We start from the raw sequence: 72089 nt of genomic DNA, 5'->3' as shown, positions 1-72089 counted from the left end.
CTTAATAGAAATATACAAATCATGTTCTTTGTTGGACAACTTTTGTATTTATGACTTTTAACTTTACACGATTAGTAACTTGTATAAAACAAGTATAGGACTGGACTGTTGAAACGTATAATATTACAGTTTACATTTGTAACGGGCATTACGATAGACAGAAACTGTTATGCTATATGTTTTAATGATTCGATTAATAGTAAAATGCTGAAATGTTAAAATAGTAAATACGCCTAATTAAGAAGTAAAAAAAATAAGAGTAAAGATGGCCATGTAGTACAACAACTTCAGCCGAATTAAACAAAACATAATAAAACGGGAACAAAATGTATTTCGCTGCAAATTAGGATAGGCAGGATCGTAGCTAGTATCATGGATGCAAGAGGTCATCTTTTTCTGTCCAAAAGATGACGTCGTAGTACTTGGTGTCAAAATGATATCCATGGTGCTTGCGTTACCTATTATTTGGTTACAGAACAGCAATATGTTCATTATCATCTTACAATAATTGAGCAAACAGTTCGTCTTTAACTTATATATTCCATTACAAATATATTGTATCAATCATTGAATACCATTTAGAGGCTATTCATGTTTTTTTTTCCTATTGTGATAATTGTTTTATTGCAAAATTATATAAAGAAAAAGGAAAACCAATCCAGTAATTGTTTTGAAAACTCAATCTTATCGTCGGAAATAAAGCACAGAATACCAAATGTCCTTGACACTGGTGATTGTAACCTGGATATATTACATAAACTATTATTGTATACTTTTAAATGTATTTGAATGTAACATGTTTCACGTGTATTATAAATCATACTTCACACGCTATTAATTTGTACCAATTCGGAAGTAGTTTGTGGGTAATGGATTGAAAAATTAACAATCAAGTTCTATTAAAAACAAACAAGGTTAATATATACATTCCATTAGCTTTAATACAATTGCATACCGGATTATAAGCTCATCTGTATAAGATATCAACGTTTTTACATTTGTCGTATGTCTTTGTGAGATTTTTATTAATTTGGCGTCTGTCGTCCGTCGTTGACTTTTGAAAATTCTCATTCTCTGTGAGCTTATTTGTTCAGAATGTTACGAAGGTAATCATTATATAAATTGTATCCAGTGTCATCGATAACACGTGGACATGTTCAAAACTGCTTAACATGAGGCTAAACTTTTAGCCATTCATATGTAAGAACCATATAAGAGTAAACATATTGACTATTGTAAGATAAGTTCTGAATGTCAAATTCTACAAACTTTCTTTAGCACTTTGTATTTGCATCAAAAGTATCCGACAACTCATTAGAGGAGGTACAGTATTTCCCTTAATTGATACATGTTCAGCGTTTGCTTATTACCTTTATCTTCGTTGGTTTAGCATAAGTATTACATATTAAAAAAGAGAGGTGTTAGACAAGTTAAAGACAAATTGACACAAATTAAAAACAAAATCGACGAAAAGACAAACAACAGTCTACCGAAAACAACAACAAACAACTTCAGATGAAAGTCTGATTGACTGTCTACGTTTTGTTACAACAAGGCCTGCACATTGAAGCATTCTCGCAGAAGGCACAGACGTTGGTATTACTACTATAACACATGTTAGTCTCAAGTTAAACACATTTACGTTTTATTGGATTTTAATTAGTACAACGAAGGGGATATTTCAACGGAACTAAAGTGAGTGGAAATGTGAGCAAACATATCTTAAGATTTATAAAAGACAAACGAGTATCCGAGTACTAAAATAGTACTCGAGTACTCGTTGCCATCCTTTCTTAATTTCGATTTGTTTCGCTTTTTTCTGTATACTGTCAGACATATACTATACTCTCTATATAATATATGACCGCCGTTGATAGTAAACTTGGAATTGATAGTAAACAGCACATACACTTTATTTATAATATATGTATGCTTATTGTACACAGAAAAAGCGAAAATATTTGTCCTGTCTCAAAATACCTACGCAATTAAGAGTGATTTTAAACAGACCAAAACGGAAGTCTTGTCTATGACTTAAAAGTCCATCCGATGACAGAAACAATATCCTGACGCCTTTATTTTCGTTTTCCTCCCACAATAACACAAGCAGAATTATCATAAGCGAGGATAAAAAAAATGCGACTATGCATTGTACCTTTAGGAAACAAATACATGATGATGAATCTATTATGAAAGGAAGAGAAACGACACACAAAATGAGGTCTTCTCATTTAATAGTATAGACATTCGAAATAAAGGCATCATAGTATACCACTGTTCAATAGTCAATAAACGATTGCCATAAGCGAAAAACAATCCGGGTTGCAAACTAAAACCGACGGAAACACAACAATTATAAGAATATACTAGTCTGAAATAATACAAATACTGATACATTCTTTATATGTGACAAAGATGAAATGACAGTAATTGAGAAAACAGGGTTGCACTAACACGATTTGAAATATCTCAAGATATTAAACAATGAGAAACACAAATGTCTGTGACTCTTCCGTAACAAACAATTTGATCAAAGTCATTATGAAAAAAATAACAAACAAACAAAAACAGCAGAATTGGAGAAATTATAATACCTTTGTGGAATATATTCATAGATATATGTATGCTGTATCTTATCTTGCTTATATTAAATAATAAAACCACATATAAACTTACCTTGATGAAAGAAAGCTGCCTTACTTAATGCAACAATACTTAATAGAATTATACAAGTCATGTTCATTGTCGAACAATTTTTACATGTATAACTTTTAACTTTACACGATTTTGTAATATATATTAAGCATTTACAGTATCGGACTGTTGCAACGTATCATTGTACTCTTTGAATGTATTAATGTTATCTGATAATCCTTCCCGAGCACTTGATACATTCTTGTGTCACCCTAAGATTTTGGTTGCTTAGTTTTTAGTTTCTATGTTGTGCTTTGTGTACTATCGTTTGTCTGTTTGTCTTTTCTTTTATGCGTGGCGTTGTCAGTTTATTTTGTTCTTATTAGTTTGAATGTCCCTCTGGTACCTTTCGACCCTCTTTTATGATATAGGTTGGTACAAATACTAGACAACACAAATAATGCTTCCCATCTTATCCTATAAATTAAAGGAGATACAAATTTTCTTTTTGCTTTTGCTACAAATTATTAGACAAATCTTTGATTATCACAAATCAAACGAACGAAAAACAATTTCAAATTCCTGAGATGGTGCAGTCATTTTCTAAATATATAGAAGATGGTGGAATACAAATGGTGTTACAGATACCTAAACTCGTTTCTTTTTTCAAGTAAAACAATCACGAAGATTGACGAATCTCGTAATTGTATTAAAAACACGGTGCTACTGTTATATTTGTTATGTATAGACGGTCTAGTACCGTCCAGACTAACGTCGTCATTGACGCGGGTGTTAGTAACCTGAATAGACTAAACAAATAAAATACTGTTATAACATTAATCTAAAGAAAGTTATATGCAACATGTTTCTGATGTATAATGAATTATAGTTCACATGCGAATAAATCTGTTATATTTTTTAATAGATTTGTGAGTAATGGATTGAAAATTAACAATTAAAGATTTTTTCTTATATAACTTTTATGTAAAACTGAACATAGTAGAGTCACAAATCTGACAATTTTAAAACAGCTCTGATTGTCATTTCTGTCTACTATGTTAAGCACTTGGCAGTTTTTACCAAAATTGTGAGAAAACTCGTTACAGGCGATATTTCCATTAATATAATTGACATTTTTTCCAACGTCAGCATTTTGCCTATTACATAGAAACGCTAATATACAATTGTTTCAAGTTCATAGATTCAGCATAAACATTTAAACAGAGGCGGAAGATGTCAAACGGATATTCAAACTCTCAATGTGAAGATAAACTAACAAAGACATAGCAAAAAAAAACCGACGAAACGGTCTACAGTAGACAAGACGGAAAACTAAAGACTGAGCTACGCAAATCATATCAAAACCAGAATTGAGGTGCCAGGTGCTTTATCTTAGCGTAAGCAGATCTTGTTCTGCATGTTGCAAATGCATGTTCAAATTAAGGGATACGTCTCAATATGTGTGGTGCGAGAAAAAGACGACGGGCTTTTGGTTTTGAAATATTTTAAAGGTTCTTTTGAGTTCAAAATTCAAGCTCTGGGAATCATATCAACTAGGATATATATACACCATATACAGGCGTGGTTGGAATGTTGCTGGTTGGCCGAACTAATTTTTTGTTTGTTCTCGAAGACACTTATTATCAATATATAGATGCAAGTCAAGATGCAAATCAGACTTAATTGTATTAGTGGAATCCTTAATTATTTTAAATTTTCAAAACCAAAGGAAGAGCGTTTTCGTTCTTTTTGGGATTTTCTATTTTATTCATCATTTTACGTATGTTTTCAAATAGCGTCCCTGCTACATTGCAGTCCATTTTGTATTTCTATTTACAATGTAACGAAATAAACCAAGTCGGAAAGTTGGCAGTTGTTATCAAGTGGTTCGTTTCTATGTATGACCATGTGTGTTTCTTTGGCGTTGTTGGTTTCCGTTATTTTCCTCTTGTAGGTGATGTGTTTTTAACCCGGATTTGTTGTCTCTCAATCGATTTATGAATTTCAAACAGCGGTATAATACTGTTGCCTTTATTTAAAACCAATTGTCCGAATTTTAGTGCGTGACCAATATAGTAAAGCATCCACTATGATGGTTGCCATGGCAAAAACATGAACACAAGATTACAATTCAAATGTCAACTTATCAACTTATGTTGATTTCAAAAGTCTGGTTGTCTTTGTTTATCTCATGCAAAGCCTTTCTTGGCTTTTATAGATATTATCGTATTATAGGTTTTCGTGCTATTTAGAATGCAGTGTGATGTTATTATTCCATTTAAAAAGTATGCATAGTACGAATTTATATGACGTACGAAACATATGATCTGACGATATGAGACATACCGAGAAATTATGAAGATAAAAGAGTTATAAGCAAAATTTAATCACTTTTTGATTGCACATATGTTCAGAAAACAGTGTGAATGTGAGTTTTTCAACTAATAGGTCCTGATCTGACAGCAAGCAAGTCGAGCTCCAGCGTTTCCTGTTTTCAGACTCTCGTCATTACCTCCTCTTCCTAAATCATCAGGATCTGCGTGAACCTAAGGAAAAGTCAAGAACATAGGGGTGTTTTATTGAATCTTGTTTAAACTACTTTACCAATATATTCTTCTTGGGAAAGCTAAGAAATACATGTATCACAAATATGAGCACAATAGTCCTTTGTAAGCAGGTCTATATTTCACACCAGTTATTTTGTTAAATGTGTAGAGAAAAAGAGCAACATCTTACATATTAGGACATGCTGATATATACGTATAAAGTCATAATTCTTCATTTGTGTTACACAATAAGATTGTGTGTCAGCATATGCTAACAGGTTGAAGAATGTCGGCTATTTTTCAGTCAATCAAACTAAACTAAATAAAAACAAATATTAACTTGTTTATCGTTCAACAATTTGTTATGAATTTAAATACCATTTTTGGTTTTAATTGAGTTACTATTAAAACGAAGATGTGGCATGATTGCCAATGAGACAACTATCCACAAAACGACAAAACTTACGGCCTAATTTATGTAAAAAGAATTATACGAAAAACAAATATCTAACACATCAATATTAACATGTGTCAGTGTCATATGGCCTATCCGTGTGCATTTTCAAAAACACTACCGTTGAGTGCCACATATAATCTGTGTGTTAACATTAATACATATACAATTGTATTGATGATTTCATTTTAAATTCATTAAAAATGCCTCAGGCAAAAATAAGTTTCACCGCACGTTACGACAATAGCCTATGATTAATAAATTACACCTATATATCTATAGAGAATCGTTGATAACTTACCACAATACCTCTGCCGAGGATTGAAAGCTCTCGTCTTTCCCGCATTCTAATAAAATTGTCGTAAATAGCCAAATTTGCTACTCCCCAGTTGTTTGCGTAAATATTACCAAGGTCTCCAACATGGCGACGCGGTGCATCATTTGGTCCTGCATGATTTTGGTTGAATGGATTAAAATGTGGTCCTGCATTACTGCAATCTATAAATGTTAGATTTATTTATATGCAGCATACAAGAATTAAGAAACAACATTTTTTTTATCAAATATGTTTACTCTATACATAGAAAATGTTTGTACATTTTATTCGTATACATCGTACTAATTTCATATTGCGTAAATTAATTTTTTTTATAATAAAATGATATTTGATAATGCAAATCACTAGTTGCGAAATTAAATTTTTATTGCTCGTTAGTGATGATCAAAAACAAATACTTATATGCTCCGGAAATCAAAGATTTATATATTAATCAAAGATCGAAACGTAATAAACTTACTAGAACACACAAGCTTAGTACACATAACCTTACTACTTATGAAATATCTATTAGATACCACTTTTTCACAAGTAATTACTAATACGTTTACTTACTACGTCCGAAAGTCCCTCTTTCATGGACATGAAAGCCGTGTAATCCAGGTCTCAAACCATATATTCTCCCTGTTATTTGAACAAGTTGGGTATTGTACTGAAAATAATATATGCATAAGATTAACAACTCGACATTGTTGTCCTGATATTTCGGTACCGTGTAAGTTGTTTATCATCATTGAAGATCAGTTAAATACCGCATAGATCAAAAATAAACTGACAACGCAATTGCTAAAAAAAAAGACAAACAAACAGGTAATAGTAAACAAAACACAACATAGAAAACTAAAGACTAAGCAACACGAACCCCACAAAATACTGTCGAAATCTCATGTGCTCTGAAAGGGTGAGTATATCCTACTCCATATATGGCACTCGTCGTGTTGTTCATGCTATTGCAACCCGGTAGATAGTCTAATTCTGTAGGTCACATTCGTGGTGAAAAGGGAAGTGGATTATTGTTACGACATGTGGAACATATCAGATATCATCTGTGAAACGGTTATTCCATAATGGTCGACTAACTCGTGATGGCATCCGTAAAATTTACGAGGGGATGCTTTTAACTTCACTATTTGTTACTCATGGTTTAATAGCTTCCTTGTGAGCAGCAACTTACCAGTAAGGGCCATGGTTATGAAAACAAAGAACTAGACTCATGTAAACTGAACCTTTTCATTCTCCATGTTATCCTTAACAAAGGCATTTCAGATGTATACACAAAAAGCGAGGAGCCATTTATACTGTTTGCGTTCTTGACTTGTTTAGTAAGTGTTTCTTACCTCGTAATAGACGGACTTATTTTTACCTTCGTAATTATAGTATTAATTCATTCACTTCCTCAATGTACATAAGTTTGTCACTTATGTCGACTGCGATTTGATAAACTCAGGTTTCTCGTGTATAGAGTTTAAATCGAACGGGTATAGATTCTCTTAAACGTCATCAAATTAACCTTTTGACCCGAGTGCTACCTACCTCGAAGGTAGGTTTAGTCGATTAGTAAACAAAAACAAGATTGAAGAACAAGACATTTAGTGAAGTAAGTAAAAACTGAAAACAAAGTATCTTCAAACTTAAGCTATTAGCATCTTACACTGGGTAACAAATTGCAACAATAAAAAGTTTATTAAACTAAAAAAATGCAAAATGCAACTGTTATTAATTAAATACAAAAAATGAACGTTTCCATCTATTTGGTACGACATGATCAACCAGTGTGAGTACTTTGCCGTTGCTGGCAACTAGAAATATATTATTCTTTAGGCTGTAGCATATTTATATAGCAAAGGCTATTTAGCTTGTTGTTTTTAAGATGGCATTTCTAATATTTTTCGACAGAACAATTAAAAATAAACGGCGCCGGCAAAATAGAACAATAAGCTTTTTGGCCAGTTTTGATTAAGATACCTTAATTAAGTCCGACACAAAGGCATATATTATAGCAATGTTCGTTTTGCCGGCCCTGGAAATATCGTAAATTATCGTCTGGCCGCTTTCTTTGTAAGCAGATAATTTTTATTCTCTTATGGTTGGGGCCTGTTATCTATTTCTCGCATGAATAGATAATTCTCGTATCACACTGTCCGGAGTGTGAAACGAAAAAGTGATACGAAAAATGCGTTAATTTGATTGGCCAACGAAACCTCCTGAAACGATATTGCGGCCTTTTCATTGGCTATTCTTTAGGTCATTGTTGACAGTTAAAGGTCACAATGATGTACATTTCCTCCATTGCAACGGAGATAAGCGATTTCTTCAATAATATAGAAAATACGCACACTTTTCACCTTATTATATATTCTTATTCAAATATTATTACATTCTGAAGCGTACAAAATGTTTTAAAAAGTCTTATGTTGAAGATTGACGACGAACAGGACATATGACGTCACAATGCAGTTATGTTCAAGCGACTGGGTCGACGTTTCGCGGATTTTTTTTTATTAAGCACAAAAAGCATGTTTACCATAAGAGAAATAGGTTTCACAACTCGGGAGAATTAGATATCGTTTGATATCAACTCTCTTTATTTAATTTAAATAGTAATAACAAACTCGCCACAGGCTCGTTTATTATTATATTGAAATTAAATAACTCGAGTTGATATCAAGCGATATCTAATTCTCACTCGTTATGAAACCTATAATAATTACTTTAGAAAAGTACTATAAAAATGTACATTATTAACACAAAACAAATCTTATCATTACTCTAGTAGTTAAATAATATAACACTAATAATGAATATTCGAGATCATAATCGTTTAAAACATTTCTATAATTCTTTTGAAGGATTTGAATATTTACGTAACGCAAATATTTTTACACGAGTAACCCGATTTAATCAAATCAATGTCGACTTTGGTGTTAAGCAACAATTATAGTCAATATTGAGTAATAATGCCTTTTTCACATTTCCCGAAAAAAGATAGACACACGATAAAGGAAATTGTGATCTGATCGTAAAACCATAGGTTAATTCGGAAGGGTATGTAAAGCCATCGTATAAAGAAATGGGAAATGTTTCGAACAGACAACAACCCAACCACACCCCATATTTTTACAGCTAAAATTCAAATCAGTGATTGATTTCACTCAATGTAAGCACATTGGAATTTTAAATGAGTTGAACTTTGTAAGTATTTAAATGAGATATTCCTTTCAAAGTTCAACTTCATTAATAAGAACAATAAATATTTGTAATAATTGTGGTCAATTTCTATCAACCGAGATGAAAATTGGGTAAATCCAAGTTTGTCTTTTTTAAAGAGAAATTGAAAAGTAACTGTTTAAAATCATGCAACTCTTTGTAAACTTTGGAAAAGAAAACAGGGCATTCATTATGAATATGTAAAACAAAAAACGTAAAACATAACTATCTTTAAATTCGTAAACTGTTTTGGCAAAAGTATCAACGAATAAAATATCGAATCATTAGTTAAAAGCTAGAACATCTATTATTATATCAATATGCTTCAAAAACAATGAATGACATCGATTATTATTCAGACATGGTGCGCTATTAATTGAAAAATGACATGATATTTGTCAAGAGTTTCGATTTATCATAAATGATTTAGTGCAACCGTTATACTTTTGCTTTAATTTCAAAAATATAAGTCCAACACTGCATGTTCTCCTATGTTCTATTATAGCCATATATGCCATGTTGGTTATCAAGCAGGGTCATCGGACACATTCTTTAAACTAGATACCCTAATGCTAATTGTGGCCAAGTTTGTTTCAGGAGAAGACTTTTGTAAAAGATTACAAAAATTTACGAAAAATGGTTAAATTTGACTTTAAAGTCGTCAATAGACCTTTTTTTGTCATGTTAAATTATTTGTAGATCTGACTTTGCTCAACATTATTGCTGTTTACAGTTTATCTCTATTTATTACAATATTCAAGATAATAACCAAAAACTGCAACATTTTCTTAAAATTACAAGTTCAGGGGCAGTATCCCAACAACGAGTTGTCTGATTTTTCTACAAATTTCTCGGCAAACAGATCTTGCCTTGCTGAACAATTTTACCACGTTGAATTTGCTCTAAATTCTTTGTTTGCAGCAATTAAAGCAAAAATATATATTTTACCCCTTATGTTATATCTGTAGCAATGGTGGCCATCTTTGATGAGTAGCCGGGTCATCGAACACATTGTTTAAACAAGATATCTCAATATTGAGTGTGGCCAAGTTTGGTTAATTTAGACCAGGAGTTTCAGAGGAGAATATTTTGGTGAAAGTTAACGGACGGCGACGGACAATAAACAATCAAAATGATTCATTTTATCTAGTATATTCCAAATTCAAAACCATATATATATCTTACTTGTTTGACAACACAGAACTAATTATTGCGTCATGTATATACGTGTATTCTTCTGTTGCCTTTATGTTTATACATGTATATATAGATAATGGTAGTAATTTGATTTTCAATTATACGTCAATCACAATAGGCGTCAGTAAAAAAAATAATCTTCCCGAAGATGATACTGTAAAACAGAGTTTTTAATATGATTATAGTGACCATCTTGTTACATAGTTCAAAGATATTCTTCAGAAAAGGTACCAAACTATCGTCATTCATCGAAATCAGATAGTAAAGAGTGCTGGCATGCCTTATAAGACGTTTGGTGTAAACAGGACTAAAAAAATCTGCTAAAACATCTCCTGATCTTTTTTGGATAAATGTATAAAAAAAGGTTAACAAAAATAGCGAAAACCATGGTAAAGGGAAAAAGGGAGGAAAAAAAACCTGGCAAAATCAAACGCTTCACCATAAATCTACCAACCAATGAAACATTGTTTATTCCAATATCACCTTTTAAACGTAATTAATAAAGTTTAAAGGGATTACTTATACGGCAATTTCTAGATCTAGAGTAAAATAAGAAAAACAAACTTTCTGAACTTGAAACTTTATCTGATCCAACTAAACGAAAAAAGACTTTTTATTAGTTGGATTCGTTATGTTGCCGTTTGTGTTTGTTGCACTTCAGTGGTCCTGTTGTTCCTTTGTTTTTCTCTTATATTTGATATTTTTTTTAAGTTAGTGGGTTTTAGTTTGTAACCTGGATTTGTTTTCTCTTAATCGATATACTAGTTTGACTTTTGAACACCGGTATACTACCGTTACTTTTTCATATCGGGTCAAAAATCAATTGTGGTATTAAAAACATTAACTTTACTAAATATATTTTCCTATACATATTATGCACTAACGATCATACAACCAGTCCATACTTTGTATTTAGCATCGTGCAATGAAATGTTTTCCCAGACTGTTTATGAGGTCATAACACTTAATTAATGGATATGTACTGCTTTATTGGAGTATCGTTAAGATGATTGTTGTGGTCGTTGTATATAAAAAATATTAAAGTTTATTGTTTTAAAGATTTATCAGGCCTATGTCTTTTTGTTTTAATTGTCAATTCAGATTTTTGTTATAGCTACATTGAGCTATGGGTTTGACTTTCTCTTAAAGTCCATACTGTGCCCTGGATTTGTTAACATGTACGTCATTTGGTCTCTGGTGGATAGTTATTATTATTAATCATACTACGCCTTCGTTTTCTTCCATGCCTGTTCAAATAATTAAGTGATCGCCACTTAGAAATGCCACGTTAACAATGAACATTATAAATTAGAAGTATTTTTTGTTGTTTATAAAAAACAATCAACAAAAATAAAAAAGACTCTTTTAGATAATGTATGGATGACTATTAAATTAAAGTATGTTTACGTAACAACCTTTAATTGTTATTTGGGTTTTTTTTCTGTTTAACAAACAAGAACAGGCCTATTTGTAATAATCATTCATAATATTTGTCAAAGTTAACCTTAAACTTTGATCATTTGTCAATTACTTGTCCTGTTTTATGTACGCGGTAGTAACCAACGAGTTAATAGAGTACAGTAATGTTTCTCGCTTGAATAGAACTCGGTTGATTGAAAACATGCGAGGAATCGTTCGTTATACCAACTTGCAAAGCATTAATGTGTGTTTTCAAAAACACAAATAACTTATTACTTATCTCTGTCTAACAGGTTATATAACATATGCAATAACTTATTTTTTTCACATACTTGTTGACGCAAGGTTAGTCTTCCTTGTACTCTGTTTCGATTTGTTGGGTCATACAACTGACAGTATGCTCTGGTATCTCTTTGCCCTGTTGACAAACAAAAATATATATTTATTTATATTGTTTGAAGGTTCATGTTTCACACTGGATATTTAACTAGTTTCGTAAGAAAGAAAGAAGCCAAACAAAACATAAGGAGGTTGTTATTCTTTGAAAAGGTACTACAAATCGATGTTAACACGGACGATGTAAAACAAACATAATCCCGCCACATGCTACATGTGCTTTTCCCAAGTGAAGTTCAGTGGTTGTCGTTTGTTCATGTTTGTCTTATTTGTTTGTCGTTAATTGATTGGTTATAAATTAGACCCTTAGTTTTCTCAATCGAATTGTTTATTATATATTTCATGTTGGGTCTTTCTGACCGACTAAATTTTATCCTTTTTTTCTCATTGTTGACATCCTTGTTTTGGAAATAGAAGACGTGTTTTTAACTTACGAACTTAGTAAAAATAATAATCTTCAGACTATAGCAACATTATTGTAATAAAAGTTCTCATATTTACTGGACTAATGTTACTATATCATATGCCAATTTTAATAAGGTATGTCTCCTCAGTGATGGCCATATCAAAGTACCAGACGAAAATTGATTTTTTTTGACAAATATTGTAGCACAACAAACGGCATTTCTAAAGGTTTTGGCACTAATGTTGGTTCTTTTTTAGGCCGGATTATTTTTCGAAACGACTTCTTTTTATTTTCTTTATATAGTTTTATCTTTTATCTGCATAGTTGAACAAATCTTTAAGCTTTGGTATATTTGCCTGTGTGTGGCTATATCTTTATTGAGATCTAAAAAAGTTTTTAGTGTCGAGTTTTATGCAAGCAGATTAAATAAATGATAGTGGGGATTAATTTCATTAATGATGGGAGTTCTCATATAACTGCTTATTTGGCGATAAAAGAAAATGTGTTCCTCCTTGTCTACAATTTTGAAAACTTTACACACTCTATATTTCCTTGACATTTTCTTATATTGACCTGTTTCAATTTGCAAGTTATGGTCACTTGCCGAATTTGGTTAAAAGTTGACGACTTAAAAAAAAGTTTTAGATTGCGCAAGTAGTCTTTCAGTCTGATCAAAGCACGTGTATTTTTGTAAATAAAGGAAACAGTGGTATATAGCTGTTCAAAGGTCATAACTCAATTGAGAGAAAACAAATCCGGGTTACAAACTTAAACTGAGGGAAACACTTCAAACCATATGAGAAAAACAATGAAAAAACAGAAACACTGAAGGGCAACAAAAACAACATACATAGGAACGAACTATTAGAAAACAACTGTTATATTTCTGACTTGGTACAGGACAGTTTAAAAAAATAATTGGGTTGAACCTGGTTTATATATAACATTTTTGAACAGCGGTATACTACTGTTGCCTTTATTTGTGGCTAGCCCAACCTTAAGCTTTATTCCAATGTTAAAAATTCCGCTAAAATGACAACATTACATGACATAAATAAAGTACAGATAAATGCATGTGCACTAAACTGTTTAAATTTAGCATCTAAAAAAACCATTGACAGTTCCTTTTTTATCTATTTGATTTGTACTTATATGTAACAAGTTGTAAGCTTTCAATGTCACCAGATCAGCACAATTATTGAGAAGAAACATTTCTTTTTTTGTTCAAGGTTTGTCGGGTTATTGGTCTTTTGACACATTCGCCGTTTTTATTCTCAGTTCGAGGTATAAGGAAGCACACTTTAAATAATATGACAATTGTTATTCATTCGTTTGATGTGTTTTATCATTTGATTTTGCCATTTGATAAGGGACTTTCCGTTTTGAATTTTTCTCGGAGTTCATAATTTTTGTGATTTTTCTTTTTGAATATCATTTTAATCGATATCATTCAAGTTCAAGTTGCTTTGAATCCTATTCCATCTAGTCAGAATATCTATCGGGACATAAATCCGTGCTAAACACAGAATAAGCAAAGAGAAAAATGAAAACAGAGGTTTCCAGTTGTCGGTTAACTATCATGTATTTAACGCTACCACGTATGGAATATGGAGCGGAAAATCTGAAGAATAAGGACAAATACAAAATATATTTACAGGCGGTGAAGATGAAGAGCATCCTTCCTTCTAGTGCAACCATTTTGGGTTTTTTTATTAATGCATTTATCATATATTTACAGTTAATTTATTGTTACAAAAACAAAGTTTCTAGTCAATCACTCTTTTTATGAAACCTCAAAAAGTAAATACACCGTCATTTATGAGTTTAAGAATTCGTAAGCAAGCTGAAATTAAACTATGGTTAATATCAAACTACCTATTGACTTAGTTTACTCAGTAGCCTTAGAATATTCAAACCGTCATTTTAAATTATTTACATTTTGTCTTGTCGAGCTTTTATAGCTTCTTCACGCGGTTTCGGTTTTACACTTTGCTGAAAATCATCCGATGTTGCCTAAACACAGTTAATTGATCTTTGGTGGATAGTTAGATGTCTAATTAGTATTCATACCACGTCTTCTTGTCTTTACTAGTCTAACGATATTGTAGACATGTAAGGAAGTTAAATCGCAAGCATTTCGGGGATTTTACGTTTCGTAGAACTAAAAGAGCCTGTTATTCACACAGTAGAATGTGTTCCTTCCTAAAGGACATTGTTTTTGAGGATGACATTAATGTTTAAGCGTATAATCTCAAGAAGGCTTACCTTGAACCATGGATGTAGCAAGTAAAACAAACACGCCTAAAGTTAGTATAAGAATCATCTTTCCTTGTTTGACAACTTGACTATTGTTGATCAGTATTTATATGAACAAGTACAGGTATGTGCTGTTAAAACGTGTTGTTTCATTTACGGTTGCCAGATCTATTAATTATTTGTAAAATTTTGATGGCACTTACATTTAGAAAAATCTTGTGCATTTCGTATGATTTCTTTCACTATCTCTAAAAATAATGTTTTACACTAGATGTAACTATCCGAAATCTGATCTATCGGGCTAAATTAAACCGTTATCATCGAAACCAGAATACTTTATCACCAAATTTAACGTGCTAAAGAGAAATTGGAAGGTGTTGGCGTTTTGTAACATTTACTCGCTTACCAAAATTTGACAGAATAAAAGAAAAGCAAGGATGATAAGTTTCTTTGGCGGAAGACATGCATACAAATATACTTCATCTGTTAACTTTTTTTATTATTATTTTATTTCACCATGGATTTTTTATTTTACCAATGGTCATATGTTTGTGTTTTTAACTGATGGAAATACATAATCTCTAGAAGAAGCATGATCAGGTGCGTCTCTCGCTATGCATTCATCCCTCGAAATGCGAATCCACATTTCGTCAAAATGTTACAAGAATAGAACGCAATCTATTATATTATTTGGTTGCACAAAAATCATACTACTAAGGTTGATAATAAATCTTACACAATTCAGTATACGTATGATCAACTGTGTCGTAATTTTTTTTTATGAATTTCATTCCAGACGTATAATTCTATTATGTTAAATGTAACAAGATGTAAGACTGAGAGTACATGTTGCTAGTGAGGTTGGACAAAGACTATGTGTATTATTTAATTAAGATAAAACACACCTTTCGACTGATAAGTTCTGTACATGTTTGATACGAATGATGTAAGGCTTGTTTGACAACGAATACTTATTCGTGAATAAATTGATATAAAGTCGAAAATCCAAGTAACGAACATTATATGCATGTAAATATCTCAAACAATTTGTTTCCCTTTATAACAAGTATAGTATTACATGAAAAGAATGTATATGATACACAAATATGTAAACAGGCAACTGCGTGTCTATGTCAATTCTAAAAATTAAAACAACAGATGTGCCAACCAATAAAAAGTAAAATCATAAAAATACCAAATGCCGAGAAAATTCAAAACGTCCCTATTTAAATGGCAAAATCAAAAGCTCTAACACCTCAAACGAATGGATTACAACTGTCATGTTCATAACTAAGTACAGGCATTTTCTTATGTAGAAAATGGTGGATTAAACCTGGTTTCATAGCTAACTAAAAATTCTCACTCCTTTGCCATCGCATAAAAAATCTATCATATTGACAACGATGGGTGAACAAACCAAACGGACATAATAGATAAAAATGTTAAAAATTGGGATACAGCAGTCAACATTATGTTACAGTTTTCATCACTATAGAAATAAACAAACATGTAAAAAAAACACAAAAAAATATTAGTTACATAGTGTGTTAGTGACCTTATTCTATGCAAATATATATAACGGGTCACTACATGTCGCATTGGGTGAGAGCGACGCTCGAATCCCTATATGGAATTTACTATCTCCATATGTATTGTATAAGGTCACTAGCACAGTCACTATGTAAAAAATGTATCTTACCAACTAAATTTAACATGTGGTAATCTAATTAGTGGCCTAAAAAATCAAGTATTCGATACCGTCTAGAACCTATGCTCATTTGTCTATACAAAATCAAACGCAAACAATAACATTTTTTTCAGCATTAATTTTGTTTTAAGAATTTATTCTAATCGTTTATCATCAAATTCGTCGTCTGCTGCAACCATTAAGATTTGTCCTAAACACCGTGATCATATATCACCACTACAAATTGCAAAAGACGTATTTGCACTTGTATGCAAAATTTTCCGCCATTACGTAGCTTCACACAGGTTCCCGTAAACTTTGACATAACAATTCAAAATTTGACGTCACAATAAAAAAGTGATTGTTGCTTGACGTCAGAAGGTTATTCGGAGGCGATCTAAGGTCATTTAAAGACAAAATTCAGCTAAATACCAAAAGTGTAATTACGTTTATTAGCCCCGTATACCAACCTAATATGGAATATACACTGTCTCAATGCGGTTACCTTTAAACAATCATATTCCTAGATGATTGTTTCCAAAAGTGCTTGTTTTTTTTTCAATTATCTCGTAATTATTGGTTGATAATTTGCTCTGATGACAATGTAAAAAATAATCTGATAAAATACCGTATAGGTATTATGTACCGCCCATTACTTCATTGTTCATACGTTCTCCCAAGCCCTGGTCGATGTCTAAAGATTTCGATGTTGTTGACAGTTGTTGACTTTTCTTTTTCAGTTATCGAGGTGTTTTGTTTGACAAATGTATAAAATGCATGTAGTTCAAATTACTACAAAAAAATTTATATTGCCAGTGATTGCCGGTGTTTTATAACCATTGTTTATCCAAGTATTCATCATTGTTCAAGACAGTATAAGTCACAATAATTTTTTATGCAAATAACTTGAAAGGATTAAATTGAAAGAAACAGAATGATGGAACTTTATATCTACAGAAGACAGGATTTTACACTAAAGGATACTTTTAAAAATATCCCTGTCTACCAATGAGAATATACAACTCGAAGGGAAACAGAACTATTCGATTCAATATTGAGATTATCGTTTGAAGATATAACATGGACAATGTATCATGATTTATTCAAAAGCTAAACCAATTAAACATGTAGAGGCTATAGGAAACCAGCCCGTGTGTGAGGTTTGAATATAAAGCCAAGTCCGAACAATGGTAAACTAAATCATATAAAAAAGAAGATGCGGTATGATTGCCACATAACTTGCGAGGATGCATTAGAGGTTAATATGGCATCCTTTGTTTTAACTTATGGTGCATATAACAGCCACGTCTGTGAGAAATTACGAAAACTTAAGAATGTTCCATTTAGGACATTAATTTCATGGTGCATAGTGCAACTGAAATGCCCATGATCGCTGTTGGGAGGTTTCGGGCTGATGCAGTGACTGTCTCATAAGTGTTGTCGTTTTTGTGTGACGTTTCTTTTCCTTATCATCATCAATATGTCTTCCAACTTATCATTGTTTTTATAGGTTTTTTTTTATTTAAAACATGATACGCGCGTGTGATGCTTCTTTTTCAGGTGTTTCTCTTCCTTTTTGCTTAATAAATCTGGCGAGCTATTATATAACACACAAGTTGCTTGATTTGATACTTCAGGAATAATATCAATATCATTGTCAGCTGTTTATGTCACAATTAATACATTATCGGAAAACCACTTTATTCATTTCGTTTCATTTGAATAGAAATGTCCTTTCGTAAGTATGATGAATTACATAAACGAAAATACATGCGCCTAACGTATGTATGTTACGGGCTTATACAACAGCAGTGCGTCATGCAAAATCTACCACCATTAAAATTCGAATCCGAATTAAATGCACCCCTCTTGTTGTATTTAATTGGAGGACTAATTAACTTTCGAAATTTCATCATAAAAACTAAATATTTCTGAGGTGATTTCAATTCAAGTTACATGCAATTTTCAATTCTATCAAACATGTTACTTGAATTGTAGGTTATGTTAAATGTTGAAAAAAGCGAACAGGATAGATTAATTGTTGGTTTTTTAACGCTAGTTTTGAGTTATTTCGTGACGGCCATTTTGTATTGAAAGAGGAAGACGGAGTGCCCAGAGAAAACCATCGACATTCGATTGGGAAACTGACAAACCTGGTCAAATGAAATTGGAGTGAAGTGCACCCACATGAGCGGGGTTCGAGCTAACAACCTCAGTGATGACGATGACTGGCTACAGTAGTAACTACTTAGACCACTCTGCAACCGAGGCCCTAAATCGAATTTGCCAAATTCAGTGTTATTATTAACTATTTTTAAAAGAATATTTTTTTTAAATGGTCCCGAACCCTCTTTAGCTGATCTGGGTTGCCGTCGTTAGTAAACTTTTATTAACAAAATTGTCTCCTCTTAAACAGCTGGGCCAAGTTCGACCAAACTTGGCCACAGTCATCATTGGGTATTTACTTTCAAAAACATGTACGATGACACCTCATGCCAACCAAGATGTCCGCCATGGCTAAAGATAACAAACAGGGGTAAAACGCAAGTTTTGATAGTTATTTGGATGACCGATATAGATTGAAAGAAATCTCGAACAAGTGTTTTGCGTTAATACCTCTACGGTGATGTCCGTAAGTATATCATAGAAAATATTACAGATAGATAGATAGGAACTTAAATAATCAAAAATGATCAGCATTTAAGTCAACATTATTGAGATAGTCCGGCAACTCCTCTTTGGATTTTTCGCTCTTTAATGTCATTTTTTACCATTTGTGCGTTTTTAGCTATAATCCTGAAATATATGAAAGATAGATTGACACATTTAATAGTAAAGATGATCAGCAAGACTAGATCTACAGGTAACTCATTTTTACCAAATTAATAAGGAGATTGTACATAGATGTTACTTTTTGTAACTCTTTTGTTGTTGTTTTTTTTTTTTTTTTTTTTGGGGGGGGGGGGTTGGCGAAGCGTTTAGATAGAAAGAAATTGAAAACAGAACAAATACACGACATTTTTGTCATTTGTTCTATTTTAATCCACAATGTTGGAGTCCGTTCATTGTTGAAGATGTGCATTGGCCTAGGTAAACGACACGTGCTCTCTAGAGTCTCTAGAAAAGTTCTCTAAAATTGTTTTATAGAGAACACACACCCAACGCTCTCTACACGAACGAAATTTACAGTTCACGGACTACAAAATAAAGGGGCCATTCAGATAAGAGACACATGTGTTATAAATCAAGAAAAAAGATATAGGACAGAAAAGTTGAGATTAGAGAATACAGGGCAACAAAATACGAAAAGAGAAAACAAACAGAAACATAAAAGAAATTATATCTGAAGGATCTACACAAAGACTCTCGTAAAGGCATTTACTTTAACGTTGCATAAATAATCATGTGCTGATCGATCTTACCTCACTTACATAACGTAATCGCAGATGTTATTTAATTAATGGTTGCGTTATATAATGTTTTATTTGCAGTGTACAATATCAATTACAAAAAAAATACATGTATTTCCTGTTTACATAAACATGATAAAAGAGAAAGATTGTAATTTATAAGATAAATTCGTATTTGTCCTTGAAAAAGATGTAAATTATGGTCACATATATTTTGGTTACGTCATAGCCTTACCTGAATGTGTAATGAAGCGTATCTAAAAATTGAAATTTGTAGTTACATGTAGTTTATCGTATGTACAGTCAGCATTATTCAACAGCATCATAATGAATACGTAATAATATAAGACAAAGCAATCATACCAAATATCAAAGTATTACCCAAGCAACCCGATTACATCAATATTACTTTACTCGTTATCAAACCATGCGTAACCTAAAAGGATCTTATTTGAAAAAAATCTTTGCATAACAGGTCGGAAACTAAAACTACAACTCAAACAAGAGGATGTTGAGTACGAACAGATTATTTTTCTTTTTATAGCAAGTACATGAACAAGACATAAGATTTGACCTTCAAATCTGACTAGACGGGGAAATGATTTATACATTACAAAACGTTAATCAAAGAAAAGAAAACAGTAAAAACAAAACGTTTATCTTCATGGGTCACACAGATGACTGAAAACCAGAATGAACTATCACAATGACTTATGAAGTGGAAGTTGCGTATCTGGACCATCAATGTCAACATACATGTATTGTTCATCTCTCTACGAAATAAAACGTTTTGAGAATAAAAAAAAATAGAGGCCAAAGAACGAAAGGTTTCCATTCTCAGTTCTATTTTAAACAAAAACAAAAAAAAAACTTTTGTTTTATTAAAACTTGATGTTATAAAATTTTTCTTCTACTTTAGTTTTCAGTTTTGTGCATTGTAAGTGAATAATTCGACCTCATTGAATCCGTATTAATGTGAACTTCAATTTAACCCCTTAGCTAGAGATGGATTACAATTGAATGATGCGTGTCCGGTTATTTAAAGAAAAGAATGTAAAAATTGAAGATGAAACAAATGTAAATGATTTGAATGACCGGTTTGATCCACACAAAAAATATTCAAATACAGGTAACATCGAAATTAACGTATTTTCTAACATAAAACATGAAATCAAATAGACATAGAAAAATACATTAGCACGAGGACCAGGTCTATTTATATTGATGTTTATGTTTATATCGTGCTATGTGACCGTCGGCAATAACTGGTTGTTTAAGACGTATTATGAGTTGAATATGTGTTTTAGCATGTTATAAATCAAATATGAGAATTTCAGTCAAATTGGTGAATCTGTTATAAGGCAACATTTCTGTCCATATCCAAATTTCTTTTTTTCAAGTGATAGTCTAAATTTGTTATCACCTGCTTTTTCTCCAGAGAGATAATGAAGAATTTCATTATTGGTTGGTAATATACTTTGATGGCAATGTAAACAAAATCTGATAATAACCGTAGAGGTATTATGTACCGCCTATGACTTCATAGTGTATAAGTTCTACCAAGCCCTGATTGATGGCTCAAGTTTTCGATGTTATTAATAGTTGTTGGCTTTGCTTGCTTGCAGTTATCGAGGCGTATTGTTTGACAAATGTAAAAACTGCAAGTTGTTCAAATTCCTACAAATAAAATAATATTGCAATTGATTGTCGGTGATTTTTAACCATTTTCTGTAGAAGTGTTCATCATAATATTGTTCAAGACAGTATAAGTCACAAAAATTATTGGTGCAAACATCTTAGAAGGACTTTAATTAAATTAAAAGAAACAGAATAATGGACCTTATTTATATTTACAGGAGACAGGATTGTACACTAAAGGATACTTACAATTTCGCCGTGTACCATTAAGAATGTACAACTCGAAGACAAACAGTTCTATTTGCTTCAATACTGAGATTATCATTGGAAGATATAACATGGACTGTGTGTCATGGTTTATTCAAAAACAAAACCAGTAAAACATGTAGAAATAGTTATCAAAGGTACCAGGATTATAATTTAGTACGTCAGACGCGCGTTTCGTCTACATAAGACTCATCAGTGACGCTCATATCAAAATATAAAGCCAAACAAGTACAAAGTTGAAGAGCATTGAGGATCCAAAATTCCAAAAAGAAGCTATAGGGCACAGGCCCGTAAGTGACGACCGAAAAAAGGTAACCTAAAACATGACTTGCATGAAAGTTTAATATAGTGTCCTTTCTTTTAACTTATGATGCATGAAACAGCCACGTCTGTGAGAAATATCGAAAATTTAAGAATGACCTAATTGGGACATTGATTCCATGATAAATAGCGCAATTGAAATGCCTATGATCCCTGGGATGATATCGTTCGGGCTGATGAAGCGACTGTCTCACAAGTGCCGATTTTCGTGCTGATTTACATCTATATATCTTCCAACATATATTTGTTTTTTAGGGTTGTTTTTATCAAAGAAATATAACGCAAGTAATGCTTCTTGTTCAAATGATTCTCTTCCTTTAAGTGTTTTAAATCTGACGAGCTATGGTAATTGCTTGAATTGATACGACCTTGACAACTTTAGGAATAATATCAATAGCATTGCCAGTTGTAAATGTCACAATATATATATTATCGGAAAACAAGTTTTTTCATTTCGTTTCATTTGAATATAAATATCCTTCGAAAGGATGATGAATACAGGCTTATACAACTTTGCAAAGCGGCATGCCAAATCTACCGCAGGTAGAAACTGAATACAAATTAAATGCACTTTTGTTACATCAATTGGTAGATTAATTTACATTAGAAATAATTTTATGAAAACTATTCCTTTTTACTGTGATTTCCATTCAGTGTACATTCAATTTTCAATTCCATCAAACATGTTACATGAATTGTAGGTTACGTTTAATTTTAGAAAAGGGAACAGGATTGATTGATTGTTGGTGTTTAAACGCTAGTTATTAGTGCCATTTTAGGGCTATTTCGTGGCGGCCAGTTCTTTTTGGTGGAGGAAACCGGAGTGCCAAGAGAAACCACCGACATTCGATTTGGAAACTGACAAACCTGGTCAATTAGGACTGAAGTCGAGTGCACCCACAGAGGGGATTTGAACTCACAAATCAGTGTTGACTGGCTAGTGGTTATAGTAGTAACTACGTAGACAACTCGGTTACCGAGACCCCTAAAAAGAATTTGCCAAATGTAGTTGATATTATCTTCCTTTTTTAAAAGAATAATTTTTAAAAATGGGTCACAAACCCTCTTTAGCTCGCCTGGGTCGTCGTCGTTAGAAATCTTTAAAAAAAATCTTCTCTTACACAACCGGACCAAACTCGACCAAACTTGGCCACAGTCACCATTGGGTAAATATGTCAATTGATCCCGTTTGCCGACCAATTCAAGATGTCCACCATGGCTTAAAATAGCTCATAGGGGTAAACAGAAGTTTTGATTATTATCTTGAAAACAGATATAGATTGAAAGAAATCTGGAACATGTGTTTTGCGTTAATACTTCCACAGTGATGTCCGTTGATATATCATAAAAATAATAGATAGATAGATAGATAGATAGATAGATAGATAGATAGATAGATAGATAGATAGATAGATAGATAGATAGATAGATAGATAGATAGATAGATAGATAGATAGATAGATAGATAGATAGATAGATAGATAGATAGATAGATAGATAGATAGATAGATAGATAGATAGATAGATAGATAGATAGATAGATAGATAGATAGATAGATAGATAGATAGATAGATAGATAGATAGATAGATAGATAGATAGATAGATAGATAGATAGATAGATAGATAGATAGATAGATAGATAGATAGATAGATAGATAGATAGATAGATAGATAGATAGATAGATAGATAGATAGATAGATAGATAGATAGATAGATAGATAGATAGATAGATAGATAGATAGATAGATAGATAGATAGATAGATAGATAGATAGATAGATAGATAGATAGATAGATAGATAGATAGATAGATAGATAGATAGATAGATAGATAGATAGATAGATAGATAGATAGATAGATAGATAGATAATTAGATAGATAGATAGATAGATAGATAGATAGATAGATAGATAGATAGATAGATAGATAGATAGATTTTATAACTAATATAGGACATAGAAAAAATAGTGAAATGACTTGACATATCAACAATATAAGGATGAGGTTTAGAAACGGGGAAATGCGAGACTCTGCCAAGCTTTTTCCCTGCTTCGGGCCATATCCTTATATCGTTGATGTGTCAAGTCAATACACTATTATTGTCTTTATACTGCAATCCAGAAAAAAACATATTTTCAATTCTTGTTTATTGTGTTATTGTTATTTATTTGATTTAAATATTGGGAACAAAATTCCTCTTTAAAAGGGCCTCACATCTGGCTGAGAAATATACAACACCTTGAAATTTACATTACTATTCTAATCAATGGTGAACGAATTCGTTAGTATGGCCTAAAATATCAACAATAAGCATAAAACATAACATTTTATAGGTTTCAAACAGAAAAATATTAAAAGGTGAAAAAAAAAATTCTTAAAATTGTAAAAGAAAAAAAAATTGAGTCGTTACTGGCGTCGTTGTATACATTGGAAACAAGGACAGCTTGAAGTGGTCGTCATAAATATTTAAATATTTTTCCGGCATTAACTTTTAAATATTCATGAGGAAACGTGAAATTGGATCAGTGACTGTATATGACATATAAAGAATTTTCAACGCATTTTGACTGCTCAAATACAACGAGTACAGGTTAAATTGTTAAGAGGTACATTGACCTAGGTGAAGATGCCCATTATAGCATCTAGCGTCAAGCTAGAAGCTGAGAAGTTCATTATCTAAACCTCCTATTCCCCCACATTACCCCAAACCAACCAACCCACAACCCCAGCCCCATCTGCCTGAACGATGTTTTTTTTAAATTGATTCTGTACACTGGGAGCATTTATATTGGTTACATCTACAATTTTAGAAGAATCAAGGACTATAAAATAAACAGCCCAGGTGGGTCAAAACGTAATCTTAATACATAGAGAAAAAAGATATAGGACAGAAAAAATAAAGATTAGAGAGTAAAGGACAAAAACAAATAACGAAAAGAGAAACAATTACCGAAACATAAAAAAAATCAGATATGAAATACACACAAAAGGACTGTCGTTACCTTGAACGTTGCATTACAAATCATGTTATGATCGATCTTGCCCCGCTTCCATAACACAATCGTAGGTGTTATTTAATAAAAGGTTGCGTCTTATAATGTTTTCTTTTCAGTATACAACATCAACGTAAAGAAAATTACACGTATTTCCTATTTACATAAAAGAAATAAAGATTGTAATTTATAAGAAAAAATCCGGCTTGTACTTTAATAGAAGTATATTGTAGTCACATATTTTTTGTTGGTTACGTCGTAGCCTGACCCGAATTTGTATTGAAGCGTATCTAAGAATTGAAATATGTGGTTACATGTAATTAAATGAATGTACAGGAGGAATTGATTAACTTAAATAATTTTATATTTACGACAAACAATAACTTTATATCAAAGTATTACTTATAGGTAACTCAATATCAATATATACGTATTCAAACACTGGGCAACCTAGATTAAGGTTTTTATTTGAAACCAATCTTTGTGGCTGTTCTGTAACTAGAACTACCACTAAACTCAAACAAAATCGTGTTGAGTTCTAAAATGCTTTTTTATAGCAAAGACGAGACCTCCAAATGCTGACTAGACGGAGCAGTGATTTATACATCATATCAGCGGACAGGAGACGCTGATCAACTGACCATATTTCTATGCCCCGGTCAAGTCTACATTATTGCTGTTTACAGTTTATCTCTATCGATAATAATATTCAAGATAATAACCAAAAACAGTAAAATTTCCTTAAAATTACCAATTCAGGGGCAGCAACCCAACAACGGGTTGTCCGATTCATATGAAAATTTCAGGGCGCATAGATCTTGACCTGTTAAACAATTTTACCCAAGTCAGATTTGCTCTAAATGCTTTGGTTTTTGAGTTATAAGCCAAAAACTGCATTTTACCCCCATGTTCTATTTTCAACCATGGCAGCCATAATTGTTGGTTGGCCGGTTCATCTGACACATGTTTCAAACTAGATACTCCAATGATGATTGTGGCCAAGTTTGGTTTAATTTGGCCCAGTAGTTTCAGAGGAGAAGATTTTTGTAAAAGTTAACGGACGACTGACGACGGACGACGGACGCAAAGAGATGGGAAAAGCTAATAAAAAGTATTGGTCACCGTCTTTTTTTATTTTTATGCTACAGGTTGTGCAAAGTTGTCAGAATATGTAAAGAATATGCATGTGTGATGAAAAGAACACTTTTTGATAGAACTTTAAGACAAAATGTCAGAAGATAGCTCGATTAACATGCTTTCAGATAAGAAAAAGAAAACAGAGCTTCAACGAACTTGTTTTCTGGCTGCATATCAAAATAGGTAAATTCACAACACTTTCTAATATAAAAATTACTTTATCTGAATTACCTCCTCTTATTTTGCAAAGCTGATTTTTTTTTAATCAAACAAATATGGAGTTTTTGAGAAATCACAGCTGTAATTATGATAAAACACACAATTTTCTATATTTAAATCAAAAGTCTTACACATAAATTACATATTACTCTCAAAATTGGCACATGTCATCAAAGATCTACCCCAACGTTATTTGCTACTTCAAACTCCTAGATGGAGGATGATACCCAAATCCCCTTAAAGAATTGTAAGTAATTCTAATTCTAAGTCTAACATTTTAATTGGGGAACGTTTTGACCTGTGGAAGTAATATTTCTTTTATTCATTTTTTTTTAATTTTATTTCATTTGATTTACTTATTTAACTGATGATATAGATCATCTTAACAACGTGTTATCAAATTCTATTATTTGTCTTTGTAAATTATAACTTTTACCTTTAAGTTTATTTTAAAAGAGGGACGAGATAGTGAAACTCATAGATTGAGAATAAACTGACAACACCACGGCTAAAAATTAAAAAAAGGAACAGACACATAATAGCACAGAAGACAAAACATAGAACACTAAAGACTAAGATACAAGACACCAACCACCACCACCACCACCACAAAAAAACTGGGGGTGATCTCAGGTGCTGCGGAATGGTACGCAGATCATGCTCCACATGGATCGAAATACCTAATGGACCTTTAGTAGTGGAACATAGATGGCGTAATTAAAAAACATATTAGTCCACTATACAATGGGTATGTTGCGATTTTAGAAATGAACATAAATGAACAATAAGAACTGTTTTATAGTGCTTATGTGATGAGAAGAGAAATATGTAAATTTGACCTTGAATAAATTATTAGAATGGACAAATTTTTTATTGAATCTTATGATCAGTATTTTGGGATTATTTCACGAGGAGAGTGACATTTTTCACCATTTGCCGGGGTCCAGCGAAAAAACTAATAGCACTTGCCTTCCCGAAAACTTAACCAAACATGTATAAATACACCAGCTTCGATATGAGCCACCATAAATATTCAAGTAAACGATATGGACTGAGCAAATGAGGAAAACGTTACCATTACCGCCTATGGATAATTAATAAAAGATATTGATCCACATGTGGGACCCGTCGTGTTGCTAATGTTATATCCATTTGACCTGGCTCTGAACTTTTAAATCTTGTCACTGTATTATTATGCTATGGTAATTTTTGGTATTTTTTTCTTTCATTTGGGATGATGACTGATTGTGTTTTGTGTATATGTCATTTTGTTTTTCTTTGTTGACATATTTGTTTGAGTTTATATTGTTTGAGATTATAATACATTGTTGAAGATGGGAGTTTTTAGCCACCTTGAATGCTATACAGCCCGCGCACGGACGACTGAATCAATTGTTGACTGATGTAGCCCTATTTATGATAGTTTTAACTTTTAGGGAGCAACCATTTAACTTCAAGGGGGGTCGATTTTTTTTGCTTGAGTTGATTGCAAAGCGGGAACATTTTAACTTAATTTGTCAACGATATCAACCAATTTAGTGATAAACATTGCATTGACATTTGTCTTTGTTATACTTCAGTGTTTCTGTTGTTTCGTTGTTTTCCTTTTCTAGTTGATGTTGTTCTCTTGGTTTTACTTTGTAACCCTGGTTCGTTTTCTCACAATCAATTTATGAACAACGGTATACAACTTCGGCCATAATTAGATCAAAAGTTTCTAAACAAAAACAAAATTAAGTATGGGTAATATTTTTTTCTCAGTCCACTACTCTTCCCCCTTACAGCATGTTTCTGTAATGTCAATAACATTGAATTGGCTGCCTTAATGGTACGAATTTTAGAAATGGGCATCATAATTTTTAATTGCATTGAACTGCTTTATGAAAATTCAGACTTAATATTCATTGTGTGTTTGATCTGTTGTATTGAAAAACTAACTTTCGTCCGCGGTTTTCTGCTCTGCGCTCTGGTTGTTGTCTTGTTGAAATGTTCCCTGTTCCTTGTTACCATTCTCAATTCTGTTTAAATCTTGCATGACTATAAGGCTATCGTTTTCTTGAAATTCGATTTTGTAAATTTTTCACTTGCTCTAGTTATCAGTGTTTTACTTTATTCTTTAAATTCTTAAATAGCTGTGTTGTGTCTTCCGGTAACAGTCTTGTCTTTTGAATATCGTTATTAAATCTAAAAAAAAACATTCGGTCATATTTTAGGGTAAGCAACTTGATATGAACAATGGTGTTTATACGTTTGGCGATATCTTAGATAAGTGTCAAGTACCAATCCGTTATTGCGTTAGGGCTTTTATTTGATAGAACTTTAAAATATGTGTATAGAAGTAACACAACAAGTGCCACACATGGAACAGGTTCCGCTTACTCTTTAGGAGCAGCTGTGATCACCTCCGTTTTAACAGGGGTTTGTTTTGCTCAGTCTATTGCTTTCAATTTTGTGTTTTGTATTTTGTTGTTTATCATTTGTGTGTTACTACCATGGAGTTGTTAGTCATTCATTATTTTATGAGTTTAGATATCCCTGTGATAACTGCTGCAGCACTTTTGTGACTCGTTAATAATTAAGAAATACAGCTCCCACGTGTAAATCTCGATTCATTGTATGGGTTTAGTTTTCATATTGATTCTTTTAGTATTATCAGCTCTTCTATATTTGTATTAAGTTTTGGGTTTAAAATATTTTGTCATCGAGCAATAATGCTGTCAAAAAACGTCACACAATATAAAATGTTCTCATTGTTGAAGGCCGTACTTAGACCTATAGATGTTAATTTCTGTGTCATTTTGGTCTCTTGTATAGATTTGTCTCATTGGCAATCATACCACATCTTCTTTTTGTGTATGTGTACATATATTCAAATCATACAGTCTAACAAATAAGGTAATTAATTTTATTTAAACTCGGACCAATGCATAATTCTTTGTCATTTATATATTGCTGAAGTCTTCAAAGCGCTTATTAAATTAACGGTATTGTTCTGTGAAACTCTTCAGTAACACCATGGTCGAAATAAATTCTTTGGCCACTCTCGTCGTTTTGGACTATCACAAGTTTTTCTTATAAATGTTATTACCGTGTAATCTGAATTCAATGTTTGATCTTTTGCTGTCTGAAGTTCCTTTAGAAAGTAGTTCCCCTTTTCTTTGATTACATACGCACATGTTGGTGAAAGTGATGCGTGCATACTCCAAGGACTTTGATCGCTGAGTATTCCGTAAAATCTCACACTACATTGAAAACACTGAACAATGTTTTCGAGTCCAATATAATAAAATCCTGCTACAGCTAATCCATATATGTCAATATCAGTTTGATCGTTTTTACTTGCATATGACTCGAAAGTTCTTATTCGGGTATAAAGGACTTGAAATTTATCTTTTACTGCTTCGGCAATTTTCGACTTTTTGTCGGTAACCTTAAAATCTACTATTGCTTCTGTTATTTCATCGTCTGTTAAATTACTTCTTACATATCTGCATGTTGGGTATCTGGCTGCATGTGTAGCTAGAGGAAGTCCTTGTTGACAAATATTTGTCAATACACATCCACAATAAAAGCAACGCCATGTTTCTCCAAATCCCGTGTAAAGAAAGCCTGCAGCGCTAATACTTTGAACACATTCAGAATTTTCATCTTTCCATGTCTGGGGATATGAATCGATTCTATCTTGTACATTTTCAAATTGTGGCATACACGGTCCTTTACTTGATTCTATAAATTTATTCAGCAAAGTAAAAGAAATACAAGGGTAAATTTCAAAAAGAAATTGTTGTTCTTCAGCTTTGAATTTTCCTTTCACAGTGCATGCGACTGACCAATCACATCTTGATAAAGTTAACGATGTGTCAATCACAGAAGCAGCAAAGACACCGATATCTTCCTTAGCTGATGCTAGGGTTTTTTGTCCTTCTTTCTCGTTAACTGTTATTATAACTGACGAATTTATGTTACGTAAAAAGCGGAATTCTGCTATCACAGTTGGTGTTTTATACACATGATGACGATCTTGATATTTTAAATACTCGTTTAAATCAATTTGTAAACATAGTTTGTCAGCAACCACTAGCACTCCTAGAATATCTGTTTGCATATGTTGAATACACAATCCTTGAAACATAAGACTGTCTATTAAATTCCCTTTGCTCAATATATGTGTAAAGCTTGGTAAAACTAATATCACTTCAGTAATTAAGTCATCGAGCCATGTCTCTGAATCCGTTCTTATTACTTCGGCGTGCTGTAAAATTTTGAGTTTATCTAAGTGGGGTATTGCATAAGGTATGAATACTGTTATTATGTTTTCTTTTGTTATTCCGTCAACAATCATAGACATAATGTACTAAAGTACATTATTTCTTGCAGAAGAATGTGAAAACAGGAATACAGCTTTTTTCACAACTGGGGCTAAATTCCTATATACCTGAAGCATCTGTTCGCCGGGAGTATCACTCAGTCCGTAGCAAAGTATGTTATTGTCCGTAAGTTTATCTCGAATTAACTCGCAGGTATTCCCGTCGTCTGGGTCATAAATAAGTAAAACAATATCGGACGAAAAACATATTACTTTTTCCTGTTCCATTTTTGTTGAAAACTGTTGTTTGATAATAAAATTTGCAACTTTAAAGTATAATAGAACTTTCGTATTTTCCCCTGGATTAATTTTTAATCAACCAGGGAACAATAACCATAGTGACCTAACTGCTTAGAATAAGAAGCACCACATAACACATTCAGTTTCGATGGAAGTCCGTGTAACTTTAAGCTATGTATTAAGCGTTCACTATTGATATAATGGTCTATTCTTTTTATCGTCATAAAAGCACCTAATAGAAAAGCATATTTGTAGAATATTCCAATATGTTGGTTTTTTTCCGGTGACGTAAATATATATTTAGAGTCGCCAATAATGACGTGCTGACAAATCAATATACCATATGCACAGGACTCAAAGCATAAAAAAATATAAACAAAACTTGTGTTTACAATCATGAATTTAATATACGAAAAGAGAAATTCATCATCCGTTCCATTTTTGTCGAACTCTTTAAATTCCAGTTTCGGACAGCAGTTGGATGAAATGGATCATTTACGTTGATTTCAAGTGAAAGTCGGTATTTAGAAGAAAAACAACACCATTATATGGATCAAAACATTAATTCTATTTTTAGTTTGAATTCAATGTCGTTTATAATTAAAGATCATAACAATGATGGTGTATCTGTATTGAAAATAAACTAGACGTAACAACTATTGTATAATGCTGGCGAAAAACCAAACATTGTCCAGGTTATATTAATAGACTTATAAAATAGTCTTTGTTTTGTCATTCTATTGCTGATGTCTATTGTAGAAATTTGGCATCAAAATGTGGAAGATATTTTTATCGTCATTTCGTAGTCTCCTAAGATATATATTTATTTAGATAATACGTCTTTACAACGGCAGACAGGGTACCAACAGATGCGTCTAAGAGAATACATAATCATAATGGACAATAAAATAGAAAACACATCAGACAAAATCGAAGTTAACAATTGATACACTTTAGAATAAGTCACTAATAAAAACTGCATAATATACGATAAAATCTAAATATTTAAGGTTCACAACAAACTAATTGCAAACGCAAATCACATATTTTACCAAATCGAACTCTGCAAGTGCACATTTCCTTCAACATCATTTTACTAAAAGTGTCAATATGTTTACCTACATTTGGATCAACATGATAAATATATTTCAAATTATTTACCACTCACTGAAATTTCAAGTTTTGTATAACATTTTAAAAATTGTTATGGAACTATACCACTATGATATTTTTATTCAAAACATGATTTTGATAACTATCAACCTTTAAAGAAAACAAACAATATATTCACACTTTAAATTGGGATGCGGTGTGCGTGTTGCTTAGTCTTTAGTTTTTCATGTTGTGTCTTGTGTACTATTATTTGTTAGTTTGTCTTTTTGGCGTTGTCAGTTTACTTTCAATCTATGAGTTTTAATGGTCCTCTGGTATCTAACGCCTCTCTTTTATGACTTTTGAACAACTGTATACTACTGTTGCCCTTATTAGATCAAAAGGTTTTAAACAAAAACAAAATATAGTATGGTTAATGTTTCCTCTTAAGTCCACTTTTTTTCTTTTTCAATTCTTAAACTGTTTTATGACGATACAATCTTCATTGTGTGCTTGATCTTTCGTAATTTGAAAAGCAAATTTCCTTTATCGGTTTTCTGTTGCTGTGGGTTTTTTTTTGGTCGGGTTGTTGTCTCTTCGACTTTGACACATTCCTTGTTCCCGCTACTCCATCTGTTGCATCTGCGATCACCTGATGTTTTTGGTAGGGGTGTAATTCGTGTTGCTCAGGGTTCGTGATTTCTACATTGTGTATTCCGTTGTTTGTCGTTTTGGGTGTTTTTATTGACACGGAGTTGTCAGTTTGTCATTTACTTATGAGTTGGAATATCCCGTCGGTATCTTCTGATTCTCTTTTGCGAATCGTTCAGAATTAAGGAATATAGCTCCCTCGTATATAGCTCAGATTCACTGTGAGGGTTAAGCGTTTAATTTGATCCTTTTTGCTTTATAAGTTTTTCCACGTTTAGACTACAATTTTGATACTCAAAAATTTTGTCTTAGTGTAACACTGATGTCGAAAAACGTTAGACAATACACATGTGAATATATATTTAAATTATTCAGTTTAACAAATATGAGTATTGCTTGTCTCTAAACTCTTACCAATGCAGAACATATTTTTTAGTCACCTGTATATTGATACAGAATTTACCATGCTAATAAAAAGTCTTGTTCGGTGAAACTCTTTAATGTCACCATGGCCGAAATAAATTCTTTGGCCACTCTCGTCGTTTTGTACTATCACAAGTTTTTCTTATAAATGTTATAACCGTGTAATCTGAATTTAACGTTTGATCTTTTGCTGTCTGAAGTTCCTTAATAAAGCTATCTCCTTTTTCTTTGATTACATAAGAACATGTCGGGGAAAGAGATGCGTGCATACTCCAAGGATTTTGATCGCTGGGTATTCCGTAAAATCTCACACTACATTGAAAACACTGAACAATGTTTTCGAGTCCAATATAATAAAATCCTGCTACAGCTACGCCATATATGTCAATGTCAATTTGACCATTTTTACTTTCATATGAGTCGAATGTTTTTATTCGGATATCAAGATTTTGAAATTTTTCTTTTACTGCTTCGGCAATTTTCGACTTTTCATCGTTATTGTTGAACCCTGCTATTGCTTCTGTCATTTCATTGTCTGTTAAATTACTTTTAGCGTAACTGCATGTTGGGTATCTGGCTGCATGTGCAACTAGAGGAAGTCCTTGTTGACGAATATTTGTCAATACACATCCACAATGAAAGCAACGCCCTGTTTCCCCAAAGCCAGCGTACAAAAAGCCTGCTGTGCTCATACTTTCAACAGATTCCAAATTTTCATCTTTCCATGTCTGTGGATACGAATCAATTCTATCCTGTACATTTTCAAATTGTGGTAAAATTGGTTCTTTAATTGATTCTATAAATGTATTCATCAAAGTATAAGAAATACAAGGGTAAATGGCAGAGAGAAATTTTTGCTCATCCGCTTGAAATTTTCCTTTGACGGTGCATGCGACTGACCAATCACATCTTGCTAAAGCCAACGATGTGTCAATCACAGAAGCAGCAAAGGCACCGATATCTTCTTTCACCGATTTTAGGGCTTTTTGACGTTCTTTCTGGTTTACAATTACAACAACTGACGAATCTATGTTACGTAAAAATCGGAATTCTTCTATCACCCTTGATGTTTTATATACTTTGTGACGATCTTGATATTTAAGATACTCGTCTAAATCAATTTGCAAACATAGTTTGTCGGCAACCACTAGCACTCCTAGAATATCGGTTTGCATATGTTGAATACATAAACCTTGAAACATAAGACTGTCTATTAAATTCCCTTTGCTCAATATTTGTGTATAACTTGGTAACACTAGTGTCAATTCAGATACTAAGTCATCGAGCCATGACTCTGAATCTGTTCTTATTACTAATGTTTGTTGTAAAAGTTTTAATCCATCTACCAAAGGTTTTTCATATGGTGTGAAGACTGTTACTATGTTTTCTTTTGATATTCCGAAAATAACCATAGACATAATGTACTGGAGTCCTTTATTTATTGATGAAGAATGTGAAAAGAGGAATACAGCTTTCTTTACAACTGGAGCTAAATTCAAAAATACCTGAAGTATTTGTTCACCGGGGGTATCATACAGTCCACGGCAAAGTATGTTATTGTCCGCAAGTTTTTCGCAAATAAGATCACACGTTTCCTCATCGCCAGGGTCATTGATTAGCAAAACAACTTCTGTTGTCGAACATCTTACTTTTTCCAATTCCATGGTTCGTTTAAAATTGTCGACTAGTAGTTATAAAGATATAACAATACTTCAGTTTCTCCATTTTGAACGACTAAAATACAAAATAATTCACTGTTTTAATGTTAATGAAATGTTGTTTATCTATTACACACAAATTATGACAAGTTTTAAAATAATTAATAATTCAATTATAATCTAATAGACTACAAATTACCACAACAACCACATATTAGACTTAGTTTTAGTGAAACGGAATTTTCTTTGTCCTCTGAAATGTGGGTGCTCAATGTTCTTTAACTTTGTATTTTGTTATGGGTTTTACCTTTTTTTGATTCCAGCGTCACTGATGGGGTTTATTTGTATTGCATTCGAAACGCGCGCCGACGTACAAAATTATTAGCCTTGTTTCTTTGACGTTTTTTGTCAATGTCACAGTTATCATTGACATGGCCATGTATATAAATGAACTGTTTAGAATGCTTTGAATTGATCGAATTACTTAGCATTTCAATCCCGGGAAGGTTTTCTTGGTTTTGCTTCCTTTCAGAACTGTTATCCCTAATATATTAATGTTGAATTAGCTATAATTTTTTCTATATTGCGTTTAAAGTTTGTAAAAGTCAAAATGATTTTAATTTACTCTGGGGCAAAAATGTTATAAATTTACCTGCTTCGATCGATCTTTATTATTCGAATAAAATCAAATATATCTTCGAGCAAAATGCATTGCCACTTTCTTTCTTGAGACCCCTGTAAACATCCAAGAAAATAGAGTTCTACATAAATGCCGAAAACAAATATTAATATCATAATATAATACTTTTACTTAGACCAAATCACAAGTTTCACATTGAACAACGCTGTATACAATTGAAAACAACTCTTAACTTTTTAATGCATATTTCGATACTTAGTATATTGTAACTTATTTGACCATAAATAAATTATAAATTAAAGATTTGGTATGAGTGCCAATGAGACAACTTTTCATCCCGTCACAATTTGTATAACTAAACCATTTAAGGTGAAAGTATGATTTTCAACACGAAGCCTTGGCTCACACCGATCCGCAAGCTATAACGGGTTTTAACAATTACAAGTGCACAACCATTCAAACAGGAAAACCACAGGCGCTTTGGTATATGATAATGTTTTATTTTTTTTTTGTTGAATAAAATATTCAATTTTCTACATTTATAATGCATATCTATCACTTCTGTGTATGTCTCACCTAGTTTCGAGTGATTTAAACGACTTATTGAAAATACCAAATTTTACTATCCATAATTTTGTTTCTTAGTATGGATAGTAAAATTTGGTATTTTCAATAAGTCGTTTAAATCACTCGAAACTAGATGAGACATACACAGAAGTGATAATATGCATTATAAATATAGAAAATTGAATATTTTAATCAACAACAAAAAATTAAAAAATTATCATATACCCAAGCGCCTGTGAGGAAAACCAACAGTTAATTGTGTTTATATATATATAAAAAAAAAACGACATCAACAGACAACCACTGAACATCAGATTCTTGACTCAGAACAGGTGCAATGAACTGCAGCAGATTTAAATGTTTTGATAGGCGCCTACCTTCGCCCTTACCCGAAACGTCTAACAACATAGAAATTTAGGTGTCAATATCCTTAGCAAGGAAAACATACCCATTGAATTTGGTGTCAATCTTAATTACATTGTCTGAGCAAACAACCAAATAAAGTTGACAAGCAAAGCAGTGAAACTCTTGGTTTGCATGCTTGTTATTTTAACTGTAACGTACTAGTATAGTATTTGCTGGATAAACTTGTACGACAACTGCCAAGTATGCTGTTTAGTCAGCTATCACAATATTCTATATAGAAGGTGTTACTCAGTTTTATATTTTAATGTAACTGTGTTTTGTAAATCTCTTTTGCTTTGATCAGATTTCCCGTTTCGGCCAAGCTATGATCTTCAACTTTTTTATGTTTAAGTAATATATTAATCATTGGTCATCATTCTTTTTAGTAACAGACGATGATCATGTTTTCAACACTTGGATCTATTCATTACATTTTGAACTAGAACCAGTATAGTTCGCTCGTAAAATGATTCTCTAATCCTTCTAAAGCTTCGCACCGTTAGTGTAGCGATAAGTAAACTAAGAAGGTTGATCGGCTGACTAATACACTTTGTTCATAGAGTGTAGCGTAATACAAGCGGATTCCAGTTTATAAGTGAACACAATATTGCGCGTTGTAAGTTTGGTTGATAGTCTGTGTAAGTTTAAGCTATATATTCGGTGATCGATATTTGTGTAACAGACTCTACGTTTTATTTTCAATATATAATAGTACATGTATATGTGTAGGTTATTCCAATCTGTTGGTGTTTTCCGTTGAATGACGTTAATCTATTTATAGAGAGATAATCTCCAATAGTGAAACGTTCACAAATCAATATAACACATGTACAGAAATTAAATTGAACAAAAATGGTAACAATCATGCATTGTTTTTTTATCTATAAAGAGAAAACATGCGTCGAATTTATCATTGGCAAAACTATGCAATTCCTATTTTAAACACCTATTAGTTACAATAAAATAACTTACGTTGATCCCCAGTAACAGACGCCATGGTATGAATCATAACATTAATTCTATTTTTAGTTTCAATTCAACGATTCAATATCATTTAAAGTTCACAACAATTGTTTGTAGTAATATTTAATAATTGTCGGAATCTAAATCTAACGATTACTTAACAGCTATTATACGGATTGAATTAATAGAAATAACTACATGTTTTCATTCCGTTTGCTGACTTATTTTGTAGAGATTTGGCTTAAAAAAAAATTCTATCGTACTTTCGAATTTTATTTACAAAAAAATGGTATATGTGAAAATAAACATTAAACGTATATTATATAATCTTAAGGTTTCTACTTACTGTATTACTTGTTTAATTACACGAAACAGTGTATGGTGCGGTATACATGTGCGTCATAGGTAATTATAAATGGCTATTTCAAATCCATTGTCGGTAGCCGTAAACAGAGCTATTGGAATAATTAATTCCTATTTAAAAGGTTGAAATGTTTAAACTTAAACAACTGTTGCTTATCTAAATGAATTAGAATTAGAACTTAGACTGAAATAGAACTTACACTAGGCTAAATTATTTGTAACTATCTTTATATAGTTTAAACAATATTTACTCAAATGCAGATAAATCAACATTAAACGATATTATACAAAGAAAGAATATTAAGGATTCAGAAACAAGCAATTTGTTTTTACAAATCTGTCTCCTTTAACTAAAATAATACACTTATAATATTTGAAAAAATACATAACTATCTTTCAATTCGACATACGTACCAGAACCACTATTAGTACCAAAAACTTTGTAAGTAAAATATTAAATAAAGGTGTTTTCAAGATTTAATTGAGGAATAACAAAAAGCTCTTAAAAACAGTGAAAAGAAGCCACCCCCCCCCCCCCCCCCTTCCAAAAAAAAAATGCAGATGTCGCTATTTGGGTCCTTACATCAATATCGGAGAGTTCTAAACAATTCTTTCAGGGTAAGATTTGATTTTTATGGAACAGATGGCCAATAGACATAGTGGTCCGGTCTACAAGACAACATACGCCAAACGGGATGTAGCAACCATTTACAAAAATGTTACAGTAAAGGTCTTGATTTTTAGCTCACCTGGCCCGAAGGGCCAAGTGAGCTTTTCTCATCACTTGGCGTCCGGCGTCCGTCGTCGTCCGTCGTCGTCCGTCGTCGTCCGTCGTCGTCCGTCGTCGTCCGTCGTCGTCCGTCGTCGTTAACTTTTACAAAAATCTTCTCCTCTGAAACTGCTGGGCCAAATTAATCCAAACTTGGCCATAATCATCATTGGGGTATCTAGTTTAAAAATTGTGTCCGGTGACCCCGCCAACCAACCAAGATGGCCGCCACGGCTAAAAATAGAACATAGGGGTAAAATGCAGTTTTTGGCTTATAACTCAAAAACCAAAGCATTTAGAGCAAATCTGACATGAGATGAATCGGACAACCTGTTGTTGGGTTGCTGCCCCTGAATTGGTAATTTTAGGGAAATTTTGCTGTTTTTGGTTATTATCTTGAATATTATTATAGATAGAGATAAACTGTAAACAGCAATAATGTTCAGCAAAGTAAAATCTACAAATAAGTCAACATAACCAAAATGGTCAGTTGACCACTTTAGGAGTTATTGTCCTTTATAGTCAATTTTTAACCATTTTTCGTAAATCTTGGTAGTCTTTTACAAAAATCTTCTCCTCTGAAACTACTTGGCCAAATTTAAACAAACTTGGCCGCAATCATCATTGGGGTATCTAGTTTAAAAATTGTGTGGCGTGACCCTGCCAACCAACAAAGATGGCCGCCATGGCTAAAAATAGAACATAGGGGTAAAATGCAGTTTTTTGCTTATAACTCAAAAACCAAAGCATTTAGAGCAAATCTAACAGGGAGTAAAATTGTTAATCAGGTCAAGATCTATTTGCCATGAAATTTTCAGATGGATTGGACAAACTGCTGTTAAGTTGCTGCCCCTGAATTAGTCATTTTTAGGGAATTTTGCCGTTTTTTGTTATTATCTTGAATATTATTATAGATAGAGATAAACTGTAAAGAGAAACAATGTACAGCAAAGTAACACCTAAAAATAAGTCAACATGACCTAAATGGTCAATTGACCCCATAAGGAGTTATTGCCCTTTATAGTCAATTTTTAACAATTTTCATAAAATTTGTAAATTTTAACTAACATTTTCCACTGAAGCTCTTAGGCCAAGTTCAATATAGATAGAATGATTGTAAGCAGCAATAATGTTCAGTAAAGTAAGATATACAAACACATCACCATCACAAAAACACAATTTTGTCATGAATTCAAATGCGTCCTTTGTTTAATATTCACATAGACCAAGGTGAGCGACACAGGCTCTTTAGAGCCTCTAGTTTTTTATTCTTTCGGGTTTTAATTTAGTTTCCATTATCTATTGGTCTACCATATATAGTGGTCCGGTTTACAAGCTTTAAGCTATATTTTGCTCCCTAAATTCACCAAATAATAAAAAATATATATAATAAGCACTACCAATAATAAACTAAGCACCACGGTCTACATATCTTGTTTTCCATTTCTGTTTAATTACGACATTATTAGAAGCTTGTTTCCATGCATTTGTTTGAACCCCATATTTTTATTCGTTTGAGATTATCAAGACCTAATAGTCAAAAGCATTTTAAAAAACTGTTATTTGTAAATTTGTTTGTTTTGAATTTTCCTTTAATTCCTTGTAGTTATGAGATTTGGAACATATCAGCTATCATATGTTAAACGTATGTTCCATGAACATAGAAGAGATCTATGATGATCCAGGATGTTCTCTTTAGCAAGTGGCATTAGGGTATATGTTTAGTTTCTAAGTTAATTTCCATTCATTTACCATGCAGTCGGGCTTTGTCTTTTGGAACAACGGCATAGTTGTAATTAAGGTAGGACGAGTGTTTTGCAACATTTGGGTCTTTAAAGATTAATTGTTGAAGCATGGGTATTAATAGACACCTTCAGCTTCTTAAATCTGATATGTACATGAATCAACGACCTCACGATTGTAAATCAAGAAAGAGTATTGACGTCTTCTTTTTTGGCGGAAAAGTGTAATTGGCAATGTTTAGGTGACTGGCAATAACGTTACCAGTCGTATTACAAATTAATGGGGAACTAGCAATGTGCAATCAGGAGGTTTAGACGAATATCAATATCTTCAATGTATTGCCAGTATTGTTGCCTCTGCTTCGTATTATTCGTTTTTATTCGTTCCTCATGTTGTCACTAGATCTACCAGATGAGTTCATCCTTTTTACAAAGTCTGTCTCTTGTTTTCGTTAATTTTCTTGTTTCACATGTAACTCATGTTGTTTTACTTTATGTAGTGAGTTTTTTGTGCGGAATATGCTCACCAACGTGTTCGTTTAGTTTTATTTTAAATTCCAGCCAATGTTCTTAAACAGTAAGAGTGTTAGGATTTGTTGATGTGTGTTTACTCCTTCATCTATTGTGTCCAAGTTTTTCTTGTTGTTAATCTGCACATTGCTAGGAGTTTTCTTAAGCTTAGATTGTGTCATTTTGAATTCCGTAAAGACTATGTCATGATCTGAGATTACAGACATGATTTCAGTTCGTGTAACCTAGTAAATTTAAATTTGAAATCGGAAGCTTTAGGGTATTGTCCTTTCTTTTGGAATGTTCAACTAATTGTACCACGCCATCAAATGATGATGATATTTTGATGGATATATGTTATTTTCATAGTATCATCTTGAGAGTTTGAATTTTACTCTAATTTATATTGTCGCATTTGGTATTTCAGTAGCTCTCCTAACCGATGTTTCAAAACACTTAAGCATTGTTCATGGGATAATTTGGATTGTAAAAGTATAATGTATTGTGACCTGCTACCCTATATTTCAACTTTGGCCAATACTATTTCAGATTTATCAGCAGTTTTCAGGTTTTCTTCCACGTCATCGCTTGTAAAGTCTGATTAGTTGTAATGAGTGTATCATCACCCCTGCTGAATTTCCTCTCTTTTTTGTAGTTTGTAATCTTCAGGGAAATTTTTGATATATTTGAAAGTTGATATGTTCTAACTACATGTACAATATTCAGTTTGAATTAGTGCTTTTTGTGATATTTTGAACTAGATGTTGTTTCGTTTTGATTATCTGAACATTTATGTGAAAATGATATATATAAAACGATTCTCTTTTAATTTTAATGCAATCGACATTATTGAATATGTTACATGCATGGTTGTCGTTTTTGATGTGGTTCATAAGTGTTTCTCGTTATTTTTTTTAATAGATTATACCGTTAGTTTTCCTATTTAAATGGATTAACACTAGTCATTCGATGGTTCCTCTATAGCTTACAGTTAGGTGTGATCAAAGGCTCCGTGCATGTTGAAGGCCGTACTATGACATGTAATGGTTTACTTTTTAAAAATTGTGACTTGGATGGAGAGTTGTCTCATTGGCACTCACAGTGACACTACATCTTCTTAAATCTATACATACTAAACTAAGTCCTGCATGCATTTTTTTTCTAATTATACTTATCACGTATTATCGTCAAATAATAACTCTATCAGTGCAAGTTGATCGCAAGATAATTGAATTTCGAGTTTGTTGCCGAATTTGTCAGATCGAGACACATATATTAAACAATTAATTCAGAGCACGTGGAAAACGTGACAAATAAGTTGAAAGGGCAATGATACCTTTTTGTTTATTTTGTATAGTTTCTAAAAATCAATTATTCATATTTACCTTCCAGTGCAAGTTTGTTTAAATTCTTTCATCACGATCTCTCGCACTTGCGCTCTGTAGTGACCGAAGATCTGACAAAAAGTCATGAAGTTAAGGTAACTGTATACAGGAACAAATCAACAACTAAGTGTACGGGAAGACAATGATTCAACAGCAGTACATTTAGGAATAATTTGATTTTGCATTTCCAGACAAAACACTGGTTTTATACTAAAACTTCAAGTATATAAAACATATTCAACTTTTTGTTTTAATTTGAAGTTTCATTTGACTCTATGTAGTCGTAGGGATGTCTGATTAGGAGCACCTTATATCACCCCCAGTTTTTGGTGGGGTTCGTGTTGCTTGGTCTTTGGTTTTCTGTGTACTATTGTTTGTCTGATTGTCTTTTTATTTTTAGCCATGGCGTTGTCAGTTATTTTCAATCTATGAGTTTGACTGTTCCTTTGGTATCTGTTGTCCCTCTTTTACAATGGGTTTTTGTTTGATTTGTATGTATATATGTAGACTGGTGTTGTTGGTTCTTCAAAAGAAAGATGTATTGTTCCGAAAGAAAATAACTCAAAACAGGAATTATGAATTCGTTTAAAACTAATTAGTAAATCATCATCATGAAAAGTTCGATTGTAAGAGATCTCTTCTTCAAAACCAAGGGCCGTTTAATGTATAGTGAAGGAAACAGTTCACGCGTATAAATTTCCGCGATATGCATAGGGTGAGTGTGACTGAAGCGTTACTTTACATAAACGGCCCTTGGTCTATTAATACAATTTACCTTGATATATAAGTACCTGTTCAACTTGAGTAAATAAAAGATTAGGGTAACAAAAAATGATACTTCTTTTCATATATCTTATCAGAAAAAAACAAAAATAACTGTTTTTTATTACAGTAAACAGTAGTTATTTAAAAACAAAATATGCATTCTGAGGGCTGAAATAGATAACCGGATACAAAGGATATGGCAGAAAAATAAATACCATAAATTAAGGGGAAGAAACTTTATATCAATATGCGACAATATAAGATTAAAAACAAGTGGATTTCAATTTTACACTGACTGAACAACAACGTTATAAGTATACCCTTCGTCTTCTTCTACAAATTTCTAGCGATCCTTCAATTATTGAAGATTATTCGCCGGGCGTCGACTATAAAATCAATAATTTACACTGCAGCAATAAGTTTTTTAAACTAGTCTTGGCAAATCCTTTTGATATTTTTTTCCATGTTCTTCAAAGTCGTAATAATGGGCCTTCTAATCGTTTCGATATTTTCACCACTGATGAATACATCATCAATTTATTTGGTTTAATGGACTTAAAATGGTAAAGATAATATTTAAACAGTTTTCAAATTATTGCGCCTCATGTTTTGGGATAAATACAATTCGCTTAGTGCCTATCCCAAACATGGACGTCACTGATTTCTTTTAATTCGTCTTTTTATAAATTAAATCATAATATTGGTTTTTTTTCTTCAACTTATGGTTTTGTTTTATCCCCTTTTTCCTTTTGCTTTCTTAAAAGTGATTAATCATTAGTTTTCATTGGAAAATTGGAAAATTTCACAACCAAATTTACAGCACATAAACTGTTTTAGTGGTACATTTCATGCACGCAGTATATAACATGTATATTTTGCTGTTGGAAAAACTAATTAACTCCTATACCTGCTCCAACCTAAGTCATAAGAGGGTGAAACTTTTGTAGTGAATCGTCGTGTTCATTGCATCGGAAGACGGAATCATCAAGAATTTTTGTAAAATGAGTTTTTATGTATTTATATGAATTAGATTCAGTTCCTACTTTAAATCTCTCATACAAATTTAAGACAATGCATATGATACGTTAGAATTAGGAAAAAAAGAAATACAAATTTGTAATGAGCATATAGACCTTCTTGCCTTCATTAGATTTAATTTTCTTATCATTCATTAACATCTTACAAGTGTCTTAGTCATCAAATCTAATGAAATCGATATGAACTAAAAACTTGTCATTTGTATTCCTTTACACACTTGTTAGTCGTCTTTCCTAATAATATATTAGACTGCTGACTCAAAATGGAAAAAAAAAGTCGATACAAAAATAAGGTGTTAAATGAAAAGTGCAATGACCGACAGACATATGATAAAGGAGAAGGTGTATATAGGTAGTCAATAATGCAGGTAATAGCTAAAAATAATTCAGTTTGTAAATTTTCTGATATGCGGATTACACTTCCTGGTACCAACTATCTCTGTTAAATGGTTATAGTTATTATTAAATGAATTCTAGTGCAGAAGTTTACGTCAACATTCCTGAAAGTGATATTATGTTTAGTTTATTTTCATGATCAGGTAAAATATCTACTTTAATATATTTATATTTATATATAATATGTTGCATTATATAATGTATATACATATGCGTTTTACTTTAAATTTATTCTGTGTATTAAGACACAATTCAGACGACAGACTACAACACTCCTTTACATAAATTAACAAAAACGGAAGGAAGTACGTCCTGAATGTATCAAAGAGTATAAACATATGCCTTCTTTGCGAAGAATAAGCATCGGAGAAGAAAGGGAGACAATACATGAAGTAAATGAAGGAAAACGTTATGCTTTTCAGCATTTAGCACCATTTTTTTTTTTAGGTTTTGCAGTACGCTATATTGATTGCGCTCTTTTCGTAACACTCCGAGATGCTTTCGTCGAGACATGATAAAATGAGAAAGTTTAATTCATTCTGTTCCTTTTTTCTAACCAAGTAAGTTCGACTGAAAGATAATTATCAACAATAAAAACTAGGTTCGTGAACTGTGATACAAGGAATACCAACTGGATTCGTGATCGATAATATCAGCAATATTAACAATAAAATTGAGAATGGCAATGGGGAATGTATCAAAGGGACAACACCCCGACCATAGAGCAGACAACAGCCGAAGCTCACCAATGTGTTTTCAATGCAGCGAGAAACACCCGCACCCGGAGGAGTCCTCCAGGCTTGTGAAAGTTAATACTAGCAATACCAACTAGGTTCGTGAATGATAGTACTAGTAATACTAACTAGGATCGTGAACTATACTACAATTGGCTATTGTTAAAGTATAATAACATTGTTCAAAATTAACGTCAATAAACGATGAAAGAATATAAAAATGCCTATTACATTATTACTTTTTTTATTTAAACGTTACAATTAATCAAATGAAATGAAAATATGGTTTTCTGGGAAGCACGAACAAATTCTTTTTCCTTAAGAAACCTCACAGAAATTAAAATTTTAAAGTAACACTGTAAACAAAAACACAGGACTGGAAAGTAATGAAACAGGACACGATCAATTTAAAGTGAAATTAAGGATTAACTCAGTTGTCGCTGTAGGTAAACAGTTCCTGTTCTAATAGTGTTTTTCGTTGATAGTAAAGTACTAGTTTCAAACGTATTAGCACGAATTGGTACCAAAAACAAAATAACATCTTTACTTTGAATAAGTCATTTTTTAAGATAAAACGAATGTTTTAAAAATGTGAAATATTGTGTGACGTGGTTTTGGATCTGAGGGAAAAACATTTCACAATTTTGAAAGTTTTGAAAATTCAACAAAAGAAAGATGAGATATGGGATATATGATCATCGTGTTATAACAATTTTAAAGATACATTGAATGGTTTGCGCTCGCTTTTCTCCATCCTTCCAAAATTTCTCTCATAAATAAAGGGCAAATATTGCATAAATATATACGATGGAAGAACAAAAATATATATATGTTTTACACTGTTTCATATTTTATGTAGATTTTCAGTTTTATAATTCTTTCTGTTTTAAGATGAATAATCAGTTTGTTATGGAGAATATGTATCAACCACCTCACCGACCAATGAAGTACCCAAATATGTGTATAACTGAGTCACGTGTCATAACGTTCAGCTCATGGACAAACATAAATACAGCTGATGTAGAGTCATTGGTTGATGCTGGTTTCTTTTATACAGGTACTTTATATTTTACTGAGAAAACCAATGTTATTGCTTCACATACATGTAGATGTTAACACAACTAGATAGTATATAACGTAGTTGTTATAGGCAGGACCAACGGTAGAGTATACAGTATTTGGAAAGTATAATTTTACTAAAATTTCAGGAAAACAACATCACAGCCGGGTTACCATCTCCAACATAACTCATATGATTATGTGGAACAATGTTTTAAACGAATAATAATTTGGCTTCCGATTAAATAATGTCAATGCACATTTTGTACCTCCGAATGCACAATACTAGTATTTTCGTTTTAAGTTACCTCTTACGGACACACGCACTTCGCTAGAATGGATATGTGCGACCCTATTACATTATTATTAAATTAAATTCTGCAGAGTTACATTTTCCATATGACAATGATCAATGGCTGTTGAGCTTTCCAGCGAAATGAATATATGCATATTTGGGATAAGAACATCACAATGTGATATGAACATGGACCCTACATTGGACTAGACTGACACACTGAGTCAGATTTTTAACGTGCTATAATTCGCTGGGTTACAGTTCACAGGAAGACATGTACATGTAACCCGGCCGGACAAATTATGCGGTGGTCTCGTGTTCGCATCATGTTTGGAAGATCGTGCGTTCGAGCTCTGTACGAGTCAAAGCAAAAACTTTAAAACTGGTATTTGCTGCTTCTCAACTAAACACGTGTAAGAACGAGAGAAAGAGAGGATATTTTTGAAATACTTTCAATGAAACACCACATTCAACAACGAAACATAGTTTTAGTTTTTGACAGGTCATAGTAGTACGAAACATTTGTGTACATGTAATGCACAGTTATTGTATAGAATTGTACGCATTTAGGTAACGAGGATCATGTTCGTTGTTTTGACTGTGGTATCGGTTTACGAAGCTGGGAGCCTGAAGACGATCCTTTGGTTGAACATGCAAGATGGTCACCGACATGTAGATTTATCATAGAAAAAAAAGGGCAAGAGTTCATAGATGCTGTACAAACTGCTGTTCGACAACTGGAAGCAGTAAGTGTAGTATATTAATTAACTGTCTTTAAAAAAGGGATATATACGAAAGTCTGGTACATATAAGAACGATTTGTTTAAGAAAAAAAATCCAATTCAATTTTGACAATTCTCACTTCAAACTTGCTATTTTCATTTCCAAGTTGTGTGTTTTTTTCTCTCTCTTTGAAGACATTTATTAATGTCGAAGTTGGTGTTTTTTTCTCTTAGAAGACATTTCTTGGACTCAAATTGACATTTGTTAGTTTCAAGTTGACACATACTGTTTAATAAAATTGAGAATGGAAATGGGGAATGTGTCAAAGAGATAACAACCGACCATAGAGAAGACTACAGCCGAAAGCCACCAATGGGTCTTCAATGGAGCGGAAAAAACCACATCCGGAGTCGTCCTTCAGCTGGCACCTAAACAAATATGTATACTAGTTCAGTTACAATAGACATCATACTAAACTCCGAATTATCCACAATAAAAGTCAAGAAACTAGAATTAAAATTATACAAAACTAACAAAGGCCAAAGGCTCCTGACTTGGGACAGGCACAAAAATGCGACGGGTTATACATGTTTTTTAGATCTTAACATTTCCCCTATACCTCTTGCCAATGTAGAAAAAACAAACGCACAACCATACGCACAGTAGAATCCAGTTTAAAAGTCGAGTCCTATGTCAGAAGAGGTAACAAAAGAAAATAAACAAAATGACAATTAAACATAAATAACAACTGACAACTAGCAGTTACTGACATGCCAGACTTTGATTAAAATGATTGACATATTATGTTTTCATCATATGGAGATCAGCACAGTCCCTCCCGTAAGAAGTTTAGTATTATATCAGTAAAATATATGAGAAAAACATAATCCGTGTCATGCCAACATCTGGTTCTAAAATAAATGTGTCTAATTCTGATGCTAAGACTCTATAAGTGAATCAATATCCAAGCCAAAATATTCAATCGTACATGCTATCAATAAACATAGATCCAGAACAAAACCATGATTTAAAACAGAAACAAAACCTTATAATGAATTAATCTATTTATTCAATTCAATTTATTTTTTTTATCATTATTATTCAATTACTTTGATATTAATGCTTTAATGAGACATTCACTATTTGTTGAAGGAAAGTCTACTTGGTCATCTTGAATTCAACACTACCGTATCAACTCCAGGAGATACAGAAAACGAAAATATCACAAGCCAGTCTGTTGTAGAAAAAGGTTAAAAACTTTATATATTTATATGCATAAAAAAACAAGGAGATGTAATTGCCAATGAGACACCTATCCACCAAAGTTCAAATGCAGTAAATGTAAGTTATAAAACCCTAGACCATATAGTCAGCTATAAAATTTAAAGTTCCATACAGGAAAGACATGAAACATATCAATAGACAAAACTAACAGTATAATTGATAGCAAAACAGTTTGCGAAAAAACAAATATAAAACACACGAACCAACGACAAGTACTGAATAACTATGACAGATCTTGACTTTGGAAAGGCAAATATAGATCGGTATCGTGCAAAGCAGAAAACACCTTATAAAAAAACAAGAGTGGACGTGGCAGTGGCAAGGTCCTTATCTATTATACTACATCCCTAAACTAAAAAGACACTGACACCTTGTTCAAAGCCAATACAAACTACAAGTAATAACAAATTCATAAATTTATGAGCACGTAGACATCCGTTTTTGTTTTGTTTTTTGTTTTTTTTGTTGTTGTTTTTTTGGGGGGGGGTCGGGGGGGGGGTTAATTTACCATTAAATCAATAAAAAAAAAAAATGGCATTCATCAAAAATCAAATGAAACCATATACAAGAAAAAAATATTTGAATGAATTTTTTTTTCATTTTCGTGGCCTTTTGATATTAGTAAATGTCAAAATTCAAAGTTCACTATCGCTGTTAATTAAAATGTTGGTTTTTTTTTTAAATTTAGGGGAAGGGAGAATTGGTTTGAAATACATACCTTTGTTTCTTTGATCGTCTAATATACCAGTGTCTAAAACGAAACTTATATTTATTGAGGAAAAAATGAAAGTAGAGAACTCTTTTTCTTTTATGTCAATGAGTCAAAGGTCAAGGCCACAGTTCTAAAAAAAAAGGTGTACACACAATATAATAATAATGTTTTAATGGTGAAAAAATGATTGTCTTTTTTGCTTCGTACATAAGTCGGGAAAAGTTATTAGTGAGCAAAAAAGGTAAAAGTCATATTTCAACGGAACAATTTGGTGTTTCACCGTAAACTATGTGCCAAAAAAAACATATAAAAAAGAAATTGTGGTATCATTGCCAATTCTACAAAAGAGAACAAAAAACACAAAAAAAAACATCTATAGGTCACCGTACGGTCTTCAATAATGAGCAAAGCTCATACTGCATAGTGCGAAAGGACAAATATAAAACAATTCAAACGAAAAAAAACAATGGCCTAACTTATGAACAAAACAATGAATGAAAAACAAATGTGTAACACAGTGTTATGATATTGTAATTATTATGTTTATTTATGTTGGCCTAATTTGTGTTGTATGGCCTGATAGTTGTTTACCAAATAATCTTATAACTGTGCAGTTTAGGAATCACTGGAACAATCACAGAATGATTAGAACTTTCTAGAATGATCCTTATAAAAGATGCGTAATTTAAACTTCTACGTTATTCCAGAAACTTCCGTTGTAACTTTCCAGGATTTTCCACAATGTTCCGTTCTAGCGTGTTCTAGAATAATCCGTCACAACTATATATATACAGACACTAAAGTTAAACTCTCATAATTAAACTTGGACATAGACATTGATAGACATTAGTATTCACAGCATTTGGATTGACACTTTTATTCTACAAACAACATCATACTGGATTGTGACATTAGTAGTGAACGTAATATTCAAATTGGATTCCGAAAGATTTCCGGATACAGATAAAGATAACAGATTGGACTCATATTTTGACAGTTAAGTTAACAGTAATATTTGTGTAATACCTTTTGTAAACTTTTGTATATTAAATATTGTTAAATTTTACTATTGATTTGTGTCTTTTGTTGGCTACAATTTAAAGGCGATTTCTGGCCGTAACAGAAATTGGGGGCTCGTCCTGGGATCTTAAAATTTTTTTATTCAAAATTTGTTTAGTATTTTCTAGCCAACAAAATTCTACAAAATGGCATTTGATGCTGGTAAATTTTTGAAAACGCCAGACCTGGAGAGTTTTGATAATTTAAAGAAAGAGGAATTAGTGTTGCTTGCTAAACAACTGAAATTAGTTTTTAAAGTATCTATGAGAAAACAAATTATAAAAAATTTGGTTATAGACAAACTAGTTGACGCAGAAATTTTAGGTGAAGAGGCTCTTGAACTTAAGGTCGAAAATGTTGACGCCTTTAAATTAAAACAGCTTGAATTAGAACATGAACTTAGATTAAAAGAACTGGAAATGAAGGAAAGATTGGAAATGGATAAACAAGAAAAAGAAAAAGAAGATGAATTCAAATTAAAACAAGATGAACTTAAATTAAAACAGGCAGAACTTGAAATGAGGGAAAGACTAGAGATGGAAAAGCTGAAAATTGAAATGGTCAAAGAAGAAAGCAACACTAAAGTCCAGTCAAAATCAGATTATTTTGATGCAGCAAAAAATATACGTTTGGTTCCAAAATTTTGTGAAAAAACAGTCGATAAATATTTTCCACAGTTTGAGAAAATTGCTAATAATTTGAAATGGCCAATGCCGTATTGGACTACCATGCTGCAAAGTGTTTTTGAGGGTAAGGCCGCTGAAATATACTCTGCACTTCCATCAGAAAAAAGTTCTGATTATGACACGGTGAAACAGGAAGTTTTGAAAGCCTATGAGCTAGTACCAGAAGCATATAGACAGAAATTTAGATCTTATAAAAAGTTTGATTCGCAAACCTATGTGGAATTTGCTCGAGAAAAAGAAGATCTATTTGATAAATGGCTTACTTCAAAGAAAACAAATAACAATTTTGATCACCTAAGACAATTGATGTTATTAGAAGAGTTCAAACAATGTGTTCATTCAGAATTAAAAACACATTTAGACGACAAAACTGTTGAGTCAATACATGATGCAGCTGTTATATCAGATAATTATACTCTTTCACATAAAAGAAGTTTCAAGGGTCAAAATTATAATACTTCCAGTGGAAATTACAAAAATCAAAGCACTGAGCATACTGATAGTAAGCCTGTTCCACAGAATAAGAGTCAGTCCAGTTATAATATGTCTAGTTCAAAATTTGATACTTTTGAGAAGAAGTCACTGACTTGTGCTTATTGTAAGAAGATTGGTCACCTGATGGCTGATTGTTTTAGACTCCAGAAGAAGAATGAACGAGATATTAAGCCAAAGACCAGTGCTTGTACGACACCTTATATTACCAGTACATTGGAATGTCCTGCGAGTCAGGCTTTTAAGTCCAGTTTTTGTGATTATATGGAGGAATACAAACCCTTTATGTCTGATGGGTTTGTTGCTATTGTTGATGATACCACTCTTCAGCCTATTAAGATTTTACGGGACACTGGAGCTTCTCAGTCTTTATTGTTAGAAGGTGTGTTGCCTTTGTCTGAGAAGACTTCTGTTGGTGCCTCCGTTTTGTTACAAGGTGTAGAGTTAGGTTGTATAGATGTTCCTCTCCATCGTATTTATCTGAAGTCAGATTTGATAACTGGACCAGTTGTTGTAGGTGTTCGTCCTAATCTCCCTATTGAGGGTGTTACATTATTGCTAGGAAATGATCTAGCTAGGAACAAAGTGGTTGCTGAACCAATTGTTACCAGTGAACCGGTGGTGAATGTTAAATCACCTGAAGATGATGCTGAATTGTATCCAGCTTGTGTTGTTACTAGGGCGATGGCTAGAAAACAACAAAATGAGAATTTGCAAGAAGACAAATTTGATTACATGGACCTTTCTGACACTTTTATAGCTGACATTGAAGGTCCTGGTAGCTCAGAAAAGGCCATTACAAAACCACCTAGTGTTAACAAGAATGTTATTATGCCATGGCCAGACGTTAACAGCCATTCATTAGACCGAGAAAATTTATCTGAAGAACAACATAAAGACCCTGAGGTTCTTCAGCTCAGCCAGAGAGCTCAACCACAGGAGGAAGCAGACAAAGTGGCCGAATGCTATTACCATCAGGACGGCATTTTAATGAGAAAGTGGAGGCCTCCTGATGCTACCCCAGAGGAGGAATGGAGAGTGGTGTACCAAGTGGTGGTGCCTAAAGTTTATAGGCAAGAAATTATTGGTCTTGCCCATGACACCCCCTTGGCTGGACACTTAGGTATAAGGAAGACTTGCCTAAAAATATTGCAACATTTTTACTGGCCCAGACTTAGAAACGATATTGCAGAATACTGCAAATCATGCCATATATGCCAGGTTGTTGGTAAACCTAACCAGAAAATACCACCAGCACCACTTCTGCCTATTCCAGCCTTTGACGAACCTTTCAGCAGAGTTCTAATTGACTGCGTTGGACCTTTACCAAAGACCAAGACTGGAAATGCATATTTATTGACAATCATGTGTACATCTACCCGCTTTCCTGAAGCTATTCCGCTCAGAAATATCAAGACACCTACTATCGTCAAAGCTTTGATCAAATTTTTCACATTAGTAGGACTTCCTAAGTCTATACAGTCTGACCAGGGATCAAATTTCCTGTCAGGTTTATTTCAGCAAGTCGTGTACCAGTTAGGGATTGCTCAGTACAGATCAAGTGCTTACCATCCAGAATCTCAAGGTGCCTTAGAACGTTTTCATCAAACATTGAAGAACATGATTAGAACTTTTTGTCTTCAATTTGACAGAGACTGGGATGATGGAGTTCATTTTCTACTTTTTGCGGTCCGAGAGGCTGTTCAAGAATCCCTTGGATTTAGTCCCTTTGAATTGGTATTTGGTCATACTGTAAGAGGACCGTTAAAATTGATTAAGGAAAAGTGGCTTACTGAACATACTGACTTGAATCTTTTAGACTATGTATCTAGATTTAAAGAAAAACTGTATACTGCTTGTCAAATTGCTCAGAAAAACTTGAAAAATGTACAAAACAAGATGAAAATATGGTATGATAAAGATGCCAGGGACAGAGTTTTTGAGCCTGGTGATAAGGTACTTGTGTTTTTGCCAGTCCCTGGACATCCTTTACAGGCTAAATATTGTGGTCCTTATACAATAGAGAGTAAAATTAATGATTTGAATTATATTGTAAAAACTCCAGGTCGGCGCAAACAAAATAGAGTGTGTCATATTAATATGTTAAAACCATATTTTGAGCGTACTAATGTACTATGTGATAGTAAACCAGTTGCCACTTTAGGCATGGTTAAATTTGAGAACAATCATGACAAACCAGATGTAATTGAACCAACTTTTAGTTGTAAATCTATGGAAGAGACAGTTAGATTGAAAAATTCAGAAATTTTGTCAAATTTAGATTCAAAACTTGCACATCTGTCTTTTGATCGTAGAGAAGAAATAAAAACTTTGGTATTTTCTTTTAAAAATCTTTTTCCAGATGTGCCAAACAAAACCACTGCTGTTTGTCATGATGTTGATGTCGGAGATGCTTCTCCAATTAAGCAACATCCTTACAGGCTCAATCCACTCAAACTTGAAGTTATGAGAAAAGAAATTAAATATATGCTTGACAATAATATTATTGAGCCGAGTAACAGTGAATGGAGCTCTCCTTGTCTCCTTGTGCCAAAACCAGATAAAACCTTTCGTTTCGTGACTGATTTCAGAAAAGTAAATTCAGTCTCAAAATCTGATTCCTATCCGATTCCAAGGATAGACGATTGTATTGACAATATTGGTCAAGCAAAATTTGTGAGCAAATTTGATTTATTGAAAGGTTATTGGCAAGTTCCATTGACACAGAGAGCTCGTGAAATATCAGCTTTTGTTACACCAGATGGCTTATTTCAATATACTGTAATGCCGTTTGGCATGAAAAGTGCTCCAGCTACATTTCAAAGAATGATCAATAATGTTATAAAAGATTTAGACTGTTGTTATGCTTATATTGATGATCTAATTGTATGTAGTGATAGCTGGGAACAGCATTTAACACATTTGTATGATACTTTTGATAGATTGTCAAAATCAAATTTGACTGTTAATCTTGGTAAAAGTGAATTTTGTCAGGCCACTGTTGATTATTTAGGGCATACAGTTGGCCAAGGTCAAGTAAAACCTATAATGGCTAAAGTGGAAGCTATTTCCAAATTTCCTCCTCCTACAAATAGAAAACAACTTATGAGATATTTAGGCATGATTGGATTTTACAGGAAATTTTGTTCAAATTTTGCTACTGTTGTTCAACCATTGACTCATCTTTTACGAAAAGACTCTAAATTTATCTGGAGTGAAAATTGTCAAAACGCTTTTGAAAATAGCAAATCACTTTTAATTAATAGTCCAGTTCTGATTACTCCAGACTTTGAAAAACAATTTAAACTTGCCGTTGATGCAAGCGATGTAGGAATAGGAGCTGTTTTATATCAAGAGACAGATGATAATGTTGAAAAACCTATATCATATTTTTCTAAGAAATTAGATAAACATCAGAAAAATTATTCAACTATTGAAAAAGAGTGTTTTGCAATGTTGTCAGCACTTCAACATTTTGATGTATATTTGAATCCCACTGTATATCCTATTCTTGTTTATACTGATCATAATCCTCTCACCTTCATGCATAAAATGAGAAACAAGAATCAGAGGTTGACTAGGTGGAGTTTATTGTTACAGGAATATGATGTAATTGTAAAACATATTAAGGGTAAAGATAATGTAATAGCTGATGCTTTATCTAGAGCTTATTAAATCACTTTGTATATATTATGTATTTTTGTTCATATTATTCATGATAAGTTTTTGTTACACTAAAACTTCTTTTAAGGGGGGAGGTGTTATGATATTGTAATTATTATGTTTATTTATGTTGGCCTAATTTGTGTTGTATGGCCTGATAGTTGTTTACCAAATAATCTTATAACTGTGCAGTTTAGGAATCACTGGAACAATCACAGAATGATTAGAACTTTCTAGAATGATCCTTATAAAAGATGCGTAATTTAAACTTCTACGTTATTCCAGAAACTTCCGTTGTAACTTTCCAGGATTTTCCACAATGTTCCGTTCTAGCGTGTTCTAGAATAATCCGTCACAACTATATATATACAGACACTAAAGTTAAACTCTCATAATTAAACTTGGACATAGACATTGATAGACATTAGTATTCACAGCATTTGGATTGACACTTTTATTCTACAAACAACATCATATTGGATTGTGACATTAGTAGTGAACGTAATATTCAAATTGGATTCCGAAAGATTTCCGGATACAGATAAAGATAACAGATTGGACTCATATTTTGACAGTTAAGTTAACAGTAATATTTGTGTAATACCTTTTGTAAACTTTTGTATATTAAATATTGTTAAATTTTACTATTGATTTGTGTCTTTTGTTGGCTACAATTTAAAGGCGATTTCTGGCCGTAACAACAGCAACAAACGACTACCAGCGAATTACAGGCTACTTGCTTGGGACAGGCAGATACAGAGTGTGGTGGGGTTACCCATGTCAGTTGGCGACACATCCTCCCTTAATCCTGGCACAGTTGTGCAACTGAACATTAGAACAACTGCATTCAAAACGATAAATAAGTAACACCTATGCAGCTAAATATACATATTTTTACATCGAAATGACCATGAGATCTATCGCCTAAATTTACATTATGAAAATCAGCTTTTGGTTTTCAACCGATCTATAAAAATTATAAATGCGCGGACATTTCTAATGCAAAATTATATTACTTATCGCTTGTTTTAAATTCATTGTTTCAATGAATAATCCTCAAAACAAACAAAAATTTAAAAACACAAATTGGTAATATGAAAATGTTTTGTCGTTAGATATATATCATATAAGTAAAAAATCATTGAAAATAACTATGCACACGTACCGAAAAATTGTGTTAAAGCTTCAGAAGAATATCCCAAGAACGTTTTGCGACACTCCTGGCAAAGACCGGTAACTCTATAGTTTTTTTTGCCGGACAATATGAATGGCTTCTCATATTCAATCTCTTTTTATCAGAAGAGTGTCCACCATGCACTTGCACTGCACTATTATAAGAATAGAAGAATATAATGATAATCAAATGGATGAACATTATATGTACATGCAACTGTTATATTAATATGATATATAAAAACAAACCAGTGTATAATCTGGGACTATTATTATATTATTATAATAGTGCCAGGTATACTGATTTGTATCACTACAATATAATAGTTATTACGGTGCGGTTAAATTTCCTGTCATGTGTTAATCATCCAAGCACGAACTTGTCTCAGAAAAAAATATATCTATGTGCATTAACCTCAGTTTCAGGTTAAGAGATGTGATCTTTTTCTGTGATATGTACTTTTGACCATCCACAAGAATTTGCGATCATCCGATGGTCAGTACGTCTGTACGTTGATTGTTCATTTTCTTCAATATAAAAATTGTTCTTTGAATTCTTACATCTAGATGTTCTACCCTGTGGACGACCTCCTACGGCAGCAGAAAAGAAGAATCCATTACTTACAAATGCAGCACAAGCGCTGATAGAATATCGTTATTTACCCAAAACTGTTAAAACTGCGATAGATATTGTATTGCAAGAAAAGGGTAAATATTGTTTTTACCACAGTTTGACCGTATTATCGTACAATCAAATGACCTGGGTTTTTTAATAAAATATACTTAAAACAGTCTGTTTAGTTAAGATGGAGTTCAAAATATGTGTGACCCCCAAACCTACATTAAGTTCTAATACTTTTAGTAAACTTTTTTCTAATATTTTTTGGTATTCAATGTTCAGAGCTTTGTACTATTAATGCTCGTCCGACGAACCAAATCATTAGACATCTATTGTGAGCCTAGTTTTTGTCATATCAATAACTTCGGTTTGTATTGTATTCTTAAAGTTATCTCAATCTTCACCTATGTTTTTTTTTCAGGATGGCGAGATTTGACATCTTCAAACTTAATGAGAACTATTCTAAATCTTTCTAATAATGGGCAGTTAAACGATGATACTATGCAACCCTTTCTTCAAGACAAAATACATATCAACAAAAAGCCAATATTAGGTATATTCATATGCATGCCAGTTATACACCTACTTTTCTTTCTAACCTGATCCGTTCATACTTTTTGTCATATCATATATACCCGTAAAAACTGGATTATCATGATAATATTCAAATTTCACATTCGTCAACTGATGAGGTACGTGTTGTACAATCTGATTAAAACTATGACAACTCGCGTGCTTATACATATATAAGGATAACGAAGTCAGAGATTAATTAGAATTAGATTGAATGTCGTAATTGCTACTTGAAATGAAGTAAGTGAAATAATTCAACCACGTTCCATTGCCTACTACGGTTTATCATTGAATCAATTTCACTACTTTTAGACAAAGTTTATTTTCATTTGAAAAAGCTGTACCCTCTTTGTGGTTTTTAGTTATCATTTAACTGTTATGGTAATGTGTGCTGTTTTAAGAAGTAACAATTAGATCGCTTCTAGTTGAAAATGCCGCATTTTATAGAAAATAACTGAGAACACCTTAAATGACTTGTAATGTTAAAATAAGCCGTCACGTTTCTACTTTGTTGAAAATTTAGGCCTTTAATATTTTTCTTTGTGCAGTGGAAATATATTATGGAGATTTGTCTTATATTTTTTTCAGACATAAAACAAAAGATGATCCATGAAAACAGAGAGATGAAAGAAAGAATGTTGTGTAAAATATGTTGTGAAAACATTGTGTGTATTGCCTTTTTACCTTGTGGTCACCTGATAAGCTGTTCTCTGTGTGCACCATCTCTTGGTAACTGCCCGGTCTGTAGGACGGAAGTCAAGGGTTCTTTTAGAGCCAGTTTTGCAGTTTGAATATTTCATATACATCTACCGCATCATCTGATACAATTCATTCAATCTCATTAGGATAAAAGTTTTAAAAGATATACGTACATTTATTACTTTATTAACTGTTATTTGTTAACTAAATATATTGTGAAAACCGTTCGACTAATAGAATAATGGATTTTATAGTTATCTATTCATAATTATGTTTTGAAATATTATATATGTCATTGATATGACAACACTTTTATAAAAATGAGGAAATGAAATGAAATTTATTCCAAATCGATATTCATTTCATTGTTTTCTTTCCATTACAAAGGATCAACAGATTCAGAAATCATGTTCAATTTGCCAAAACCTAGTCTAAAAGATTCTGCAATCTTTGGGGTTTAATTTGACATAAAAGAGGGACGAAATATACCAGAGGGACAACCAAACACATAGATTGAAAAATAACTGACAAAGCCATGGCCAAAATTAAAAAGACACACAGACTAATAATAGTACAGAGAACACAATATAGAAAACTAAAGACTTAGCAACACGAACCCCACAAAAACTTGGGGTGGTGTCAGGTACTCCGGAAGGGTATGCAGATTCTGCTTAACATGTGGCACCCGTCGTGTTGCTTATATTATTACAAATCTGGTAGATAGTCTAATTCGGTAGGTCACAGTCGTAAAAAGGGAAGGATATTGCAGTTATGACATAATATGGTGTAAAATCATTTTGAAATTGTTCGAGTCTTACATTTTATTTGACATACATATTGAGTTTATTTTTTCTCAACTCATACGATGTTCAAGAGCTTGCAACTGTCATTAAGACTTTGGAAAACGTCAAAGGCGTCTGAGTGGAAAAAAAAAATTAACGAAACATGTCTTTGTATGTCACGATATTTTTCTCTAAATTTAAAGGGCGTTATAAACTAACGAGACTAAATACATGGCTACCTCACGTATAATACAAGAAGGAATTTTTAGATTAGATTTTACGGTTTTGAAGTTGTATATCAATTTATTTACTTTGAAGTTTGCGTGTTAGTTGTCTCAGTATAATTTTACCTTTACTGTTTAGTCCATTTTTGGTGATGTCTTTTGGATAGGCTCGCTATTCATAAATCCGCACATTGTGTTTATGTGCTATTATTATTATTTTTTTTTTTTTTTTTTTATTTTGCTCATGTGCTTCATATTTGTCTTGAGTGTCTGTATGCAACTTTAAGTTTCTTTGATGACATGGCTATTTGTTATGATACACTTTGATACGAAAGGTTGACTGATGTACTCCAAAAGTTTACTTGTTTTATTTTACCTATCTTTAACTATCAATAAACCAGGTTAAATCCATCATTTCTACAAAAGTAAATGTCTGTACTAAATCAGGAATGTGTCCGTTGTTTTCAATCCGTTCGATGTGTATGGGCTCGATTTTACTATTTATGAAAAGACTGGGGAAGCAATTTAAACAGATATTTATGGTAAATATGATAGTATTTGGATCAAACATTAAAAATTTGTAAACCTTTATCATATCTAACTAAAAATTCAAACAAACATACATATAGTGTTTAACAAAACCGCCAACAAAAAGGTGTTGTAGTTGACAGTAAATTTAACAATGCGACAAGAAAACTATTTCCCGTTAAATTGAGAATTATTTGAAATCAGCCTATTGCTTTGAACTGCATGCACGAATACTATGTTGCAATGCTCCTAGTATGTTACATTTACTTTCTTCAAAATGATATTTTCGATATAAATTTTTCAAAATCTAGAATCTTAAACTATCTTAAGATCCTGTTGAAAAGTCACAAAAATTGTAAGAAAATATATAACTAATAAGAGAAATGATGATAATTTTTACGACTGCAATATGCTCAGATCTTTTGTATCTAAATTAATCGAACAATATTTATCTGATTAATTGTTTTTGTTCTATGATTTAGCTGTGTTTTGGAATTACTTTAAGTTCTGTCGAATTTCATTTACTATACATTGACAATGTGTTTGATTTTTAAAGTGGAGAGAAATAAACGACAATGCAAATAAAATAATAATAATTTTAGGTAAGATGGAAGATTTGGAACTTGAGTTAAAATTTCTAAAATCCTGGTCTTATACGCGTCAACAAGTTTTCATATGCATGTTTTGTTATATTAACAAGAAATCTATTCATAAAAATGAACCAGATGAACAATGTTTGCTTATACAACATATTTTCATGAACATCCAAATGTCGTTTAGTCACCATGGCCGAATAAATACTTTGGCCATTCTCGTCGTTTTGTTTTAACACTGTGTATCACAGGTTTCAAGGACTTTGATCAGTTGATATTCCGTAAAATCTCATACTACAATGAAAACATTGAACAATGTTTTCGAGTCCAATGTTATAAAATCCTGCTTCAGCTACCTTACATATGTCAATGTCAGTTTCACCATTTTTACTTTCATATGACTCGAAAGTTTTCATTCGGGTATCAAAGTCTTGAAATTTTTCTTTTACTGCTTCGGACATTTTTGATTTGTAATCCTTAAACTCAGTCTTTGCTTTTGTTAATTCCTCGTCTGTGAAATAACTTCTAACATAATTGCATGTCGGATATCTGGCTGCGTGTGAAATGCGAGGAAATTGGTGTTGGCGGATATTTGTCAATATATTACCACAAAATAAAGGAAACGTCCTCCTTCACCAAATTCGCCAAAATAGATCCCAGCATCGCTTATACGCTCAATAGATTTATAATGTTCAGCCCTCCATATCTCTGGATATGAATTAATTCTGTCTTGCAAATGTTCAAATTGCGGTATAAGCGGTTTATTAATTGATTCTACAAAACTATTCATCAAAGTATAAGAAATACAAGGGTAAATGTCAGAGAGAAATTTTTGTTCAACTGCTTGAAATGTTCCTTTAACGGTGCATGCAACCCACCAATCACAATTTGTTAAGGCTAACGATGTGTCAATAACAGAAACAGCAAATGCAGCAATATCTTCACATATAGATTTTATTGCTTTTATCTGATCTATTTTTTAACCATAATAACAACTGACGAATTTATGTTGCGTAAAAGACGGAATTCTTTAATTATTCTAGAGGTCTTACAGTCATGGTGCCGTCTTTTGTATTTCCTATACTCATCGAAATCAATGTTTACACATAATTTGTCAGCTACCACTAGAATACCCAACATATGTGTTTGCATTTGTTTGACACATAAACCTTGCCACATAAGACTGCCTATCAGATGTCCTTTCTTCACTACTGTTGAAAAGCATGGTAAGACTAGTAACAATTCAGCAACTAAATCTTTGAGCCATGACTCTGAATCTGTTCTAATAACAATTGTTTTTGATCGAAGGAGATTGCGTTTATCTTTAACAGCCATTTCATATGGTACTTACACTGTGTTTATGTTTCCTTTTGCTATACTAAATATAGCCATATTCATTATGTGCTGAAGCACTTTATTTTCTGAAGAGAAATGTGAGAAGAGACAAATAGCTTTCTTTACAGATGGAACTAAATCATTAAATACCTGAAGTAGATTTTGACCTGGGTTCTCATACAATCCATGGCATATTATGGTATTGTCGGAAAGTTTCTTTCGAATTAAATCGCGGGTCTCTTCATCGGCAGGGTCGTTAATAAGAAAAACAATTCCTGACGGCGAGCATCCTACTGTTTCCGAATCCATAATTTATTTTAAGTTCTTATCGAATTAGTTAATAAAACACAAATGTTTTTACAAGGTAGAATTGGGAATAGAAACTGGAGCTGCTTCAATGAGGCAACAGCTCGATCAAAAAGCAGAATACTGCCCACAGCCAGCAAAAGATCTACATCGCATCGAAAACATCCCGCATCCTGAGGCTGGCTTAAGCTGGCCATTCAAAATGTTGTATACTAGTTTAGCGAATGAATACCACACTGATCTCTTAACGTCTGAAATGAAAAACAATTACATATTTTCTTATTTTCAAGATTTCAGGACAATTCAAACCATTTTTTTATATATTATATATATATATATATATAAAATGACTGAATAAATAGTCAACGATCAATCTTACAAGGCGATGGATCATGTAATATGATTCTGTACACTACAAAATATAATATATAACAAGTCAAAAAGGGTACAACATCACCATAAAATAACTATAAAATATACAAATATTAGATATTTCGGATAACAGATATCCTTCTTCAATAATAGCACGATGTCAAATGAATCATGTCAATTCAAATTGAGACTCTATCAAAATCTTGATTTATACAATTTAAGCGAACGCTGGAACAATTTTAAAATTTCCAAACACACCGCAAAGACTACAGAAATATGCCAAAAATAAAAATAGTTATTTACGATGTGAAATGGCACAACTTTAGATTTCCAAAGGATGTGACAGTTGAGATGTAATAACTGCATTGAGGGCAGTCCTCAAACAAAAAAATCAAAATAATCAAAAATGTCCTTACCAATCCAGGATGGTATAAATTAGACAACGGTAGGGCAATTACAACGGAAACTACATATTAAAGCCTTCCAAACGAATAGCAGTCTAATAGTGATTGAAAAAATAAGTTTTGTATATTGAGCTTAAATAATTGAACGTGGCAACGTACTTATACATCATCCCGAATCAATAAAAACCTGTAATTTAAACGGTAATTTTAAAAATAATTTCGAACTGTAAAGCCAGTACTAAATCCGGCGTTGTTTAAAACAGGTGGTCACAGGAAAATGAGGGACTCGTTCTATGTTTTTTCATTTATGCCCTCTGGGGAGACTGTCCGTAACTTTCTTATCCAAAATCTTTCCCGAGCGACTCTGTCGACCTTCGACCAACACTCGTTGTGGTCTATGATCGTGATGGTAAGGTTTTTGAGATCAGCTTGTGTGTGTCCAGGTGATCTCAAATGACGACTTACGGGTAGGTCGGGCTTGCAAGTGTAGTCACTTCGATGACTAATAAAATATATATATATACGAGTCTAAATTGAAAACTACGTTCAAACCTATGATTGCGTTGAATAAAAACCGCAATTTTTATACGTGTGCATGTCAAACAAATTTCGTTGTAGAAGGGTCTAAAAACAGCACAAACAACATTTTCCAAAAGACCAAAAAAGTGAAAAAGTATATTTAAACAAAACGCATTTGACTAACAGGTCGAACAACTGATGTTCTTAAACCCTGTTGACTGCCATTGACGATTGCCAAATAAAATTGATCACAAGATGTAACAAAATGGATCTGAATATAAATTTAATACGTCACAGAAAAAAAAAATTGTTAACTTGTGGCTACGATGTTGTACCACAAACATTCGGTGTCAATATTTCTTTAGTACACCAGATCTAGATTTTGACAATATATGTCTCTTCAGTGATGTTAGGGAGCGAAACGGTATTTGGAAGGCCATATAATTTACTCTCAATTTAAGATTGACTCTTGAATTTTAAGAGACAATATAGGATGAACGGATCATATAAACCGGAGGGAAAATATGATACATGCCCAAACAAAAAATATAAACGAGTCTAAATTGAAAACTACGTTCAAACCTATGATTGCGTTGGATAAAAACCGCAATTTTTATACGTGTGCATGTCAAACAAATTTCGTTGTAGAAGGGTCTAAAAACAGCACAAACAACATTTTCCAAAAGACCAAAAAAGTGAAAAAGTATATTTAAACAAAACGCATTTGACTAACAGGTCGAACAACTGATGTTTTTAAACCCTGTTGACTGCCATTGACGATTGCCAAATAAAATTGATCACAAGATGTAACAAAATGGATCTGAATATAAATTTAATACGTCACAGAAAAAAAAATTGTTAACTTGTGGCTACGATGTTGTACCACAAACATTCGGTGTATGAAGATATTTATCAAGCTTAATTTCAATATGATAAACAAAGCATCATACGATATGTGTGTTGGTTTTCAAAGTATTATCATGTCGAGTTTTTCATCCCGATCCACTTTCTGTAAATCCTAATAATCTAAAATGTCCTTAACCAAGTAAGGAGTATGGAAATTGCTGTCTAAATGTTCGTTTTGAGAATGTTGCACTGAGACTTTTTTTTTTTTATGTGTTCTTTTATTTCATTGTTTTCCTCTTACAGTTGATGTGTTTCTCATGGTTCTAGTTTGTAACCCGGTATGTTATCTCTTAATCGATTGATGACCTTTGAACACCAATATACTATTGATGCCTTTATTTATTAATTAAAAATCATCAAAATTGAATTAGTACTCCGGTGATCGGATTAACAATATTAATGACACAGTTAAAAGTTGGAAGTCTTTTTTACCAGTTCGCTTTGGAAAAGATGAAAAGAAGAAATTACCCTTTCTTAAACTTTCCTTAGCCAACAAAGTTCTCGATTCCATCAACTGGGGTAATATCCTTCATCATGGATAGGTTCAATAAACAATTTCTCCTTATTTTAAAGATAAATCTACACCTATCATTTCTTAATCCTAAACCTAACCAATTGCAACTAAAAAAAATAATTACAGACACATGTTGCAAGATCATAAAATTGACGACTTCAAGTCTTAACTCCTGATCACACCTATTTTGGTTCCACTTTTATATCCGGCTGGACACGTTATCACCTACAAATTATCAATATGACGTGTTTGCGAAATGTGTATACCAAAGGCCTAAAATATATCGTGAGCCTAAATCCCTCAAACACAACTTCAAAATTATGATGGATTCAGTCGAGGATTATTCCATGCAATCGGCTAAACGCAGGAATGAAGAGGAAGATATTCTTTCCAAATTGATAAAGTCGTTTATACAAATCAGAATAAAGAAACTGAATGGGTCTATTCATACATATTTTATATCGATCTTTAAAGACACAAATATTGCAAAACCCTTTTTCTACCTCCATTACAAATTTATTGTTGTCCCCGCAGTAAAACCACAAACAACATTGTTTTTGTGTGTAAATTAAAATACATAAACATTACCTGCTTGATAAATGAATTGGGTATTGTCAATTCCCACGAAACTCAATATGAACCCCTACGACATTTACTATAGATGCCATTCTTGATAATCATAGGTCTGTTATATGTTCCTTTAGAATTTTGAACAAAGATGAATAACTTGATCTTCAATCACTGTATTGGATTCTTCAACTACATACATTTTTTTGTACACAAATTAGGCCTTTATTTTTCTCGTTTAAATTCTTTTACATTTGTCATTTCAGGGTCTTTTATAGCTTACTATGCAGTATGGGCTTTTCTCAATGTTGAAGGCTGTTGTACTGTGACCTATAGTTGTAAATTTCTGTGTCATTTGGATTTGTGCAGAGTTGTCTCATTGGCAATCATACCACATCTTCCTTTTAGCTCACCTGGCCTAAAAGGTCAATTGAGCTTTTCACATCACTTGACGTCCGTCGTCCGTCGTCGTTGACTTTTACAAAAATCTTCTCCTCTGAAACTACAGGGCCTAATTTAACCAAACCTGGCCACAATCATCACTGGGGTATTTTGGTAAAAAAATTAGTCCGATGAACCAGCGAACAAATCAAGATGGCCGCAATGGCTAATATAGAACAAAGGGGTGAAATGTCGATTTTGGCTTATATCTCCGAAACCAAGGCATTTAGAGCAAATCTAATATGAGGTAAAAATTTTTATGAGGTCAAGATCTATCTGCCTAGAAATTTTAAGATGAATTGGACAACCCGTTAGAAGAAAAGAGGGACGAAAGATATCAGAGGGACAGTCAAACTCATGAATCGAAAATAAACTGACAACGTCATGGCTAAAAATGAAAAGGACAAACAGACAAACAATAGTCCACAATAGGTTGCTGCCCCTGAATTGGTAATTTTAAGGAAGTTTTGCCGTTTTTGGTTATAATCTTGAATATTATTATAGATAGAAATAAACTATTAACAGCAATAATGTTCAGCAAAATAAGATCTACAAATAAGTCAGCATGACCAAAATATTCAGTTGATCCCTTAAAGAGTTATTGCCCTTTACAGTTAATTTTTAACGATTTTTCGTAAATTTTACAAAAATCTTCTCCTCTGAAACTGCTGAACCAAATTTAAACAAACTTGGCCACAATCATCACTAGGGTATCTAGTTTAAAAAAAATTCCAATGACCCCGTCTGTCAACTAAGATGGCCGCCATGGCTAAAAATAGAACATAGGGAAAATGCAGTTTTTGGCTTATTTCTCTGAAACAAAAGCATTTAGAGCAAATTTGTAAAATTGTTAATCAGAGTAAGGTCTTTATGTCCACAATTTTCAGACAAATCCAACAACCCGTTGTTGAGTTGCTGCCCCTAAATTTGTTATTTTAAAGAAATTTTGCAGTTTTTGGGCTATTATCTTGAATATTGAATATTGTTATAGATATAATCTATAAACAGCAATAATGTTTAGCAAAAAAAGATCTTCAAATAAGTGAACATGACCAAAATGGGCAGTTGACCCATTAAGGAGTTATTTTCCTTTACAGTTAATTTTTGACAATTTTCGTAAATCTTTATAATAAAATCAACGGTACCAGTTTTGTTGCACCAGATGCGCATTTCGAACATGTCTCTTCAGTGATGCTCGTGGCCAAAATATTTGAAATCAAAAGCTTATATAAAGGATTTATAATCTTTTTCAAAAATATTCTCCTCTATAAATTATTGGAAAAGTTCATTATAGATGGATATAATTTTAAGTAAGACGAATGTTCAGTGAAGTAAGATCTACAAACTCATCACCATCTCCAAAATGTCATGAATCCATCTGTTTCCTTTGTTTGATATGCACATACCAAGGTGAGCGACACAGGCTCTTAGGAGCCTCTAATTTATACATAAGTGCCATTTCAAACAACGGCATATAGCTTGGTCTTCCAAGTGCTACACGAAACCCCTTTCTAAATTATTAACATCTATTTTATCAGCAATCAAAGACCGGCTTCAGAGTTATTTGTGAAACTGCCTATTCTAGAGATGGCGTGAATCAGATGTGGATACTTAAAAATTCCAAAGATCTTTTAGAGTACATAATATCTAACTCTCTTTCATCTTGTAACAGTATAAAAGCATTTGACTTTTCTACTCTTTACACAAGTATTCCACATTCCAAACTAAAAGACAAATTAAAAGAGTTGGTATTACTTTGTTTAATTAAAAAGAATGGCCAACGTAGATACAAGTATCTTGTTTTAGGGAGGGATAAATCCTACTTTGTAAAGAATCACTCTGATTCAAACAAAAAAATCTCTGAAACCGATATTACAAGTATCAAGATGCTTGATTTCTTGATTAACAACATATTTGTTACGTTCGGAGGACGTGTTTTTCAACAGACTGTCGGTATCCCAATGGGAACAAACTGTGCCCCTCTACTTGCTGACTTGTTTCTTTATTATTATGAGGCTGAGTTCATGCAGAAACTTCTTAGGAAGAAAGATAAGAAGTTAGCAATATCCTTTAACTCTACTTTCCGCTATATAGATGACGTTCTTTCACTAAACAATTCAAAATTTGGTGACTATGTGGAACGCATATATCCCACCGAATTGGAGATAAAGGATACTACAGAAACATTTAAGTCGGCTTCATATCTTGACTTACATCTAGAAATTGACAATAAGGGTCGGTTAAAGACAAAACTTTCCATTTCTAAGTAGCAGCATTCCAGCAGCACCTGCATACGGGGTATATATCTCCCAATTGATACGATATTCCCGTGCCTGCATTTCCTATCATGATTTTCTTGATAGAGGGTTACTGCTCACAAGGAAGCTATTAAACCAAGAGTTCCAAATGGTGAAGTTGAAATCATCCCTTCGTAAATTTTACGGACGCTATCACGAGTTGGTTGACCGTTATGATATAACCGTTTCACAAATGATATCGGATATGTTCCTTACGTCGTAACTACTATCCCCTTCCCTTTCATGAATTCGACCTACCGAACTAGACTATTTACCGGATTTGTAATCACATAAACATGTTTAACTCACTTATACCTGAAAATCCTAACACCAAGTCCGAAATATGACAGTTGTTTTCGATTCGTTTTGTTGTTTGATATTTTCTTACGTTTGTGTAATCATATTTCCCCTTTTGAAGTTAACCACGGAGTTCGTTTCTTTATTGATTCCTTTTTGTCGACAAAATGTGCATCTGACCTACAAATTATGAGCCTGATATGTTTGAGGAATATATTTACAACTTCTGCGTCGATGATTTGCTTGCTCTTTTACTTTTTTAATCTTGTGTCTTTGGTAAGTCTTTTATTGATGACAGATATTTCTGATTTTCAAATCTATCAGCCTTTAATATTTTTGTCAATGTATTCTTAATTGAGTTTAGTATATTCCCGAATTGAATTTAAATTATAATTAATTATAGATTATAATTAATTATAATCTAGAAGGTGTGATTTATAACGCTAAATATGCAAATAAAGGCACCAGCCCAGTAGTCAGCACTTATTGTTGATATGTTCATAATTATAAATTAACTGTTAACAAAACTTAGATTTGATTGAAAAAAGAAGGCTTTTCTACCAAGGAATAGATTAGCTTATTTGTATTTGGCAAAACATTTAGGATTTTTTTATCCTCATTGCTCTTTAACTTCGTACTTTATTTGGCCTTTTAAACATTTTTTTATTCGAGCGTCACTGATTAATCTTTTGTAGACGAAACGCGCGTCTGGTGTAAATATTAAATGTTAATTCTGGTATCTATGATGAGTTTATTTGCAACTACTGGGTTGATATCACTGCTGGTGGAGTTTTATTTCCCCGATGGTCTCATCAATCCGGTAGTCATCACTTCTGTGTTGACCTGAGTTATCATTGATATGTTCATAGTTATAAATTCACTGTTGACAAACCTTTGAATTTTTAAATAAAACTAAGGCTTTTCTACCTCAGGAATAGATTACCTTAGTTGTATTCGGCAAAACTTTTAGTTTTTTGTATCCTCATTGCTCTTCAACTTCGTATACTCGATTTGGCCTTTTAAACCTTTTTTTTATTCGAGCGTCACTGATGAGTCTTTTGTAGACGAAACGCCCGTCTGGCGTTAATATGAAATATATGAAATTTTAATCCTGATAACTATGATGAGTTTATTTACGTAGCAGCAGTTCTGAAACAATTTGTATTGCATATCTCTGTTTTGTTAAATAATAACATAACCTTAATTTATCATGCCTCATAAAATAATCGAATAATGTATTATCAATATCATTTAAATTTAGATACGTGTAATTGATTTGAATTGAAACTAGTAAGTATGTTTGTAGAAATTCTATTTTTAGGTCTTCATTGAAATGGTTACTACAAGGGAGTAACTGTGTAACAACGTAAAAAGTTAGTTATGTTTGATTTCTATTTCGAAGCTGTGTATATCGTTTTGGAAGAAATATGAAAGGTAAGGTTTTACAAATGAATATTTTTCAATAATCAACAATTATAATATATGATATAATTCAATCTATGTAATTGGTGTATTTCGTCTTTTCATTAACACTAAAGTAATAAATGTTATGCTATAGATTTGGTGACTTGTCGTTTTCCTTTATATCCCAAGTTTTAACCAACAATAGCGAATTTCAATTACAATGATCTCTTTGATAAATGTTAACTGTTTAATTTAGTTTATTTCAAATCGATTTTGATACTTTGCCAGTTACCTGCATGTCGGTCAATAACTTTCGATAAATAGAACTTATAATGTTCTTTTTTAAAGGACTACACAGCTTGTTTTCTTTTTCAGTTTTTAAAATATAATGTAAGTCAAATAATTTTGTTATATAATTAAGATGAAACGTTTGTCTACATGGTCCGAGAACACAATTAATTCGTAGTGCATTTCTTTTAGAACATAAATGAAAATAAAAAAAATCCCACCTGCGCTTTCTCAAAGAACAACGAAAATCAAGGGACGACAATGGTGGTCTCGGACCTAATAGGGTATAAAGAGTTGACAAATCTTAAAAAGACTTGGTATGACCAAAGCTTAATGAATTATAACACTGCTTACAAAGTTTCATGACAATAGGATGTATATTATAGACATTTGACAAATTCTATACTCCTCTTTGCGTGTAAAATTTTGACGTTAAAATTGAAAAATTTCAACTATCAACATTTGGGGCTTTAAAAATTCAAATATTGCAAAAAAATACTTTTTAAATGACTTAATATATAACTTATCATGTACTCAAAGCAATAGAGTACTCATTTGATTTATAAGACTTGGCATAATTATTCAAAAGTCAAATTTATATGAGCCTGCGCCTAAAAATTGAGGTTTTTCAATGAAGGGGGGCCTTACATGAAGATGTAATATTTTCCACCAATTTTAAATTTGTGAAGCTTTTTGGTTATAAATAATCTTTACATATGTATTGAAAGTACTTTAAATGGAAAAAAGTTACAAATAACATATCATATTAGTTTAAAAGGGTCATGGGCCAACTAAGAGTGGAAAAAATTTAGGGTCAATTTAGTCCGTGCCACATATTTACATTAAAAAATGCATATTGAGACTATAAGAAATACAAACTTGTGTCTTTTTTATCATTTCTATACTCATGTGACATGGTACAACAAATCTGAGCACAAAAAGACTCTTGTAATTAACTTTTCTTACAAGCAGTATGGGCTGATACAAAGATTTTTGCCTTTTTTAGGGAAAAACTTGCATGCAATTTATTCTCAACAGGCTTATATTTAAACCACTTGCTATCCTACAGAAGAAAAGAAAGATATTATGTGAAATGGAACAGGTACAATAGACATTGTAAAGTGCATTTGATACAAATTTAGTGAGGTCTCCAATATGGACATCAAATTTTATGTACCAAGCTCCCCACTATTGACTTCATCCAAACAAGGCGTTAGACAAGGGTCATTTATATAACACATTTTGCACATTTTGTCTGAGATAAAGTTCTTTTCTGTAGATTCAGAGTTCATAAATAAGTAAAAGAAGTAGATAAAGGCATAGAAACACGAATATTGACACATGAAAACCTGCCAGATAGAAAGTCAGGATGCCATTTATGCATCAATATTGAAAAAGTTATAAAATGCCTATTTTGACCATTAAATGCCAAAATTGGTTATTTTTGCAGAAATTCTATAAAATAAAAGTTTAAATCCTTTAGTTTCATGCTATTTGACAAGTTGACACAATCAAATAATTTAGGGAAGTTGCCAGAGTACAAATTCTATATTTACAGATTTCATCTCTTAGGGTATAAAGAGTTGACAAATCTTAAAAAGACTTGGTATGACCAAAGCTTAATGAATTATAACACTGCTTACAAAGTTTCATGACAATAGGATGTATATTATAGACATTTGACAAATTCTATACTCCTCTTTGCGTGTAAAATTTTGACGTTAAAATTGAAAAATTTCAACTATCAACATTTGGGGCTTTAAAAATTCAAATATTGCAAAAAAATACTTTTTAAATGACTTAATATATAACTTATCATGTACTTAAAGCAATAGAGTACTCATTTGATTTATAAGACTTGGCATAATTATTCAAAAGTCAAATTTATATGAGCCTGCGCCTAAAAATTGAGGTTTTTCAATGAAGGGGGGCCTTACATGAAGATGTAATATTTTCCACCAATTTTAAATTTGTGAAGCTTTTTGGTTATAAATAATCCTTACATATGTATTGAAAGTACTTTAAATGGAAAGAAAAGTAAC

At 32.4% G+C, this 72089-nt stretch overlaps 5 protein-coding genes across 8 annotated transcripts in view; 1 reads left to right on the top strand and 4 right to left on the bottom strand.

Moving 5' to 3' along the window:
• Positions 1 to 2770, bottom strand: part of LOC134686500 (superoxide dismutase [Cu-Zn]-like) — a 13290-nt gene extending 10520 nt beyond the window's left edge. The window contains exon 1 of one of the 2 annotated variants that reach the window (XM_063546168.1): positions 2677 to 2770. In XM_063546168.1, the coding sequence (XP_063402238.1) occupies positions 2677 to 2743 (67 nt within the window). In that variant the 5' untranslated portion in view covers positions 2744 to 2770. Of the gene's footprint in view, positions 42 to 2676 lie in introns of those variants that run through there. The other variant, XM_063546169.1, reaches the window with a different exon arrangement.
• A 2231-nt stretch (positions 2771 to 5001) lies between these two features.
• LOC134686502 (superoxide dismutase [Cu-Zn]-like) lies at positions 5002 to 14949 on the bottom strand. The gene is made up of 5 exons (XM_063546170.1): positions 14862 to 14949; positions 12127 to 12212; positions 6527 to 6623; positions 5936 to 6132; positions 5002 to 5180 (listed from the first exon to the last, which is right to left on the bottom strand). Exons 1-5 carry the CDS (start codon positions 14917 to 14919, stop codon positions 5076 to 5078), a joined length of 543 nt encoding a protein of 180 aa, XP_063402240.1. The 5' UTR covers positions 14920 to 14949; the 3' UTR covers positions 5002 to 5075.
• Positions 14950 to 29531: 14582 nt separating this feature from the next.
• On the bottom strand, positions 29532 to 30233 carry LOC134688077 (baculoviral IAP repeat-containing protein 1g-like). The gene has a single exon (XM_063548544.1). The coding sequence runs from the start codon at positions 30231 to 30233 to the stop codon at positions 29532 to 29534; it is 702 nt and encodes a 233-aa protein (XP_063404614.1).
• Positions 30234 to 33211: 2978 nt separating this feature from the next.
• LOC134688390 (uncharacterized) lies at positions 33212 to 37982 on the bottom strand. 2 transcript variants are annotated; one of them, XM_063549087.1, is made up of 3 exons: positions 37879 to 37982; positions 35610 to 35692; positions 33212 to 35033 (listed from the first exon to the last, which is right to left on the bottom strand). In XM_063549087.1, exon 3 carries the CDS (start codon positions 34961 to 34963, stop codon positions 33380 to 33382), a length of 1584 nt encoding a protein of 527 aa, XP_063405157.1. In that variant the 5' UTR covers positions 34964 to 35033; positions 35610 to 35692; positions 37879 to 37982; the 3' UTR covers positions 33212 to 33379. The 2 variants fall into 2 exon arrangements, with proteins under 2 accessions (XP_063405157.1, XP_063405156.1); XM_063549086.1 differs by lacking the exon at positions 37879 to 37982 and adding an exon at positions 37542 to 37680.
• Positions 37983 to 44390: 6408 nt separating this feature from the next.
• Positions 44391 to 58547, top strand: LOC134688389 (baculoviral IAP repeat-containing protein 3-like). Of its 2 annotated transcripts, none has more exons than XM_063549084.1 (7): positions 44391 to 44471; positions 46125 to 46290; positions 47158 to 47333; positions 48463 to 48559; positions 56947 to 57087; positions 57420 to 57551; positions 58160 to 58547. In XM_063549084.1, exons 1-7 carry the CDS (start codon positions 44466 to 44468, stop codon positions 58360 to 58362), a joined length of 921 nt encoding a protein of 306 aa, XP_063405154.1. In that variant the 5' UTR covers positions 44391 to 44465; the 3' UTR covers positions 58363 to 58547. The 2 variants fall into 2 exon arrangements, with proteins under 2 accessions (XP_063405154.1, XP_063405155.1); XM_063549085.1 differs by lacking the exon at positions 44391 to 44471 and adding an exon at positions 44507 to 44642 and having other exon boundaries at positions 58160 to 58545.
• Positions 58548 to 72089: the final 13542 nt, after the last annotated feature.

The sequence above is a fragment of the Mytilus trossulus genome, chromosome 10 (assembly GCF_036588685.1).
Source record: "Mytilus trossulus isolate FHL-02 chromosome 10, PNRI_Mtr1.1.1.hap1, whole genome shotgun sequence".
In the NCBI taxonomy this organism is placed as follows: domain Eukaryota; kingdom Metazoa; phylum Mollusca; class Bivalvia; order Mytilida; family Mytilidae; genus Mytilus; species Mytilus trossulus.
Note: the sequence above shows the minus strand (reverse complement) of the source record. Positions and strands in the feature narration are given on the sequence as shown.

Coding starts and splice junctions, on each gene's coding strand:
- LOC134686502 (XM_063546170.1), bottom strand. CDS start 14,919: ATGATTCTTATACTAACTTTAGGCGTGTTTGTTTTACTTGCTACATCC. Junction 12,213..14,861: donor TGCTACATCCATGGTTCAAG/GTAAGCCTTCTT, acceptor GTTTGTCAACAG/GGCAAAGAGATACCAGAGCA. Junction 6,624..12,126: donor GACTAACCTTGCGTCAACAA/GTATGTGAAAAA, acceptor TATTATTTTCAG/TACAATACCCAACTTGTTCA.
- LOC134688077 (XM_063548544.1), bottom strand. CDS start 30,233: ATGCCACAATTTGAAAATGTACAAGATAGAATCGATTCATATCCCCAG.
- LOC134688390 (XM_063549087.1), bottom strand. CDS start 34,963: ATGGAATTGGAAAAAGTAAGATGTTCGACAACAGAAGTTGTTTTGCTA.
- LOC134688389 (XM_063549084.1), top strand. Junction 46,291..47,157: donor TGCTGGTTTCTTTTATACAG/GTACTTTATATT, acceptor GTACGCATTTAG/GTAACGAGGATCATGTTCGT. Junction 47,334..48,462: donor CTGTTCGACAACTGGAAGCA/GTAAGTGTAGTA, acceptor TATTTGTTGAAG/GAAAGTCTACTTGGTCATCT.